This window comes from Daphnia pulicaria, chromosome 1 (assembly GCF_021234035.1).
Source record: "Daphnia pulicaria isolate SC F1-1A chromosome 1, SC_F0-13Bv2, whole genome shotgun sequence".
NCBI lineage: Eukaryota > Metazoa > Arthropoda > Branchiopoda > Diplostraca > Daphniidae > Daphnia > Daphnia pulicaria.
The window spans coordinates 30,585,372-30,655,016 of record NC_060913.1 but is presented as its reverse complement, the minus strand read 5'-3'; the positions used below and the strand labels follow the sequence as shown (position 1 = coordinate 30,655,016).

The 69,645-nt window shown below is 56.7% G+C and overlaps 2 protein-coding genes across 2 annotated transcripts; both read right to left on the bottom strand.

The window, feature by feature from the left end:
* Positions 1 to 39,696: 39,696 nt before the first annotated feature.
* LOC124321550 (uncharacterized protein K02A2.6-like) lies at positions 39,697 to 41,394 on the bottom strand. Its single transcript, XM_046784236.1, has one exon. The coding sequence runs from the start codon at positions 41,392 to 41,394 to the stop codon at positions 39,697 to 39,699; it is 1,698 nt and encodes a 565-aa protein (XP_046640192.1).
* LOC124321534 lies at positions 41,391 to 43,760 on the bottom strand. The gene has a single exon (XM_046784235.1). It carries the CDS (start codon positions 43,758 to 43,760, stop codon positions 41,391 to 41,393), a length of 2,370 nt encoding a protein of 789 aa, XP_046640191.1.
* Between the last annotated feature and the right edge of the window lie 25,885 nt (positions 43,761 to 69,645).

Genomic DNA, 69,645 nt, shown 5'->3' with positions numbered 1-69,645 from the left:
AATAGAAATCCACTACCCGAAAAATTCAAGTGCTGTGATGTGCGTTTTTCTCAAACTTTTTGTTCATGATTTGCTCTATAAATTTATTGATTAAATAGACTTGAAATGGTGTATTGGACATTGATTTACACATCCTGTAATTAAAAAATTGTTTTAAAAAGTGAAAAAAAATATTATAGCAACTTCAAGTGCTGAGCTATTCTCTGCTGTGCTCTACCGTGCTCTGGCGTGCTCTGGCGTGCTCTGGCTTGCTCTGGCGTGCATTGACGTGCTCTGGCGTGCACTGGCGTGCTCTGGCGTAAACTGGCGTGCTCTGGCGTGCACTGGCGTGCTCTGGTGTGAATTGGAGTGCACTGGCGTGCACTGGCGTGCACTGGCGTGCTCTGGTGTGCACTGGCGTGCTTTGGCGTGCACTTGCGTGCACTTGCGTGCTCTGGCGTGCACTGGCGTGCTCTGGCGTGCATTGAATTGCTCTGGCGTGCACTGGCGTGCTCTGGCGTGCATTGACTTGCTCTGGCATGCATTGACTTGCTCTGGAGTGCACTGGCGTGCTCTGGCGTGCACTGGCGTGCTCTGGTGTGAATTGGCGTGCACTGGCGTGCACTGGCGTGCTCTGGTGTGAATTGGCGTGCTCTGGCGTGCACTGACGTGCTCTGGCGGGAACTGGCGTGCTCTGACGTGCTCTGGTGTGAATTGGCGTGCTCTGGCGTGCTCTGGCGTGCTCTGGCGTGCACTGGCATGCTCTGGCGTGCACTGGCATGCTCTGGCGTGCATTGACGTGCTCGTGCGTGCACTGGCGTGCACTGGCGTGCTCTAGCGTGCATTGACGTGCTCTGGTGTGAATTGGCGTGATGTGGCGTGCACTGGCGTGCTCTGGCGTTCACTGGCATGCTCTGGCGTGCATTGACGTGCTCGTGCGTGCACTGGCGTGCTCTGGCGTGCACTGGCGTGCTCTGGCTTGCACTGGCGTGCTCTGGCGTGCTCTTGTGTGAATTGGTGTGCTCTGGCGTGCACTGGCGTGCTCTGGTGTGAATTGGCGTGCTCTGGCATGCACTGGCGTGCACTGGCGTGCACTGGTGTGCTCTGGCGTGAATTGGCGTGCACTGGCGTGCTCTGGTGTGAATTGGCGTGCACTGGCGTGCACTTGCGTGCTCTGGCGTGCACTGGCGTGCACTTGCGTGCTCTGGCGTGCACTGGCGTGCTCTGGCGTGCATTGACGTGCTCTGGCGTGCACTGGCGTGCACTGGCGTGCTCTGGCGTGCATTGACGTGCTCTGGTGTGAATTGGCGTGCTCTGGCGTGCTTGGAGTGCTCTGGCGTGCTCTTGCGTGCTCTGGCGTGCACTGGCGTTCTCTGGTGTGAATTGGCGTGCACTGGCGTGCACTGGCGTGCTTTGGCGTGCATTGACGTGCTCTGGTGTGAATTGGCGTGCTCTGGCGTGCACTGGCATGCTCTGGCGTGCATTGACGTGATCGTGCGTGCACTGGCGTGCTCTTGCGTACACTGGCGTGCTCTTGCGTGCACTGGCGTGCTCTGGCGTGCACTGGCGTGCTCTGGCGTGCACTGGCGTGCTCTGGCGTGCATTGACGTGCTCTGGCGTGCACTGGCGTTCTCTGGCGTGCTCTGGTGTGAATTGGCGTGCTCTAGCGTGCACTGGCGTGCTCTGGCGTGCATTGACGTGCTCTGGTGTGAATTGGCGTGCTCTGGCGTGCACTGGAGTAATCTGGTGTGCACTGGCATGCTCTGGCGTGCATTGACGCGATCGTGCGTGCACTGGCGTGCTCTGGCGTGCTCTGGCGTGCTCTGGCTTGCTCTGGCGTGCATTGACGTGCTCTGGCGTGCACTGGCGTGCACTGGCGTGCACTGGCGTGCTCTGGCGGGCACTGGCGTGCTCTGACGTGCTCTGGTGTGAATTGGCGTTCTCTGGCGTGCACTGTCGTGCTCTGGCGTGCATTGACGTGCTCTGGCGTGCATTGACTTGCTCGGGCGTGCTCTGGCGTGCTCTGGCGTGCACTGGCGTGCACTGGCGTGCTCTGGCGTGCACTGGCGTGCTCTGGCGTGCATTGACGTGCTCTGGCGTGCACTGGCGTGCTCTGGCGTGCTCTGGTGTGAATTGGCGTGCTCTGGCGTGCACTGGCGTGCTCTGGCGTGCATTGACGTGCTCTGGTGTGAATTGGCGTGCTCTGGCGTGCACTGGCATGCTTTGGCGTGCATTGACGTGATCGTGCGTGCACTGGCGTGCTCTGGCGTGCACTGGCGTGTTCTGGTGTGAATTGGTGTGCTCTGGCGTGTTCTGGTGTGAATTGGTGTGCTCTGGCGTGCACTGGCGTGCTCTGGTGTGAATTGGCGTGCTCTGGCGTGCACTGGCGTGCTCTGGCGTGCTCTGGCGTGCTCTGGCTTGCTCTGGCGTGCATTGACGTGCTCTGGCGGGCACTGGCGTGCACTGGCGTGCTCTGGCGGGCACTGGCGTGCTCTGACGTGCTCTGGTGTGAATTGGCGTTCTCTGGCGTGCACTGGCGTGCTCTGGCGTGCACTGGCGTGCTCTGGCGTGCACTGGCATGCTCTGGCGTGCATTGACGTGCTCGTGCGTGAACTGGCGTGCACTGGCGTGCTCTAGCGTGCATTGACGTGCTCTGGCGTGCACTGGCGTGCTCTGGCGTGCATTGACGTGCTCTGGTGTGAAATAGCGTGCTCTGGCGTGCACTGGAGTAATCTGGTGTGCACTGGCATGCTCTGGCGTGCATTGACGCGATCGTGCGTGCACTGGCGTGCTCTGGCGTGCTCTGGCGTGCTCTGGCTTGCTCTGGCGTGCATTGGCGTGCTCTGGCGTGCACTGGCGTGCTCTGGCGGGCACTGTCGTGCTCTGACGTGCTCTGGTGTGAATTGGCGTTCTCTGGCGTGCACTGGCGTGCTCTGGCGTGCATTGACGTGCTCTGGCGTGCATTGACGTGCTCTGGCATGATCTGGTGTGCTCTGGCGTGCATTGACGTGCTCTGGCGTGCACTGGCGTGCACTGGCGGGCACTTGCGTGCTCTGGCGGGCACTGGCGTGCTCTGGCGTGCACTGGCGTGCTCTGGCGTGCATTGACGTGCTCTGGCGTGCACTGGCGTGCTCTGGCGTGCTCTGGTGTGAATTGGCGTGCTCTGGCGTGCACTGGCGTGCTCTGGCGTGCATTGACGTGCTCTGGTGTGAATTGGCGTGCTGTGGCGTGCACTGGAGTGCTCTGGAGTGCACTGGCATGCTTTGGCGTGCATTGACGCGATCGTGCGTGCACTGGCGTGCTCTGGCGTGCTCTGGGGTGCACTGGCGTGCTCTGGCGTGCACTGGCGTGCTCCGGCGTGCATTGACGTGCTCTGGTGTGAATTGGCGTGCTCTGGCGTGCACTGGCATGCTCTGGCGTGCATTGACGTGATCGTGCGTGCACTGGATTGCTCTGGCGTGCACTGGCGTGCTCTGGCGTGCACTGGCGTGTTCTGGTGTGAATTGGTGTGCTCTGGCGTGCACTGGCGTTCTCTGGTGTGAATTGGCGTGCTCTGGCGTGCACTGGCGTGCTCTGGCGTGCTCTGGCGTGCTCTGGCTTGCTCTGGCGTGCATTGACGTGCTCTGGCGGGCACTGGCGTGTACTGGCGTGCTCTGGCGGGCACTGGCGTGCTCTGACGTGCTCTGGTGTAAATTGGCGTTCTCTGGCGTGCACTGGCGTGCTCTGGCGTGCACTGGCATGCTCTGGCGTGCATTGACGTGCTCGTGCGTGCACTGGCGTGCACTGACGTGCTCTAGCGTGCATTGACGTGCTCTGGTGTGAATTGGCGTGCTCTGGCGTGCACTGTCGTGCTCTGGCGTGCTCTGCTATGCAGAACTCAAGTGCTTGACAATAGAAATCCACTACCCGACAATAGAACTCAAATAACTTGAATAATTTTTTAAAATTCAAGTGCTGTGATGTGCGTTTTTCTCAAACTTTTTGTTCATGATTTGCTCTATAAATTTATTGATTAAATAGACTTGAAATGGTGTATTGGACATTGATTTACACATCGTGTAATTAAAAAATGATTTTAACAAGTGAAAAAAATATTATAGCAACTTCAAGTGCTGAGCTGTTCTCTGCTGTGCTCTACCGTGCTCTGGCGTGCACTGAAGTGCTCTGGCGTGCTCTGGCGTGCTCTGGCGTGCATTGAATTGCTCTGGCGTGCACTTGCGTGCTCTGGCGTGCACTTGCGTACTCTGGCGTGCACTTGCGTGCTCTGGCGTGCACTTGCGTGCTCTGGCGTGCACTTGCGTGCTCTGGCGTGCATTGACGTGCTCTTGCGTACACTGGCGTGCTCTGGCGTGCACTGGCGTGCTCTGGTGTGAATTGGGGTGCTCTGGCGTGCACTGGCGTGCTCTGGTGTGAGTTGGCGTGCACTGGCGTGCATTGACTTGCTCTGGCGTGCACTGGCGTGCTCTGGCGTGCTCTGGCGTGCTCTGGCGTGCTCTGGCGAGCTTTGGTGTGAATTGACGTGCACTGGCGTGTACTGGCGTGCTCTGGCGTGCACTGGCGTGCTTTGGCGTGCACTTGCGTGCTCTGGCGTGCTCTGGCTTGCTCTGGCGTGCATTGACGTGCTCTGGCGTGCACTGGCTTGCTCTGGCGTGCTCTGGCGTGCACTGGCGTGCTCTGGTGTGAATTTGCGTGCACTGGCGTGCACTGGCGTGCACTGGCGTGCTCTGGCGTGCACTGGCGTGCTCTGGCGTGCACTGGCGTGCTCTGGCGTGCACTGGCGTGCTCTGGTGTGAATTGGCGTGCTCTGGCGTGCTTTGGTGTGAATTTGCGTGCTCTGGCGTGCATTGAATTGATCTGGCGTGCACTGGCGTGCTCTGGCGTGCTCTGGCGTGCACTGGCGTGCTCTGGCGTGCACTGGCGTGCTTTGGCGTGCTTTGGCGTGCACTTGCGTGCTCTGGCGTGCACTGGCGTGCTCTGGCATGCATTGACGTGCTCTTGCGTGCACTGGCGTGCTCTTGCGTGCTCTGGCGTGCTTTGCTATGCAGAACTCAAGTGCTTGACAATAGAAATCCACTACCCGAAAAATTCAAGTGCTGTGATGTGCGTTTTTCTCAAACTTTTTGTTCATGATTTGCTCTATAAATTTATTGATTAAATAGACTTGAAATGGTGTATTAGACATTGATTTACACATCGTGTACTTAAAAAATGATTTTAACAAGTGAAAAAAATATTATAGCAACTTCAAGTGCTGAGCTGTTCTCTGCTGTGCTCTACCGTGCTCTGGCGTGCACTAAAGTGCTCTGGCGTGCTCTGGCGTGCTCTGGCGTGCACTGGCGTGCTCTGGTGTGAATTGGCGTGCACTGGCGTGCACTGGCGTGCTTTGGCGTGCATTGACGTGCTCTGGTGTGAATTGGCGTGCTCTGGCGTGCACTGGAGTGCTGTGGCGTGCACTGGCATGCTCTGGCGTGCATTGACGTGATCGTGCGTGCACTGGCGTGCTCTGGCGTGCACTGGCGTGCTCTGGCGTGCACTAACGTGCTCTGGCGTGCATTGACGTGCTCTGGCGTGCACTGGCGTGCTCTGGCGTGCTCTGGTGTGAATTGGCGTGCTCTAGCGTGCACTGACGTGCTCTGGCGTGCATTGACGTGCTCTGGTGTGAAATAGCGTGCTCTGGCGTGCACTGGAGTAATCTGGTGTGCACTGGCATGCTCTGGCGTGCATTGACGCGATCGTGCGTGCACTGGCGTGCTCTGGCGTGCTCTGGCGTGCTCTGGCTTGCTCTGGCGTGCATTGACGTGCTCTGGCGTGCACTGGCGTGCACTGGCGTGCTCTGGCGGGCACTGGCGTGCTCTGACGTGCTCTGGTGTGAATTGGCGTTCTCTGGCGTGCACTGGCGTGCTCTGGCGTGCATTGACGTGCTCTGGCGTGCATTGACGTGCTCTGGCGTGCTCTGGCGTGCTCTGGCGTGCATTGACGTGCTCTGGCGTGCACTGGCGTGCACTGGCGTGCACTGGCGTGCTCTGGCGGGTCCTGGCGTGCTCTGGCGTGCACTGGCGTGCTCTGGCGTGCATTGACGTGCTCTGGCGTGCACTGGCGTGCTCTGGCGTGCTCTGGTGTGAATTGGCGTGCTCTGGCGTGCACTGGCGTGCTCTGGCGTGCATTGACGTGCTCTGGTGTGAATTGGCGTGCTCTGGCGTGCACTGGAGTGCTCTGGAGTGCACTGGCATGCTCTGGCGTGCATTGACGCGATCGTGCGTGCACTGGCGTGCTCTGGCGTGCTCTGGGGTGCACTGGCGTGTTCTGGTGTGAATTGGTGTGCTCTGGCGTGCACTGGCGTGCTCTGGCGTGCATTGACGTGCTCTGGTGTGAATTGGCGTGCTCTGGCGTGCACTGGCGTGCTCTGGCGTGCACTGGCGTGCTCTGGCGTGCACTGGCGTGCTCTGGCGTGCACTGGCGTGCTCTGGCGTGCACTGGGTTGCTCTGGCGTGCACTGGCGTGCTCTGGCGTAAACTTGCGTGCTCTGGCGTGCATTGACGTGCTCTTGCGTACACTGGCGTGCTCTAGCGTGCACTGGCGTGCTCTGGTGTGAATTGGGGTGCTCTGGCGTGCACTGGCGTGCTCTGGTGTGAGTTGGCGTGCACTGGCGTGCATTGACTTGCTCTGGCGTGCACTGGCGTGCTCTGGCGTGCTCTGGCGTGCTCTGGCGTGCACTGGCGTGCTCTGGTGTGAATTTGCGTGCTCTGGCGTGCATTGAATTGATCTGGCGTGCACTGGCGTGCTCTGGCGTGCACTGGCGTGCTCTGGCGTGCACTGGCGTGCTCTGGCGTGCACTGGCGTGCTTTGGCGTGCTTTGGCGTGCACTTGCGTGCTCTGGCGTGCACTGGCGTGCTCTGGCATGCATTGACGTGCTCTTGCGTGCACTGGCGTGCTCTTGCGTGCTCTGGCGTGCTTTGCTATGCAGAACTCAAGTGCTTGACAATAGAAATCCACTACCCGAAAAATTCAAGTGCTGTGATGTGCGTTTTTCTCAAACTTTTTGTTTATGATTTGCTCTATAAATTTATTGATTAAATAGACTTGAAATGGTGTATAAGACATTGATTTACACATCGTGTAATTAAAAAATGATTTTAACAAGTGAAAAAATATTATAGCAACTTCAAGTGCTGAGCTGTTCTCTGCTGTGCTCTACCGTGCTCTGGCGTGCACTAAAGTGCTCTGGCGTGCTCTGGCGTGCTCTGGCGTGCATTGACGTGCTCTGGCGTGCACTGGCGTGCTCTGGCGTGCTCTGGTGTGAATTGGCGTGCTCTGGCGTGCACTGGAGTAATCTGGTGTGCACTGGCATGCTCTGGCGTGCATTGACGCGATCGTGCGTGCACTGGCGTGCTCTGGCGTGCTCTGGCGTGCTCTGGCTTGCTCTGGCGTGCCTTCACGTGCTCTGGCGTGCACTGGCGTGCACTGGCGTGCTCTGGCGGGCATTGGCGTGCTCTGACGTGCTCTGGTGTGAATTGGCGTTCTCTGGCGTGCACTGGCGTGCTCTGGCGTGCATTGACGTGCTCTGGCGTGCATTGACGTGCTCTGGCGTGCTCTGGCGTGCATTGACGTGCTCTGGCGTGCACTGGCGTGCACTGGCGTGCACTGGCGTGCACTGGCGTGCTCTGGCGGGCACTGGCGTGCTCTGGCGTGCACTGGCTTTCTCTGGCGTGCATTGACGTGCTCTGGCGTGCACTGGCGTGCTCTGGCGTGCTCTGGTGTGAATTGGCTTGCTCTGGCGTGCACTGGCGTGCTCTGGCGTGCATTGACGTGCTCTGGTGTGAATTGGCGTGCTCTGGCGTGCACTGGAGTGCTCTGGCGTGCTCTGGCGTGCTCTGGCGTGCTCTGGCTTTCTCTGGCGTGCATTGACGTGCTCTGGCGGGCACTGGCGTACACTGGCGTGCTATGGCGGGCACTGGCGTGCTCTGACGTGCTCTGGTGTGAATTGGCGTTCTCTGGCGTGCACTGGCGTGCTCTGGCGTGCACTGGCATGCTCTGGCGTGCATTGACGTGCTCGTGCGTGCACTGGCGTGCACTGGCGTGCTCTAGCGTGCATTGACGTGCTCTGGTGTGAATTGGCGTGCTCTGGCGTGCACTGTCGTGCTCTGGCGTGCTCTGCTATGCAGAACTCAAGTGCTTGACAATAGAAATCCACTACCCGACAATAGAACTCAAATAACTTGATTAATTTTTTAAAATTCAAGTGCTGTGATGTGCGTTTTTCTCAAACTTTTTGTTCATGATTTGCTCTATAAATTTATTGATTAAATAGACTTGAAATGGTGTATTGGGCATTGATTTACACATCCTGTAATTAAAAAATTGTTTTAAAAAGAGAAAAAAAAATATTATAGCAACTTCAAGTGCTGAGCTATTCTCTGATGTGCTCTACCGTGCTCTGGCGTGCACTGGCGTGCTCTGGCGTGCTTTGGCGTGCTCTGGCTTGCTCTGGCGTGCTCTGGCGTGCTCTGGCGTGCTCTGGCGTGCACTGGCGTGCTCTGGCGTGCACTGGCGTGCTCTGGTGTGAATTGGCGTGCTCTGGCGTGCACTGCCGTGCTCTGGTGTGAATTGGCGTGCTCTGGCGTGCATTGACTTGCTCTGGCGTGCACTGGCGTGCTCTGGCATGCACTGGCGTGCTCTGGTATGAATTGGCGTGCAGTGGCGTGTACTGGCGTGCTCTTGCGTGCACTGGCGTGCACTGGCGTGCTTTTGCGTGCACTTGCGTGCTCTGGCGTGCTCTGGCTTTCTCTGGCGTGCATTGACGTGCTCTGGCGTGCACTGGCGTGCACTGGCGTGCACTGGCGTGCTCTGGTGTGAATTGGCGTGCTCTGGCGGGCACTGGCGTGCTCTGGCGTGCACTGGCGTGCATTGAATTACTCTGGCGTGCACTGGCGTGCTCTGGCGTGCACTGGCGTGCTCTGGCGGGCACTGGCGTGCACTGGCGTGCTCTGGCGGGCACTGGCGTGCTCTGGCGTGCTCTGGCGTGCTCTGCTATGCAGAACTCAAGTGCTTGACAATAGAAATCCACTACCCGAAAAATTCAAGTGCTGTGATGTGCGTTTTTCTCAAACTTTTTGTTCATGATTTGCTCTATTAATTTATTGATTAAATAGACTTGAAATGGTGTATTGGACATTGATTTACACATCGTGTAATTAAAACATGATTTTAACAAGTGAAAAAAATATTATAGCAACTTCAAGTGCTGAGCTGTTCTCTGCTGTGCTTTACCGTGCTCTGGCGTGCACTGAAGTGCTCTGGCGTGCTCTGGCGTGCACTGGCGTGCTCTGGTGTGAATTGGCGTGCTCTGGCGGGCACTGGCGTGCTCTGGCGTGCACTGGCGTGCATTGAATTACTCTGGCGTGCACTGGCGTGCTCTGGCGTGCACTGGCGTGCTCTGGCGGGCACTGGCGTGCTCTGGCGTGCACTGGCGTGCTCTGGCGTGCATTGACGTGCTCTTGCGTGCACTGGCGTGCTCTGGCGTGCTCTGGCGTGCTCTGCTATGAAGAACTCAAGTGCTTGACAATAGAAATCCACTACCCAAAAAATTCAAGTGCTGTGATGTGCGTTTTTCTCAAACTTTTTGTTCATGATTTGCTCTATAAATTTATTGATTCAATAGACTTTAAATGGTGTATTGGACATTGATTTACACATCGTGTAATTAAAAATGATTTTAACAAGTGAAAAAATATTATAGCAACTTCAAGTGCTGAGCTGTTCTCTGCTGTGCTCTACCGTGCTCTGGCGTGCACTGAAGTGCTCTGGCGTGCTCTGGCGTGCTCTGAAGTGCTCTGGCGTGCACTGGCGTGCTCTGGTGTGAATTGGCATGCACTGGCGTGCCCTGGCGTGCTTTGGCGTGCACTTGCGTGCTCTGGCGTGCACTGGCGTGCTCTTGCTTGCACTGGCGTGCTCTGGCGTGCATTGAATTGCTCTGGTGTGCACTGGCGTGCACTGGCGTGCACTGGCGTGCTCTGGCGTGCTCTGGCGTGCTCTGGCGTGCACTGGCGTGCTCTGGCGTGCATTGACGTGCTCTTGCGTGCACTTGCGTGCTCTGGCGTGCACTGGCGTGCTCTGGTGTTTATTGGCGTGCTCTTGCGTGCACTGGCGTGCTCTGGTGTGAATTGGCGTGCTCTTGCGTGCATTGACTTGCTCTGGCGTGCACTGGCGTGCTCTGGTGTGAATTGGCGAGCACTGGCGTGTACTGGCGTGCTCTAGCGTGCACTGGCGTGCTTTGGCGTTTACTTGCGTGCTCTGGCGTGCTCTGGCTTGCTCTGGCGTGCATTGACGTGCTCTAGCGTGCACTGGCGTGCTCTGGCGTACTCTGGCGTGCACTGGCGTAATCTGGTGTGAATTGGCGTGCACTGGCGTGCACTGGCGTGCTCTGGCGTGCACTGGCGTGCTCTGGTGTGAATTGGCGTGCTCTGGCGTGCATTGAATTGCTCTGGCGTGCACTTGCGTGCTCTGGCGTGCACTGGCGTGCACTGAAGTGCTCTGGCGTGCTCTGGCGTGCTCTGAAGTGCTCTGGCGTGCACTGGCAAGCTCTGGTGTGAATTGGCGTGCACTGGCGTGCACTGGCGTGCTTTGGCGTGCACTTGCGTGCACTTGCGTGCTCTGGCGTGCACTGGCGTGCTCTGGCTTGCACTGGCGTGCTCTGGCGTGCATTGAATTGCTCTGGCGTGCACTGGCGTGCACTGGCGTGCTCTGGCGTGCTCTGGCGTGCACTGGCGTGCACTGGCGTGCTCTGGCGTGCACTGGCGTGCTCTGGCGTGCACTGGCGTGCTCTGGCGTGCACTGGCGTGCTCTGGCGTGCACTGGCGTGCTCTGGCGTGCACTGGCGTGCACTGGCGTGCTCTGGCGGGCACTGGCGTGCTCTGGCGTGCTCTGGCGTGCTCTGCTATGCAGAACTCAAGTGCTTGACAATAGAAATCCACTACCCGAAAAATTCAAGTGCTGTGATGTGCGTTTTTCTCAAACTTTTTGTTCATGATTTGCTCTATTAATTTATTGATTAAATAGACTTGAAATGGTGTATTGGACATTGATTTACACATCGTGTAATTAAAAAATGATTTTAACAAGTGAAAAAAATATTATAGCAACTTCAAGTGTTGAGCTGTTCTCTGCTGTGCTCTACCGTGCTCTGGCGTGCACTGAAGTGCTCTGGCGTGCTCTGGCGTGCACTGGCGTGCTCTGGTGTGAATTGGCGTGCACTGGCGTGCACTGGCGTGCTTTGGCGTGCTCTGGCGTGCACTGGCGTGCTCTGGCGTGCATTGAATTGCTCTGGCGTGCACTGGCGTGCTCTGGCGTGCACTGGCGTGCTCTGGCGTGCACTGGCGTGCTCTGGCGTGCACTGGCGTGCTCTGGCGTGCATTGACGTGCTCTTGCGTGCACTGGCGTGCTCTGGCGGGCACTGGCGTGCTCTGGCGTGCACTGGCGTGCTTTGGCGTGCACTTGCGTGCTCTGGCGTGCTCTGGCGTGCATTGACGTGCTCTTGCGTGCACTGGCGTGCTCTGGCGTGCTATTGCGTGCTCTGCTATGCAGAACTCAAGTGCTTGACAATAGAAATCCACTACCCAAAAAATTCAAGTGCTGTGATGTGCGTTTTTCTCAAACTTTTTGTTCATGATTTGCTCTATAAATTTATTGATTAAATAGACTTGAAATGGTGTATTGGACATTGATTTACACATCGTGTAATTAAAAATGATTTTAACAAATGAAAAAATATTATAGCAACTTCAAGTGCTGAGCTGTTCTCTGCTGTGCTCTACCGTGCTCTGGCGTGCACTGAAGTGCTCTGGCGTGCTCTGAAGTGCTCTGAAGTGCTCTGGCGTGCACTGGCAAGCTCTGGTGTGAATTGGCGTGCACTGGCGTGCACTGGCGTGCTTTGGCGTGCACTTGCGTGCACTTGCGTGCTCTGGCGTGCACTGGCGTGCTCTGGCTTGCACTGGCGTGCTCTGGCGTGCATTGAATTGCTCTGGCGTGCACTGGCGTGCACTGGCGTGCTCTGGCGTGCTCTGGCGTGCACTGGCGTGCACTGGCGTGCTCTAGCGTGCACTGGCGTGCTCTGGCGTGCACTGGCGTGCTCTGGCGTGCATTGACGTGCTCTTGCGTGCACTGGCGTGCTCTGGTGTGAATTGGCGTGCTCTTGCGTGCACTGGCGTGCTCTGGTGTGAATTGGCGTGCTCTTGCGTGCATTGACTTGCTCTGGCGTGCACTGGCGTGCTCTGGCATGCACTGGCGTGCTCTGGTGTGAATTGGCGAGCACTGGCGTGTACTGGCGTGCTCTGGCGTGCATTGGCGTGCTTTGGCGTTTACTTGCGTGCTCTGGCGTGCTCTGACTTGCGCTTGCGTGCATTGACGTGCTCTGGCGTGCACTGGCAAGCTCTGGCGTACTCTGGCGTGCACTGGCGTGCTCTGGTGTGAATTGGCGTGCACTGGCGTGCACTGGCGTGCACTGGCGTGCTCTGGCGTGCATTGACGTGCTCTGGCGTGCACTGGCGTGCTCTGGTGTGAATTGGCGTGCTCTGGCGTGCATTGAATTGCTCTGGCGTGCACTGGCGTGCTCTGGCGTGCACTGGCGTGCTCTGGCGTGCACTGGCGTGCTCTGGCGTGCATTGGCGTGCACTGGCGTGCTCTGGCGGGCACTGGCGTGCTCTGCTATGCAGAACTCAAGTGCTTGACAATAGAAATCCACTACCCGAAAAATTCAAGTGCTGTGATGTGCGTTTTTCTCAAACTTTTTGTTCAAGATTTGCTCTATAAATTTATTGATTAAATAGACTTGAAATGGTGTTTTGACATTGATTTACACATCGTGTAATTAAAAAAATGATTTTAACAAGTGAAAAAAATATTTTAGCAACTTCAAGTGCTGAGCTGTTCTCTGCTGTGCTCTACCGTGCACTGGCGTGCTCTGGCGTGCTCTTGCGTGCTATGGCGTGCACTGGCGTGCTTTGGTGTGAATTGGCGTGCACTGGCGTGCACTGGCGTGCTCTGGCGTGCACTGGCGTGCTCTGGCGTGCATTGAATTGCTCTGGCGTGCACTGGAGTGCTCTGGCGTGCACTGGCGTGCTCTGGCGTGCATTGACGTGCTCTTGCGTGCACTGGCGTGCTCTGGTGTGCACTGGCGTGCTCTGGTGTGAATTGGCGTGCTCTTGCGTGCATTGACTTGCTCTGGCGTGCACTGGCGTGCTCTGGCGTGCACTGGCGTGCTCTGGCGTGCACTGGCGTGCTCTGGTGTGAATTGGCGTGCTCTGGCGAGCATTGACTTGCTCTGGCGTGCACTGGCATGCTCTGGCATGCACTGGCGTGCTCTGGTGTGAATTGGCGTGCACTGGCGTGTACTGGCGTGCTCTGGCGTGCACTGGCGTGCTTTGGCGTGCACTTGCGTGCTCTTGCGTGCACTGGCGTGCTCTGGCGTGCACTGGCGTGCACTGACGTGCACTGGCGTGCTCTGGCGTGCACTGGCGCGCTCTGGTGTGAATTGGCGTGCTCTGGTGAGAATTTGCGTGCTCTGGCGTGCACTGGCGTGCTTTGGCGTGCACTTGCATGCTCTGGCGTGCACTGGCGTGCACTTGCGTGCACTGGCGTGCTCTGGCGTGCACTGGCGTGCTCTGGCTTGCTCTGGTGAGAATTGGCGTGCTCTGGCGTGCACTGGCGTGCTCTGGCGTGCATTGACGTGCTCTGGTGTGAATTGGCGTGCTCTGGCGTGCACTGGAGTGCTCTGGCGTGCACTGGCATGCTCTGGCGTGCATTGACGTGATCGTGCGTGCACTGGCGTGCTCTGGCGTGCACTGGCGTGCTTTGGCGTGCACCGGCGTGCTCTGGCGTGCACTGGCGTGCTCTGGCGTGCACTGGCGTGCTCTGGTGTGCTCTGGCCTGCTCTGGCATGCATTGACGTGCTCTGGCGTGCACTGGCGTGCACTGGCGTGCTCTGGTGTGAATTGGCGTGCTCTGGCGTGCATTGAATTGCTCTGGCGTGCTCTGGCGTGCTCTGGCGTGCACTGGCCTGCTCTGGCGTGCACTGGCCTGCTCTGGCGTGCACTGGCATGCTCTGGCGTGCATTGACGTGCTCGTGCGTGCACTGGCGTGCTCTTGCGTGCACTGGCGTGCTCTTGCGTGCACTGGCGTGCTCTTGCGTGCACTGGCGTGCACTGGCGTGCACTGGCGTGCTCTGGCGTGCACTAGCGTGCTCTGGCGTGCAAAGGCGTGCACTGGCGTGCTCTGGTGTGAATTTGTGTGCTCTGGCGAGCACTGCCGTGCTCTGGTGTGAATTGGCGTGCTCTTTCGTGCACTAGCGTGCTCTGGCGTGCACTGGCGTTCTCTGGCGTGCACTGGCGTTCTCTGGCGTGCACTTGAGTTCTCTGGCGTGCACTGGCGTGCTCTGGCGTGCTCTGTCGTGCTCTGTCGTGCTCTGCTATGCAGAACTCAAGTGCTTGACTATAGAAATCCACTACCCGACAATAGAACTCAAATAACTTGAATAATTTTTAAAAATTCAAGTGCTGTGATGTGTTTTTCTCAAACTTTTTGTTCATGATTTGCTCTAAAAATTAATTGATTAAATAGACTTGAAATGGTGTATTGGACATTGATTTACACATCCTGTAATTAAAAAATGGTTTTAACAAGTGAAAAAAATATTATAGCAACTTCAAGTGCTGAGCTGTTCTCTGCTGTGCTCTACCGTGCTCTGGTGTGCACTGGCGTGCTCTGGCGTGCTCTGGCGTGCTCTGGCTTGCTCTGGCGTGCATTGACGTGCTCTGGCGTGGACTGGCGTGCTCTGGTGTGCTCTGGCGTGCACTGCCGTGCTCTGGTGTGAATTGGCGTGCTCTGGCGTGCACTGGCGTGCTCTGGCGTGCACTGGCGTGCTCTGGCGTGCATTGACGTGCTCTGGCGTGCACTGGCGTGCTCTGGCGTGCACTGACGTGCTCTGGTGTGAATTGGCGTGCTCTGGCGTGCACTGGCGTGCTCTGGTGTGCTCTGGCTTGCTCTGGCGTGCATTGACGTGCTCTGGCGTGCACTGGCGTGCTCTGGCGTGCTCTGGCGTGCTCTGCTATGCAGAACTCAAGTGCTTGACAATAGAAATCCACTACCCGAAAAATTCAAGTGCTGTGATGTGCGTTTTTCTTAAACTTTTTGTTCATGATTTGCTCTATAAATTTATTGATTAAATAGACTTGAAATGGTGTATTGGACATTGATTTACACATCGTGTAATTAAAAAAATGATTTTAACAAGTGAAAAAAATATTATAGCAACTTCAAGTGCTGAGCTGTTCTCTGCTGTGATCTACCGTAATCTGGCGTGCTCTGGCGTGCTCTTGCGTGCTATGGCGTGCACTGGCGTGCTCTGGTGTGAATTGGCGTGCACTGGCGTGCACTGGCGTGCTTTGGCGTGCACTTGCGTGCTCTGGCGTGCACTGGCGTGCTCTGGCGTGCATTGAATTGCTCTGGCGTGCAGTTGCGTGCTCTGGTGTGCACTGGCGTGCTCTGGTGTGAATTGGCGTGCTCTTGCGTGCACTGGCGTGCTCTGGTGTGAATTGGCGTGCTCTGGCGAGCATTGACTTGCTCTGGCGTGCTTTGGCATGCTCTGGCATGCACTGGCGTGCTCTGGTGTGAATTGGCGTGCACTGGCGTGTACTGGCGTGCTCTGGCGTGCACTGGCGTGCTTTGGCGTGCACTTGCGTGCTCTTGCGTGCACTGGCGTGCTCTGGCGTGCACTGGCGCACTCTGGTGTGAATTGGCGTGCTCTGGTGAGAATTGGCGTGCTCTGGCGTGCACTGGCGTGCTTTGGCGTGCACTTGCATGCTCTGGCGTGCACTGGCGTGCACTGGCGTGCACTGGCGTGCTCTGGCGTGCACTGGCGTGCTCTGGCGTGCTCTGGTGAGAATTGGCGTGCTCTGGCGTGCACTTGCGTTCTCTGGCGTGCATTGACGTGCTCTGGTGTGAATTGGCGTGCTCTGGCGTGCACTGGAGTGCTCTGGCGTGCACTGGCATGCTCTGGCGTGCATTGACGTGATCGTGCGTGCACTGGCGTGCTCTGGCGTGCACTGGCGTGCTTTGGCGTGCACCGGCGTGCTCTGGCGTGCACTGGCGTGCTCTGGCGTGCTCTGGCTTGCTCTGGAATGCATTGACGTGCTCTGGCGTGCACTGGCGTGCACTGGCGTGCACTGGAGTGCTCTGGTGTGAATTGGCGTGCTCTGGCGTGCACTGAATTGCTCTGGCGTGCACTGGCGTGCTCTGGCGTGCACTGGCATGCTCTGGCGTGCATTGACGTGCTCGTGCGTGCACTGGCGTGCTCTTGCGTGCACTGGCGTGCTCTGGCGTGCACTGGCGTGCAAAGGCGTGCAAAGGCGTGCACTGGCGTGCACTGGCGTGCTCTGGTGTGAATTGGTGTGCTCTGGCGTGCACTACCGTGCTCTGGCGTGCACTGGCGTTCTCTGGCGTGCACTGGCGTTCTCTGGCGTGCACTTGAGTTCTCTGGCGTGCACTGGCGTGCTCTGGCGTGCTCTGTCGTGCTCTGTCGTGCTCTGCTATGCAGAACTCAAGTGCTTGACTATAGAAATCCACTACCCGACAATAGAACTCAAATAACTTGAATAATTTTTAAAAATTCAAGTGCTGTGATGTGTTTTTCTCAAACTTTTTGTTCATGATTTGCTCTAAAAATTAATTGATTAAATAGACTTGAAATGGTGTATTGGACATTGATTTACACATCCTGTAATTAAAAAATGGTTTTAACAAGTGAAAAAAATATTATAGCTACTTCAAGTGCTGAGCTGTTCTCTGCTGTGCTCTACCGTGCTCTGGCGTGCACTGGCGTGCTCTGGCGTGCTCTGGCGTGCTCTGGCTTGCTCTGGCGTGCATTGACGTGCTCTGGCGTGCACTGGCGTGCTCTGGCGTGCTCTGGTGTGAATTGGTGTGCTCTGGCGAGCACTGCCGTGCTCTGGTGTGAATTGGCGTGCTCTGGCGTGCACTGGCGTGCTCTGGCGTGCACTGGCGTGCTCTGGTGTGCACTGGCGTGCTCTGGCGTGCTCTGGCGTGCACTTGAGTTCTCTGGCGTGCTCTACCGTGCTCTGGCCTGCACTAGCGTGCTCTGGCGTGCACTGGCGTAATCTGGCGTGCATTGACGTACTCTTGCGTGCACTGGCATGCTCTGGCATGCACTTGCGTGCTCTGGTGTGAATTGGCGTGCTCTTGCGTGCACTGGCGTGCTCTGGCGTGCACTGGCGTGCTCTGGTGTGAATTGGCGTGCTCCGGCGTGCATTGAATTGCTCTAGCGTGCACTGGCGTGCTCTGGCGTGCTCTGGCGTGCATTGGCGTGCACTGGCGTGCACTGGCGTGCTCTGGCGAGCACTGGCGTGCTTTAGGGTGCACTTGAGTGCTCTGGCGTGCACTGGCGTGCTCTGGCGTGCATTGAATTGCTCTGGCGTTCACTGGCATGCTCTGGCGTGCACTGGCGTGCACTGGCGTGCTCTGGCGTGCATTGACTTGCTCTGGCGTGCACTGGCGTGCTCTGGCGTGCACTGGCGTGCTCTGGCGTGCACCGGCGTGCTCTGGTGTGAATTGGCGTGTACTGGCGTGCATTGGCGTGCTCTGGCGTGCTCTGGCGTGAACTGGCGTGCTCTGGTGTTAATTGGCATGCACTGGCGTGCACTGGCGTGCTCTGGCGTGCTCTGGCGTGCACTGGCGTGCACTGGCGTGCTCTGGCGTGCACTGGCGTGCTCTGGTGTGATTTGGCGTGCACTGGAGTGCTCTTGCGTGCACTTGCGTGCTCTGGCGTGCATTGACGTGCTCTTGCGTGCACTGGCGTGCTCTTTTGTGAATTGGCGTGCTCTGGCGTGCACTGGCGTGCTCTGGTGTGAATTGGCGTGCTCTGGCGTGCATTGAATTGCTCTGGCGTGCACTGGCGTGCACTGGCGTGCACTGGCGTGCACTGGCGTGCACTGGCGTGCACTGGCGTGCTCTGGCGTGCACTGGCGTGCACTGGCGTGCATTGACGTGCTCTTGCGTGCACTGGCATGCTCTGGCATGCACTGACGTGCTCTGGTGTGAATTGGCGTGCTCTGGCGTGCACTGGCGTGCTCTGGTGTGATTTGGCGTGCACTGGCGTGCATTGACTTGCTCTGGCGTGCACTGGCGTGCTCTGGCGTGCACTGGCGTGCACTGGCGTGCTCTGGCGTGCACTGGCGTGCTCTGGCGTGCACTGGCGTGCTTTGGCGTGCACTTGCGTGCTCTGGCGTGCTCTGGCGTGCTCTGGCGTGCATTGACGTGCTCTGGCGTGCACTGGCGTGCTCTGGCGTGCTCTGGCGTGCTCTGCTATGCAGAACTCAAGTGCTTGACAATAGAAATCCACTACCCGAAAAATTCAAGTGCTGTGATGTGCGTTTTTCTCAAACTTTTTGTTCATGATTTGCTCTATAAATTTATTGATTAAATAGACTTGAAATGGTGTATTGGACATTGATTTACACATCGTGTAATTAAAAAAATGATTTTAACAAGTGAAAAAAATATAATAGCAACTTCAAGTGCTGAGCTGTTCTCTGCTGTGCTCTACCGTGCTCTGGCGTGCTCTGGCGTGCTCTTGCGTGCTATGGCGTGCACTGGCGTGCTCTGGTGTGAATTGGCGTGCACTGGCGTGCACTGGCGTGCACTGGCATGCTTTGGCGTGCACTTGCGTGCTCTGGCGTGCACTGGCGTGCTCTGGCGTGCATTGAATTGCTCTGGCGTGCACTGGAGTGCTCTGGCGTGCACTGGCGTGCTCTGGCGTGCATTGACGTGCTCTTGCGTGCACTGGCGTGCTCTGGTGTGCACTGGCGTGCTCTGGTGTGAATTGGCGTGCTCTGGCGTGCACTGGCGTGCTCTGGTGTGAATTGGCGTGCTCTGGCGAGCATTGACTTGCTCTGGCGTGCACTGGCATGCTCTGGCATGCACTGGCGTGCTCTGGTGTGAATTGGCGTGCACTGGCGTGTACTGGCGTGCTCTGGCGTGCACTGGCGTGCTTTGGCGTGCACTTGCATGCTCTGGCGTGCACTGGCGTGCACTGGCGTGCACTGGCGTGCACTGGCGTGCTCTGGCGTGCACTGGCGTGCTCTGGCGTGCTCTGGTGAGAATTGGCGTGCTCTGGCGTGCACTTGCGTTCTCTGGCGTGCATTGACGTGCTCTGGTGTGAATTGGCGGGCTCTGGCGTGCACTGGAGTGCTCTGGCGTGCACTGGCATGCTCTGGCGTGCATTGACGTGATCGTGCGTGCACTGGCGTGCTCTGGCGTGCACTGGCGTGCACCGGCGTGCACCGGCGTGCTCTGGCGTGCACTGGCGTGCTCTGGCGTGCTCTGGTGTGAATTGGCGTGCACTGGCGTGCACTTGCGTGCTCTGGTGTGAATTGGGGTTCTCTGGCGTGCACTGGCGTGCTCTGGTGTGAATTGGCGTGCTCCGGCGTGCATTGAATTGCTCTGGCATGCACTGGCGTGCTCTGGCGTGCTCTGGCGTGCACTGGCGTGCACTGGCGTGCTCTGGCGTGCACTGGCGTGCTTTGGGGTGCACTTGAGTGCTCTGGCGTGCACTGGTGTGCTCTGGCGTGCATTGAATTGCTCTGGCGTGCACTGGCATGCTCTGGCGTGCTCTGGCGTGCTCAAGCGTGCACTGGCGTGCACTGGCGTGCTCTGGCGTGCACTGGCGTGCTTTGGGGTGCACTTGAGTGCTCTGGCGTGCACTGGTGTGCTCTGGCGTGCATTGACTTGCTCTGGCGTGCAATGGCGTGCACTGCCGTGCACTGGCGTGCTCTGGTGTGAATTGGCGTGCACTGGCGTGCACTGGCGTGCTCTGGCGTGCTCTGGCGTGCACTGGCGTGCTCTGGTGTGAATTGGCGTGCACTGGAATGCTCTTGCGTGCACTGGCGTGCTCTGGCGTGCATTGACGTGCTCTTGCGTGCTCTGGCGTGCACTGGCGTGCTCTGGCGTGCTCTGGTGTGAATTGGCGTGCTCTGGCGTGCTCTGGCGTGCACTGGCGTTTTCTGGTGTGCATTGACGTGCTCTGGTGTGAATTGGTGTGCTCTGGCGTGCACTGGCGTGCTCTGGCGTGCTCTGGCGTGCACTGGCATGCTCTGGCGTGCATTGACGTGCTCGTGCGTGCACTGGCGTGCTCTGGCGTTCACTGGCGTGCTCTAGCGTGCACTGGAGTGCTCTGGCGTGCACTGGCGTGCTCTGGCGTGCACTGGCGTGCTCTGGCGTGCACTGGCGTGCTCTGGTGTGAATTGGTGTGCTCTGGCGTGCACTGCCGTGCTCTGGTGTGAATTGGCGTGCTCTGGCGTGCACTGGCGTGCTCTGGCGTGCACTGGCGTTCTCTGGCATGCACTGGCGTAATCTGGCGTGCATTGACGTGCTCTTGCGTGCACTGGGATGCTCTGGCATGCACTGGCGTGCTCTGGCCTGCACTAGCGTGCTCTGGCGTGCACTGGCGTAATCTGGCGTGCATTGACGTGCTCTTGCGTGCACTGGCATGCTCTGGCATGCACTGGCGTGCTCTTGTGTGAATTGGCGTGCTCTGGCGTGCACTGGCGTGCACTGGCGTGCTCTGGCGTGCTCTGGCGTGCACTGGCGTGCTCTGGCGTGCACTGGCGTGCTCTGGCGTGCACTGGCGTGCTCTGGTGTGAATTGGCGTGCACTGGAGTGCTCTTGCGTGCAGTGGCGTGCTCTGGCGTGCATTGTTGTGCTCTTGCGTGCACTGGCGTGCTCTTGCGTGCACTGGCGTGCTCTTGCGTGCACTGGCGTGCTCTTGCGTGCACTGGCGTGCTCTTGCGTGCACTGGCGTGCTCTTGCGTGCACTGGCGTGCTCTGGTGAGAATTGGCGTGCACTGGCGTGCACTGGCGTGCTCTGGTGTGAATTGGCGTGCTCTGGCGTGCATTGAAATGCTCTGGCGTGCACTGGCGTGCTCTGGCGTGCACTGGTGTGCACTGGCGTGCTCTGGGGTGCACTGGCGTGCTCTGGCGTGCATTGACGTGCTCTAGCGTGCACTGGCGTGCTCTGGCGTGCTCTTGTGTGAATTGGCGTGCTCTGGCGTGCAATGGCGTGCTCTGGCGTGCACTGGCGTGCTCTGGCATGCTCTGGCGTGCATTGACGTACTCGTGCGTGCACTGGCGTGCTCTGCTGTGAATTGGCGTGCTCTGGCGTGCACTGGCGTTCTCTGGTGTGAATTAGCGTGCTCTGGCGTGCACTGGCGTGCTCTGGTGTGAATTGGCGTGCTCTGGCGTGCACTGGCGTGCTCTGGCGTGCACTGGTTTGCTCTGGCGTGCACTGGCGTGCTCTGGCGTGCACTTGCGTGCTCTGGCGTGCATTGACGTGCTCGTGCGTGCACTGGCGTTCTCTGGCGTGCACTGGCGTGCTCTGGCGTGCACTGGCGTGGTCTGGCGTGCTCTCTCGTGCTCTGTCGTGCTCTGCTATGCTGAACTAAAGTGCTTGACAATAGAAATCCACTACCCGACAATAGAACTCAAATAACTTGAATAATTTTTAAAAATTCAAGTGCTGTGATGTGCGTTTTTCTCAATTTTTTTGTTCATGATTTGCTCTATAAATTAATTGATTAAATAGACTTGAAATGGTGTATTGGACATTGTACACATCCTGTAATTAAAAAATGGTTTTAACAAGTGGAAAAAATATTATAGCAACTTCAAGTGCTGAGCTGTTCTCTGCTGTGCTCTACCGTGCTCTGGCGTGCTCTGGCGTGCTCTGGCTTGCTCTGGCGTGCATTGACGTGCTCTGGCGTGCACTGGCATGCACTGGCGTGCTCTGGCGTGCTCTGGCGTGCACTGGCGTGCTTTGGCGTGCACTGGCGTGCTCTGGTGTTAATTGGCGTGCTCTGGCGTTTACTGGCGTGCACTTGCGTGCTCTGGTGTGAATTGGCTTGCTCTGGCGTGCACTGGCTTGCTCTGGTGTGAATTGGCGTGCTCTGGTGTGCACTGGCGTGCTCTGGCGTGAATTTGCGTGCTCTGACGTGCACTGGCGTACTCTGGCGTGCACTGGCGTTCTCTGGCGTGCACTGACGTGCTCTGGCGTGCTCTGGCGTGCTTTGGCGTGCACTGGCGTGCTCTGGTGTGCACTGGCGTGCTCTGGCGTGAATTTGCGTGCTCTGACGTGCACTGGCGTACTCTGGCGTGCACTGGCGTTCTCTGGCGTGCACTGACGTGCTCTGGCGTGCTCTGGCGTGCTTTGGCGTGCACTGGCGTGCTCTGGCGTGCACTGGCGTGCTCTGGCGTGCACTGGCGTGCTTTGGCGTGCACTGGCTTGCTCTGGTGTGAATTGGCGTGCTTTGGCGTTTACTGGCGTGCACTGGCGTGCTCTGGTGTGAATTGGCGTGCTCTAGCGTGCACTGACTTGCTCTGGTGTGAATTGGCGTGCTCTGGCGTGCACTGGCGTGCTCTGGCGTGAATTGGCGTGCTCTGGCGTGCACTGGCGTACTCTGGCGCGCACTGGCGTTCTCTGGCGTGCACTGGCGTGCTCTGGCGTGCTCTGGCGTGCTCTGGCGTGCACTGGCGTACTCTGGCGTGCACTGGCGTGCTTTGGCGTGCACTGGCGTGCTCTGGTGTGAATTGGCGTGCTTTGGCGTTTACTGGCGTGCACTGGCGTGCTCTGGTGTGAATTGGCGTGCTCTAGCGTGCACTGGCTTGCTCTGGTGTTAATTGGCGTGCTCTGGCGTGCACTGGCGTGCTCTGGCGTGAATTGGCGTGCTCTGGCGTGCACTGGCGTACTCTGGCGTGCACTGGCGTTCTCTGGCGTGCACTGGCGTGCTCTGGCGTGCTCTGGCGTGCTCTGGCGTGCACTGGCGTGCTCTGGCGTGCACTGGCGTGCTCTGGCGTGCACTGGCGTGCTCTGGCGTGCACTGGCGTTCTTTGGCGTGCACTGGCGTGCTCTGGCGTGCATTGACGTGCTCTGGCGTGCACTGGCGTGCTCTGGTGTGAATTGGCGTGCTCTGGCGTGCACTGGCGTGCTCTGGTGTGAACTGGCGTGCACTGGCGTGCACTGGCGTGCTCTGGCGTGCACTGGCGTGCTCTGGCGTGCACTGGCGTGCTCTGGCGTGCACTGGCGTGCTCTGGCGTGCTTTGGCGTGCACTTGCGTGCTTTGGCGTGCACTTGCGTGCTCTGGCGTGCACTGGCGTGCTCTGGCGTGCATTGACGTGCTCTTGCGTGCACTGTCGTGCTCTGCTATGCAGAACTCAAGTGCTTGACAATAGAAATCCACTACCCGACAATAGAACTCAAATAACTTGAATAATTTTAAAAAATTCAAGTGCTGTCATGTGCGTTTTACTCAAACTTTTTGTTCATGATTTGCTCTATAAATTTATTGATTAAATAGACTTGAAATGGTGTATTGGACATTGGTTTACACATCCTGTAATTAAAAAATGATTTTAACAAGTGAAAAAAATATTATAGAAACTTCAAGTGCTGAGCTGTTCTCTGCTGTGCTCTACCGTGCTCTGGCGTGCACTGGCGTGCTCTGGCGTGCTCTGGCTTGCTCTGGCGTGCATTGACGTGCTCTGGCGTGCACTGGCGTGCTCTGGCGTAAACTGGCGTGCTCTGGCGTGCTCTGGCGTGCACTGGCGTGCTCTGGTGTGAATTGGCGTGCACTGGCGTGCACTGGCGTGCACTGGCGTTCTCTGGTGTGCACTGGCGTGCTTTGGCGTGCACTTGCGTGCTCTGGCGTGCACTGGCGTGCTCTGGCGTGCATTGAATTGCTCTGGCGTGCACTGGCGTGCTCTGGCGTGCATTGACTTGCTCTGGCGTGCATTGACTTGCTCTGGAGTGCACTTGCGTGCTCTGGCGTGCACTGGCGTGCTCTGGTGTGAATTGGCGTGCACTGGCGTGCACTGGCGTGCTCTGGTGTGAATTGGCGTGCTCTGGCGTGCACTGGCGTGCACTGGCGTGCTCTGGCGTGCACTGGCGTGCTCTGACGTGCTCTGGTGTTAATTGGCGTGCTCTTGCGTGCTCTGGCGTGCACTGGAATGCTCTGGCGTGCATTGACGTGCTCGTGCGTGCACTGGCGTGCACTAGCGTGCATTGACGTGCTCTGGTGTGAATTGGCGTGATGTGGCGTGCACTAGCGTGCTCTGGCGTTCACTGGCATGCTCTGGCGTGCATTGACGTGCTCGAGCGTGCACTGGCGTGCTCTGGCGTGTACTGGCGTGCTCTGGCGTGCACTGTCGTGCTCTGGCGTGCTCTGGTGTGAATTGGTGGGCTCTGGCGTGCACTGGCGTGCTCTGGTGTGAATTGGCGTGCTCTGGCATGCACTGGCGTGCACTGGCGTGCACTGGTGTGCTCTGGCGTGCACTGGCGTGCACTGGCGTGCTCTGGTGTGAATTGGCGTGCACTGGCGTGCACTTGCGTGCTCTGGCGTGCACTGGCGTGCTCTGGCGTGCACTTGCGTGCTCTGGCGTGCACTGGCGTGCTCTGGCGTGCATTGAATTTCTCTGGCGTGCACTGGCGTGCTCTGGCGTGCACTGGCGTGCTCTGGCGTGCACTGGCGTACTCTGGCGTGCACTGGCGTGCTCTGGCGTGCATTGACGTGCTCTTGCTTGCACTGACGTGCTCTTGCGTGCACTGGCGTGCTCTGGTGTGAATTGGCGTGCTCTGGCGTGCACTGGCGTGCTCTGGTGTGAATTGGCGTGCTCTGGGGTGCATTGACTTGCTCTGGCGTGCACTGGCGTGCTCTGGCTTGCACTGGCGTGCTCTGGCGTGCACTGGCGTGCTCTGGCGTGCACTGGCGTGCTCTGGCGTGCACTGGCGTGCTCTGGCGTGCACTGGCGTGCTCTGGCGTGCACTGGCGTGCTCTGGCGTGCACTGGCGTGCCCTGGCGTGCACTGGCGTGCTTTGGCGTGCACTGGCGTGCTCTGGCGTGCACTGGCGTGCTCTGGCGTGCACTGGCGTGCTTTTGCGTGCACTTGCGTGCTCTGGCGTGCACTGGCGTGCTCTGGCGTGCATTGACGTGCTCTGGCATGCACTGGCGTGCTCTGGCGTGCACTGGCGTGCTCTGGTGTGAATTTGTGTGCTCTGGCGTGCATTGAATTGCTCTGGCGTGCACTGGCGTGCTCTGGCGTGCACTGGCGTGCTCTGGCTTGCATTGACGTGCTCTGGCGTGCACTGGCGTGCTCTGGCGTGCTCTGGTGTGAATTGGCGTGCTCTGGCGTGCTCTGGCGTGCTCTGGCGTGCATTGACGTGCTCTGGTGTGAATTGGCGTGCTCTGGCGTGCACTGGAGTGCTCTGGTGTGCACTGGCATGCTCTGGCGTGCATTGACGCGATCGTGCGTGCACTGGCGTACTCTGGCGTGCTCTGGCGTGCACTGGCGTGCACTGGCGTGCACTGGCGTGCTCTGGCGGGCACTGGCGTGCTCTGACGTGCTCTGGTGTGAATTGGCGTTCTCTGGCGTGCACTGGCGTGCTCTGGCGTGCACTGGCATGCTCTGGCGTGCGGTGCACTGGCGTTCTCTGGCGTGCACTGGAGTGCTCTGGCATGCACTGGTGTGCTCTGGCGTGCTCTGTCGTGCTCTGGCGTGCTCTGCTATGCAGAACTCAAATGCTTGACAATAGAAATCCACTACCCGACAATAGAACTCAAATAACTCAAATAACGGGCACTGGCGTGCTCTGGCGTGCACTGGCGTGCTCTGGCGTGCACTGGCGTGCTCTGGCGTGCACTGGCGTGCTTTGGCGTGCACTTGCGTGCTCTGGCGAGCATTGACGTGCTCTTGCGTGCACTGGCGTGCTCTGGCGTGCTCTGGCGTTCTCTGCTATGCAGAACTCAAGTGCTTGACAATAGAAATTCACTACCCGAAAAATTCAAGTGCTGTGATGTGCGTTTTTCTCAAACTTTTTGTTCATGATTTGCTCTATAAATTTATTGATTAAATAGACTTGAAATGGTGTATTGGACATTGATTTACACATCCTGTAATTAAAAAATTGTTTTAAAAAGTGAAAAAAAATATTATAGCAACTTCAAGTGCTGAGCTATTCTCTGCTGTGCTCTACCGTGCTCTGGCGTGCACTGGCGTGCTCTGGCGTGCTCTGGCGTGCTCTGGCTTGCTCTGGCGTGCATTGACGTGCTCTGGCGTGCTCTGGCGTGCTTTGGCGTGCACTTGCGTGCTCTGGCGTGCACTGGCGTGTTCTGGCGTGCATTGACGTGCTCTGGCATGCACTGGCGTGCTCTGGCGTGCACTGGCGTGCTCTGGTGTGAATTGGTGTGCTCTGGCGTGCTCTGGCGTGCTCTGGTGTGAATTGGCGTGCTCTGGCGTGCACTGGCGTGCATTGACGTGCTCTGGTGTGAATTGGCGTGCTCTGGCGTGCACTGGAGTGCTCTGGTGTGCACTGGCATGCTCTGGCGTGCATTGACGCGATCGTGCGTGCACTGGCGTGCTCTGGCGTGCTCTGGCGTGCACTGGCGTGCACTGGCGAGCTCTGGCGGGCACTGGCGTGCTCTGACGTGCTCTGGTGTGAATTGGCGTTCTCTGGCGTGCACTGGCGTGCTCTGGCGTGCACTGGCATGCTCTGGCGTGCGGTGCACTGGCGTTCTCTGGCGTGCACTGGAGTGCTCTGGCATGCACTGGTGTGCTCTGGCGTGCTCTGTCGTGCTCTGGCGTGCTCTGCTATGCAGAACTCAAGTGCTTGACAATAGAAATCCACTACCCGACAATAGAACTCAAATAACGGGCACTGGCGTGCTCTGGCGTGCACTGGCGTTCTCTGGCGTGCACTGGCGTGCTTTGGCGTGCACTTGCTTTCTCTGGCGTGCATTGACGTGCTCTTGCGTGCACTGGCGTGCTCTGGCGTGCTCTGGCGTGCTCTGCTATGCATAACTCAAGTGCTTGACAATAGAAATCCACTACCCGAAAAATTCAAGTGCTGTGATGTGCGTTTTTCTCAAACTTTTTGTTCATGATTTGCTCTATAAATTTATTGATTAAATAGACTTGAAATGGTGTATTGGACATTGATTTACACATCCTGTAATTAAAAAATTGTTTTAAAAAATGAAAAAAAATATTATAGCAACTTCAAGTGCTGAGCTATTCTCTGCTGTGCTCTACCGTGCTCTGGCGTGCTCTGGCGTGCTCTGGCGTGCTCTGGCGTGCTCTGGCTTGCTCTGGCGTGCATTGACGTGCTCTGGCGTGCACTGGCGTGCTCTGGCGTAAACTGGCGTGCACTGGAGTGCTCTGGCGTGCACTGGCGTGCTCTGGTGTGAATTGGTGTGCTCTGGCGTGCACTGCCGTGCTCTGGTGTGAATTGGCGTGCTCTGGAGTGCACTGGCGTGCTCTGGCGTGCACTGGCGTTCTCTGGCGTGCACTGGCGTAATCTGGCGTGCATTAACGTGCTCTTGCGTGCACTGGGATGCTCTGGCATGCACTGGCGTGCTCTGGCCTGCACTAGCGTGCTCTGGCGTGCACTGGCGTAATCTGGCGTGCATTGACGTGCTCTTGCGTGCACTGGCATGCTCTGGCATGCACTGGCGTGCACTGGCGTGCTCTGGTGTGAATTGGCGTGCTTTGGCGTGCACTGGCGTGCTCTGGAGTGAATTGGCGTGCTCTGGCGTGCACTGGCGTGCTCTGGTGTGAATTGGCGTGCTCCGGCGTGCATTGAATTGCTCTGGCGTGCACTGGCGTGCTCTGGCGTGCTCTGGCGTGCACTGGCGTGCTCTGGCGTGCACTGGCGTGCTTTAAGGTGCACTTGAGTGCTCTGGAGTGCACTGGCGTGCTCTGGCATGCATTGAATTGCTCTGGCGTGCACTGGCATGCTCTGGCGTACACTGGCGTGCTCTGGCGTGCACTGGCGTGCTCTGGCGTGCATTGACTTGCTCTGGCGTGCACTGGAGTGCTCTGGCGTGCACTGGCGTGCTCTGGTGTGAATTGACGTGCTCTGGCGTGCACTGGCGTGCTCTGGTGTAAATTGGCGTGCACTGGCGTGCACTGGCGTGCTCTGGCGTGCTCTGGCGTGCACTGGCGTGCTCTGGCGTGCTCTGGCGTGCACTGGCGTGCTCTGGCGTGCACTGGCGTGCTCTGGTGTGAATTGGCGTGCACTGGAGTGCTCTTGCGTGCAGTGGCGTGCTCTGGCGTGCATTGTTGTGCTCTTGCGTGCACTGGCGTGCTCTTGAGTGCACTGGCGTGCTCTGGTGTGAATTGGCGTGCACTGGCGTGCACTGGCGTGCTCTGGTGTGAATTGGCGTGCTCTGGCGTGCATTGAAATGCTCTGGCGTGCACTGGCGTGCTCTGGCGTGCACTGGTGTGCACTGGCGTGCTCTGGGGTGCACTGGCGTGCTCTGGCGTGCTCTGGCGTGCATTGACGTGCTCTGGCGTGCACTGGCGTGCTCTGGCGTGCTCTGGTGTGAATTGGCGTGCTCTGGCGTGCAATGGCGTGCTCTGGCGTGCACTGGCGTGCTCTGGCATGCTCTGGCGTGCATTGACGTACTCGTGCGTGCACTGGCGTGCTCTGGTGTGAATTGGCGTGCTCTGGCGTGCACTGGCGTTCTCTGGTGTGAATTAGCGTGCTCTGGCGTGCACTGGCGTGCTCTGGTGTGAATTGGCGTGCTCTGGCGTGCACTGGCGTGCACTGGCGTGCTCTGGCGTGCACTGGTTTGCTCTGGCGTGCACTGGCGTGCTCTGGCGTGCACTTGCGTGCTCTGGCGTGCATTGACGTGCTCGTGCGTGCACTGGCGTTCTCTGGCGTGCACTGGAGTGCACTGGCGTGCACTGGCGTGCTCTGGCATGCTCTGTCGTGCTCTGTCGTGCTCTGCTATGCAGAACTTAAGTGCTTGACAATAGAAATCCACTACCCGACAATAGAACTCAAATAACTTGAATAATTTTTAAAAATTCAAGTGCTGTGATGTGCGTTTTTCTCAAACTTTTTGTTCATGATTTGCTGTATAAATTAATTGATTAAATAGACTTGAAATGGTGTATTGGACATTGATTTAAACATCCTGTAATTAAAAAATGGCAACAAAACAAGTGAAAAAAATATTATAACAACTTCAAGTGCTGAGCTGTTCTCTGCTGTGCTCTACCGTGCTCTGGCGTGCACTGGCGTGCTCTGGCGTGCTCTGGCGTGCTCTGGCTTGCTCTGGCGTGCATTGACGTGCTCTGGCGTGCACTGGCGTGCTCTGGTGTGAATTTGCGTGCACTGGCGTGCACTTGCGTGCTCTGGCCTGCACTAGCGTGCTCTGGCGTGCACTGGCGTAATCTGGCGTGCATTGAAGTGCTCTTGCGTGCACTGGCATGCACTGGCATGCACTGGCGTGCTCTGGTGTGAATTGGCGTGCTCTGGCGTGCACTGGCGTGCTCGGGCGTGCACTGGCGTGCTCTGGTGTGAATTGGCGTGCTCTGGCGTGCACTGGCGTCCTCTGGTGTGAATTGGCGTGCTCCGGCGTGCATTGAATTGCTCTGGCGTGCACTGGCGTGCTCTGGCGTGCACTGGCATGCTCTGGCGTGCATTGACGTACTCGTGCGTGCACTGGCGTGCTCTGGTGTGAATTGGCGTGCTCTGGCGTGCACTGGCGTGCTCTGGTGTGAATTGGCGTGCTCTGGCGTTCTCTGGCGTGCACTGGCGTGCTCTGGTTTGCTCTGGCGTGCACTGGCGTGCTCTGGCGTGCACTTGCGTGCTCTGGCGTGCATTGACGTGCTCGTGCGTGCACTGGCGTTCTCTGACGTGCACTGGAGTGCTCTGGCGTGCACTGGCGTGCTCTGGCGTGCACTGGCGTGCTTTGGCGTGCTCTGTCGTGCTCTGTCGTGCTCTGCTATGCAGAACTCAAGTGCTTGACAATAGAAATCCACTACCCGATAATAGAACTCAAATAACTTGAATAATTTTTAAAAATTCAAGTGCTGTGATGTGCGTTTTTCTCAAACTTTTTGTTCATGATTTGCTCTATAAATTAATTGATTAAATAGACTTGAAATGGTGTATTGGACATTGATTTAAACATCCTGTAATTAAAAAATGGTTTTACCAAGTGAAAAAAATATTATAGCAACTTCAAGTGCTGAGCTGTTCTCTGCTGTGCTCTACCGTGCTCTGGCGTGCACTGGCGTGCTCTGGCGTGCTCTGGCGTGCTCTGGCTTGCTCTGGCGTGCATTGACGTGCTCTGGCGTGCACTGGCGTGCTCTGGTGTGAATTTGCGTGCACTGGCGTGCACTTGCGTGCTCTGGCCTGCACTAGCGTGCTCTGGCGTGCACTGGCGTAATCTGGCGTGCATTGAAGTGCTCTTGCGTGCACTGGCATGCACTGGCGTGCTCTGGCGTGCTCTGGCGTGCACTGGCGTGCTTTGGGGTGCACTTGAGTGCTCTGGCGTGCACTGGCGTGCTCCGGCGTGCATTGAATTGCTCTGGCGTGCACTGGCGTGCTCTGGCGTGCTCTGGCGTGCACTGGCGTGCTTTGGGGTGCACTTGAGTGCTCTGGCGTGCACTGGCGTGCTCTGGCGTGCATTGAATTGCTCTGGAGTACACTGGCATGCTCTGGCGTGCACTGGCGTGCTCTGGCGTGCACTGGCGTGCTCTTGCGTGCATTGACTTGCTCTGGCGTGCACTGGCGTGCTCTGGCGTGCACTGGCGTGCTCTGGTGTGAATTGGCGTGCACTGGCGTGCACTGGCGTGCACTGTCGTGCTCTGGCGGGCTCTGGCGTGCACTGGCGTGCTCTGGTGTGAATTGGCGTGCACTGCCGTGCACTGCCGTGCTCTGGCGTGCACTGGCGTGCACTGGCGTGCTCTGGTGTGAATTGGCGTGCACTGGAGTGCTCTTGCGTGCAGTGGCTTGCTCTGAAGTGCATTGTTGTGCTCTTGCGTGCACTGGCGTGCTCTGGCGTGCACTGGCGTGCTCTGGTGTGAATTGGCGTGCACTGGCGTGCTCTGGTGTGAATTGGCGTGCTCTGGCGTGCATTGAAATGCACTGGCGTGCACTGGCGTGCTCTGGCGTGCACTGGCGTGCTCTGGCGTGCACTGGCGTGCTCTGGCGTGCATTGACGTGCATTGACGTGCTGTGGCGTGCACTGGCGTGCTCTGGCGTGCTCTGGTGTGAATTGGCGTGCTCTGGCGTGCACTGGCGTGCTCTGGCGTGCATTGACGTGCTCTGGTGTGAATTGGCGTGCTCTGGCGTGCAATGGCGTGCTCTGGCGTGCACTGGCATGCTCTGGCGTGCAATGACGTACTCGTTCGTGCACTGGCGTGCTCTGGTGTGAATTGGCGTGCTCTGGCGTGCACTGGCGTGCTCTGGTGTGAATTGGCGTGCTCTGGCATGCACTGGCGTGCTCTGGCGTGCACTGGCGTGCTCTGGCGTGCACTGGCGTGCTCTGGCGTGCACTGGCGTGCTCTGTCGTGCTCTGCTATGCAGAACTCAAGTGCTTGACAATAGAAATCCACTACCCGACAATAGAACTCAAATAACTTGAATAATTTTTAAAAATTCAAGTGCTGTGATGTGCGTTTTTCTCAAACTTTTTATTCATGATTTGCTCTAAAAATTAATTGATTAAATAGACTTGAAATGGTGTATTGGACATTGATTTAAACATCCTGTAATTAAAAAATGGTTTTAACAAGTGAAAAAAATATTATAGCAACTTCAAGTGCTGAGCTGTTCTCTGCTGTGCTCTACCGTGCTCTGGCGTGCACTGGCGTGCTCTGGCGTGCTCTGGCGTGCTCTGGCTTGCTCTGCCGTGCATTGACGTGCTCTGGTGTGAATTGGCGTGCACTGGCGTGCACTTGCGTGCTCTGGCCTGCACTAGCGTGCTCTGGCGTGCACTGGCGTAATCTGGCGTGCATTGACGTGCTCTTGCGTGCACTGGCATGCTCTGGCATGCACTGGCGTGCTCTGGTGTGAATTGGCGTGCTCTGGCGTGCACTGGCGTGCTCTGGCGTGCACTGGCGTGCTCTGGCGTGCACTGGCGTGCACTGGCGTGCTCTGGCGTGCACTGGCGTGCTCTGGTGTGAATTGGCGTGCTCTGGCGTGCACTGGCGTGCTCTGGTGTGAATTGGCGTGCTCCGGCGTGCATTGAATTGCTCTGGCGTGCACTGGCGTGCTCTGACGTGCTCTTGCGTGCACTGGCGTGCTCTGGCGTGCACTGGCGTGCTTTGGGGTAAACTTGAGTGCTCTGGCGTGCACTGGCGTGCTCTGGCGTGCATTGAATTGCTCTGGCGTACACTGGCATGCTCTGGCGTGCACTGGCGTGCTCTGGCGTGCACTGGCGTGCTCTGGCGTGCACTGGCGTGCTCTGGCGTGCACTGGCGTGCTCTGGTGTGAATTGGCGTGCACTGGCTTGCACTGGCGTGCTCTGGCGTGCTCTGGCGTGCTCTGGCGTGCACTGGCGTTTCCAGTGCACTGGCGTGCACTGGCGTGCTCTGGCGTGCTCTGGCGTGCACTGGCGTGCTCTGGTGTGAATTGGCGTGCACTGGAGTGCTCTGGCGTGCAGTGGCGTGCTCTGGCGTGCACTGGCGTGCTCTGGCGTGCATTGACGTGCTCTGGTGTGAATTGGCGTACTCTGGCGTGCAATGGCGTGCTCTGGCGTGCACTGGCATGCTCTGGCGTGCATTGACGTACTCGTGCGTTCACTGGCGTGCTCTGGTGTGAATTGGCGTGCTCTGGCGTGCACTGGCGTTCTCTGGTAGGAATTGGCGTGCTCTGGCGTGCACTGGCGTGCTCTGGTGTGAATTGGCGTGCTCTGGCGTGCACTGGCGTGCACTGGCGTGCACTGGCGTGCTCTGACGTGCACTGACGTGCTCTGGCGTGCACTTGCGTGCTCTGGCGTGCACTTGCGTGCTCTGGCGTGCATTGACGTGCTCGTGCGTGCACTGGCGTTCTCTGGCGTGCACTGGAGTGCTCTGGCGTGCACTGGCGTGCTCTGGCGTGCACTGGCGTGCTCTGGCGTGCACTGGCGTGCTCTGGTGTGAATTGGCGTAAACTGGCGTGCAATGGCGTGCACTGGCGTGCTCTGGCGTGCTCTGGCGTAAACTGGCGTGCTCTGGTGTGAATTGGCGTGCACTGGCGTGCACTGGCGTGCTCTGGCGTGCACTGGCGTGCTCTGGCGTGCACTGGCGTGCTCTTGCGTGCACTGGCGTGCTCTGGTGTGAATTGTCGTGCACTGGAGTGCTCTTGCGTGCAGTGGCGTGCTCTGGCGTGCATTGTTGTGCTCTGGCGTGCACTGGCGTGCACTGGCGTGCTCTGGTGTGAATTGGCGTGCACTAGCGTGCACTGGCGTGCTCTGGTGTGAATTGGCGTGTTCTGGCGTGCATTGAAATGCTCTGGCGTGCACTGGCGTGTTCTGGCGTGCACTGGCGTGCTCTGGCGTGCACTGGCGTGCTCTGGCGTGCACTGGCGTGCACTGGCGTGCTCTGGCGTGCACTGGCGTGCTCTGGTGTTAATTGGCGTGCACTGGCGTGCTCTGGCGTGCTCTGGCGTGCACTGGCGTGCTCTGGTGTGAATTGGCGTGCACTGGCGTGCACTGGCGTGCTCTGGCGTGCTCTGGCGTGCACTGGCGTGCTCTTGCGTGCACGACGTGCTCTGGTGTGAATTGGCGTGCACTGGAGTGCTCTTGCGTGCAGTGGCGTGCTCTGGCGTGCATTGTTGTGCTCTGGCGTGCACTGGCGTGCTCTGGTGTTAATTGGCGTGCACTGGCGTGCACTGGCGTGCACTGGCGTGCACTGGCGTGCACTGGCGTGCTCTGGTGTGAATTGGCGTGCTCTGGCGTGCATTGAAATGCTCTGGCGTTCACTGGCGTGCTCTGGCGTGCACTGGCGTGCTCTGGCGTGCACTGGCGTGCACTGGCGTGCTCTGGCGTGCACTTGCGTGCTCTGGCGTGCTCTGGCGTGCATTGACGTGCTCTGGCGTGCACTGGCGTGCTCTGGCGTGCTCTGGTGTGAATTGGCGTGCTCTGGCGTCCACTGGCGTGCTCTGGCGTGCATTGACGTGCTCTGGTGTGAATTGGCGTGCTCTGGCGTGCAATGGCGTGCTCTGGCGTGCACTGGCATGCTCTGGCGTGCATTGACGTACTCGTGCGTGCACTAGCATGCTTTGGTGTGAATTGGCGTGCTCTGGCGTGCACTGGCGTTCTCTGGTGTGAATTGGCGTGCTCTGGCGTGCTCTGCTATGCAGAACTCAAGTGCTTGACAATAGAAATCCACTACCCGACAATAGAACTCAAATAACTTGAATAATTTTTAAAAATTCAAGTGCTGTGATGTGCGTTTTTCTCAAACTTTTTGTTCATGATTTGCTCTATAAATTTATTGATTAAATAGACTTGAAATGGTGTATTGGACATTGATTTAAACATCCTGTAATTAAAAAATGGTTTTAACAAGTGAAAAAAATATTATAGCAACTTCAAGTGCTGAGCTGTTCTCTGCTGTGCTCTACCGTGCTCTGGCGTGCACTGGTGTGCTCTGGCGTGCTCTGGCGTTCTCTGACGTGCACTGACGTGCTCTGGCGTGCACTTGCGTGCTCTGGCGTGCACTTGCGTGCTCTGGCGTGCATTGACGTGCTCGTGCGTGCACTGGCGTTCTCTGGCGTGCACTGGAGTGCTCTGGCGTGCACTGGCGTGCTCTGGCGTGCACTGGCGTGCTCTGGCGTGCACTGGCGTGCTCTGGTGTGAATTGGCGTAAACTGGCGTGCAATGGCGTGCACTGGCGTGCTCTGGCGTGCTCTGGCGTGCACTGGCGTGCTCTGGTGTGAATTGGCGTGCACTGGCGTGCACTGGCGTGCTCTGGCGTGCACTGGCGTGCACTGGCGTGCTCTTGCGTGCACTGGCGTGCTCTGGTGTGAATTGTCGTGCACTGGAGTGCTCTTGCGTGCAGTGGCGTGCTCTGGCGTGCATTGTTGTGCTCTGGCGTGCACTGGCGTGCACTGGCGTGCTCTGGTGTGAATTGGCGTGCACTAGCGTGCACTGGCGTGCTCTGGTGTGAATTGGCGTGCTCTGGCGTGCATTGAAATGCTCTGGCGTGCACTGGCGTGCTCTGGCGTGCACTGGCGTGCTCTGGCGTGCACTGGCGTGCACTGGCGTGCTCTGGCGTGCACTGGCGTGCTCTGGCGTGCTCTGGCGTGCACTGGCGTGCTTTGGGGTGCACTTGAGTGCTCTGGCGTGCACTGGCATGCTCTGGCGTGCACTGGCGTGCTCTGGCGTGCACTGGCGTGCTCTGGCTTGCACTGGCGTGCTCTGGCGTGCATTGACTTAATTTGGCGTGCACTGGCGTGCTCTGGCGTGCACTGGCGTGCTCTGGTGTGAATTGGCGTGCACTGGCGTGCTCTGGCGTGCTCTGGCGTGCACTGGCGTGCTCTTGCGTGCACGACGTGCTCTGGTGTGAATTGGCGTGCACTGGAGTGCTCTTGCGTGCAGTGGCGTGCTCTGGCGTTCATTGTTGTGCTCTGGCGTGCACTGGCGTGCACTGGCGTGCTCTGGTGTTAATTGGCGTGCACTGGCGTGCACTGTCGTGCACTGGCGTGCACTGTCGTGCACTGGCGTGCACTGTCGTGCACTGGCGTGCACTGGCGTGCACTGGCGTGCTCTGGTGTGAATTGGCGTGCTCTGGCGTGCATTGAAATGCTCTGGCGTGCACTGGCGTGCTCTGGCGTGCACTGGCGTGCTCTGGCGTGCACTGGCGTGCTCTGGCGTGCACTGGCGTGCACTGGCGTGCTCTGGCGTGCACTTGCGTGCTCTGGCGTGCTCTGGCGTGCATTGACGTGCTCTGGCGTGCACTGGCGTGCTCTGGCGTGCTTTGGTGTGAATTGGCGTGCTCTGGCGTCCACTGGCGTGCTCTGGCGTGCATTGACGTGCTCTGGTGTGAATTGGCGTGCTCTGGCGTGCAATGGCGTGCTCTGGCGTGCACTGGCATGCTCTGGCGTGCATTGACGTACTCGTGCGTGCACTAGCATGCTTTGGTGTGAATTGGCGTGCTCTGGCGTGCACTGGCGTTCTCTGGTGTGAATTGGCGTGCTCTGGCGTGCACTGGCGTGCTCTGGTGTGAATTGGCGTGCTCTGGCGTGCACTGGCGTGCACTGGCGTGCTCTGGCGTGCACTTGCGTGCTCTGGCGTGCATTGACGTGCTCGTGCGTGCACTGGCGTTCTCTGGCGTGCACTGGAGTGCTCTGGCGTGCACTGGCGTGCTCTGGCGTGCACTGGCGTGCTCTGGCGTGCTCTGTCGTGCTCTGGCGTGCTCTGCTATGCAGAACTCAAGTGCTTGACAATAGAAATCCACTACCCGACAATAGAACTCAAATAACTTGAATAATTTTTAAAAATTCAAGTGCTGTGATGTGCGTTTTTCTCAAACTTTTTGTTCATGATTTTCTCTATAAATTTATTGATTAAATAGACTTGAAATGGTGTATTGGACATTGATTTAAACATCCTGTAATTAAAAAATGGTTTTAACAAGTGAAAAAAATATTATAGCAACTTCAAGTGCTGAGCTGTTCTCTGCTGTGCTCTACAGTGCTCTGGCGTGCACTGGTGTGCTCTGGCGTGCTCTGGCGTTCTCTGGAGTGCTCTGGCGTGCATTGACGTGTTCTGACGTGCACTGGCGTGCTCTGGCGTGCTCTGGCGTGCACTGGCGTGCTCTGGTGTGAATTGGCGTGCACTGGCGTTCACTGGCGTGCTTTGGCGTGCTCTGGCGTGCACAGGCGTACTCTGGTGTGAATTGGCGTGCACTGGCGTAAACTGTCGTGCTCTGGCGTGCTCTGGCGTGCACTGGCGTGCTCTGGTGTGAATTGGCGTGCACTGGCGTGCTCTGGCGTTCACTGACGTGCTCTGGCGTGCACTGGCGTGCTCTGGCGTGCATTGACGTGCTCTTGCGTGCACTGGCGTGCTCTGGCGTGCATTGACGTGCTCTTGCGTGCACTGGCGTGCTCTGGCGTGCATTGACGTGCTTTTGCGTGCACTGGCGTTCTCTGTCGTGCTCTGGCGTGCTCTGCTATGCAGAACTCAAGTGCTTGACAATAGAAATCCACTTCCCGACAATAGAACTAAAATAACTTGAATAATTTTTAAAAATTCAAGTGCTGTGATTGATGATTGCTGTGCACTGGCGTGCACTGGCGTGCTCTGGCGTGCACTGGCGTGCTTTGGCGTGCGCTTGCGTGCGCTTGCGTGCTCTGGCGTGCACTGGCGTGCTCTGGCGTGCACTGGCGTGCTCTGGCGTGCATTGAATTGCTCTGGCGTGCACTGGCGTGCTCTGGTGTGCACTGGCGTGCTCTGGCGTGCATTGCATGCTTTGGTGTGAATTGGCGTGCTCTGGCGTGCACTGGCATGCTCTGGCGTGCATTGACGTGCTCGTGCGTGCACTGGTGTGAATTGGCGTGCTCTGGCGTGCACTGGCGTGCTCTGGCGTGTACTTGCGTGCTCTGGCGTGCACTGGCGTGCTTGCGTGCATTGACGTGCTCTGGTGTGAATTGGCGTGCTCTGGCGTGCACTGGCAAGCTCTGGCGTGCATTGACATGCTCTTGCGTGCATTGACATGCTCTTGCGTGCACTGGCGTGCTCTGGCGTGCACTGGCGTGCTCTGGCGTGCACTGGCGTACTCTGGTGTGAATTGGCGTGCTCTGGCGTGCACTGGCGTGCTCTGGCGTGCACTGGCGTGCTCTGGCGTGCACTGGCGTGCTCTGGCGTGCACTGGCGTGCTCTGGCGTGCACTGGCGTGCTCTGGCGTGCACTAGCGTGCTCTGGCGAGCATTGACGTGCTCTGGCGTGCACTGGCGTGCCCTGGTGTGAATTTGCGTGCACTGGCGTGCTCTGGCGTGCTCTAACGTGCACTGGAGTGATCTGGCGTGATCTGGCGTGCTCTGGCGTGCTCTGCTATGCAGAACTCAAGTGCTTGACAATAGAAATCCACTACCCGACAATAGAACTCAAATAACTTGAATAATTTTTAAAAATTCAAGTGCTGTGATGTGCGTTTTTCTCAAACTTTTTGTTCATGATTTGCTCTATAAATTTATTGATTAAATAGACTTGAAATGGTGTATTGGACATTGATTTACACATCCTGTAATTAAAAAATGGTTTTAACAAGTCTAAAAAATATTATAGCAACTTCAAGTGCTGAGCTGTTCTCTGCTGTGCTCTGGCGTGCACTGGCGTGCTCTGGCGTGCTCTGGGGTGCTCTGGCTTGCTCTGGCGTGCATTGACGTGCTCTGGCTTGCACTGGCGTGCTCTGGCGTGCTCTGGCGTGCACTTGCGTGCTCTGGTGTGAATTGACGTGCTCTTGCGTGCACTGGCGTGCTCTGTCGTGCATTGACGTGCTCTTGCGTGCACTGGCGTTCTCTGTCGTTCTCTGGCGTGCTCTGCTATGCAGAACTCAAGTGCTTGACAATAGAAATCCACTACCCGACAATAGAACTCAAATAACTTGAATAATTTTAAAAAATTCAAGTGCTGTGATTGATGATTGCTATGCACTGGCGTGCACTGGCGTGCTCTGGAGTGCACTGGCGTGCTTTGGCGTGCGCTTGCGTGCTCTTTTGTGCACTGGCGTGCTCTTTCGTGCACTGGCGTGCTCTGGCGTGCACTGGCGTGCTCTGGCGTGCATTGAATTGCTCTGGCGTGCACTGGCGTGCTCTGGTGTGCACTGGGGTGCTCTGGCGTGCATTGACGTGCTCTGGTGTGAATTGGCGTGCTCTTGCGTGCACTGGCATGCTCTGGCGTGCATTGACGTGCTCGTGCGTGCACTGGTGTGAATTAGCGTGCTCTGGCGTGCATTGGCGTGCTCTGGCGTGCACTGGCGTGCTCTGGCGTGCACTGGCGTGCTCTGGCGTGCACTGGCGTGCTCTGGCGTGCACTGGCGTGCTCTGGCATGCACTTGCGTGCTCTGGCGTGCACTGGCGTGCTCTGGCGTGCATTGACGTGCTCTGGTGTGAATTGGCGTGCTCTGGTGTGCACTGGCAAGCTCTGGCGTGCATTGACATGCTCGTGCGTGCACTGGCGTGCTCTGGTGTGAATTGGCGTGCTCTGGCGTGCACTGGGGTGCTCTGGTGTGAATTGGCGTGCACTGGCGTGCACTGGCGTGCACTTGCGTGCTCTGGCGTGCACTGGCGTGCTCTGGCGTGCATTGAGGTGCTCTGGCGTGCACTGGCGTGCTCTGGTGTGAATTTGCGTGCAATGGCGTGCTCTGGCGTGCTCTGGCGTGCACTGGAGTGATCTGGCGTGATCTGGCGTGCTCTGGCGTGCTCTGGCGTGCTTGACGATCGATCAACTCAAGTGCTTGACAATAGAAATCCACTAAACGACAATAGAACTCAAATAACTTGAATAATTTTTAAAAATTGAAGTGCTGTGATGTGTGTTACGTTCGACGAGACTTTGTAAGAAGAAACAAATGTATTCTAGGTCTCAAGAACTGCAAGTGCCTTGTACAAAGCGTAAACTGAAACTGAAGGGCTTCGATGGGCCGTCGTCACACTCTCACCGCCGGAAGCCGCTTCCGCGCTCCCATCTAGCGGAGGGATACATAACAACCCTTTCCAAGCGGCGACATCCACATAAATAACAAACGAACGGCGCCGCTTAACACACAAAATGGAATTAAAGGGGAAAAAAAACTGATTGCATAATACGGGAACGTAAGTGAAAGGGAACAAAAAAAAACTGATTACACACTATGGGAACATAATATAGGCCTGTTGAGGCGGGGACTGTCCTACACGTCTATCATCAGCCGAGGCCGTCGAATCCTCCCGCTCCGTCGCGGTTGGGTCGGTACCGGAACGGGTTCCGGTCTTGTCTGGCTAGCTGCTGTTTCTGGTAATCCGTCGACGTTGCTGTCGGCTGGCGGCGTCGTTGCGTCTCCTTCGATGCCAGGAATCTGTTGCTCGTCCTTGTCGTCGGATAATAACGGGCGAAGGTGGCGTCGGTTTCGCCACAATACACTTCCGCTTGCAAATTTTACTCGATATGACCGGTATTTCCCGATACTGACGATTTGACCAGCTCTATCCCATATCAAGGAATGGGGATCTTGGATTCGTACGTGAGAACCGATGGTCAGTGGTGAAAGCGGGCGTGCCCGTTCGTCGTAACGCTTTTTCACCCCGCCATCCAAGGCCTGTTGACGGTCTCGTGCGTTCATGATGTCCTTCCAGCGTGGAGCAAAAGAAGTGCGATGGGCTGGCAATATCGGACGTAGCTGGCTTCCGAACACCATCTCCGCCGGGGACATTCCGTTTTCGCGGGGCGTATTACGGAATTCAAGAAGACCTTGCATGAATGCGTCGGATGTGAGGTCTCCTGCGGGTGCGATTTTCAAAACGAGCCGCTTCATAGCGTCGACTGCCGCCTCTGCGTGACCGTTACTCTGCGCGTAGTATGGAGATGAATTTCCCCACACTACCCCCCATTTCTGTAGCGCTTGCTGGAATGCTCCGGCTCCAAACTGAGGGCCGCCGTCGGTGCGTATACGAATGGGCACCCCGAGATCGACAAAATTTTCTGTGATCGCTTGAATCAATTCTCTGGCTGAAGGGGCATGATACCATCGGTGGATCACCGGCCATCCGGATAGGCGGTCCGTATACACGAGAACATGCAGTCGCCCCGATTCGAACAAATCCGCCGATACCTCCTCGAAGACGCGCTCAGGTAAAGCGTCGCGTAGTAAGGGCTCTTGTTGTTGGGACGGCTGAAGTTCTTGACATACCTGGCAATTATCAACAAACGCGACGATGTCGTTGCTCAATCCTGGCCAGTATACGGTTTGGCGGGCTCGCCGCTTCATGCGGACGATCCCTTGGTGAGCCGCATGTAAATTTAGAAGGACGTCGCGTCGGTAATTTTGCGGGATAACAATCCGGCAGCCGAAGAGAACCAGTCCGTCGTCCACCGACAGCTCGTCGCGGATTTTCCAAAATTGATGAGCGGCCGGCGCCATTAAATCCCGTCTAGTGGTGAATCCCGTTTCAATGGCCTGGATAAGGGCGGAATAGGAAGCGTCGTTCGACGCAGCTATCTTGAGTTTTTCCAACACTGGGTCCGCCAGATGATCTGGCTCATCCGTAATTTCCTCCTCGTCTTCTGTTGTCGGTGTGACGGCCCCGACCGCGGCTATTCGCCAAAGCGTCGCTTGCCGTGAAAAAAGCTGAACATCCTTGTTCGTCTCGTCGTCGTCTGGTTCCGAATCGTTTACAGGAGCGCGCGAAAGTGCGTCGGGTATGGCATGGTCCTTTCCCTTTTGCCATACCGTGTTGAACACATACGGTGTGAGACGCTCCTTTAAGCGTTGTAACTTGGGGTTGTCGACTGCGTCTAGTGTATAACGGTCGAGAATGGTTACAAAAGCCTGGTGGTCGACCGTGAGCGTAAATATGGGGAGGCCAAGAAGGTATAATCTACATTTCCTCATTGCCCATTCGACTGCCGCCAGCTCGAGTTCGACGATGGCGTATCTTGACTCCGTATCGGTACACCTCGTGAATTTGCGTCGACCAGTTTCCACACAGTGTCGTGACGTTGGAGCAGCGCGTAACCCATTCCGTTTTTACGTGAAGCGTCGACTTGAAGGGCCGTTTCTAACTCCGGGTTGAAATGGGCGAGGACGGGCGGGGCGCTCAATGCTGCTTTAACTGCCGAGAACGCGTTTTCGTGGTCTGTTGTCCATTCGTAGAGATTTTTCGAACTCAGCAAGGGGCGTAACGGTCCTTTGGCCGTTGCTACGTCCACAGAAAATCCCGCGAGTTGTTCTACTAATCCCATGAAGGAACGGAGTTCTGTGATGTTCGTTGGGCGAGGAAATTTGGAGATGGCTTTGAGTTTTTCCGGATCAACGGCGATACCTCCGTGTTGGATCTGATATCCCACCCATTGTACCTTCGGTTGGGCAAACTTAAATTTCTTGGGACTTAGTGTGATGTTTGCGTTCCTTGCCGCGGTCAAGACCGCTCGCACTCCTTTCACATGGTCGGCAAAATTGGAGTCGAATCGAAGAATATCGTCGACGACGCGGACCGTATTAGTTACCTGTGCAAAGGCGAGATCTGCGCGTCTATTATATTCATCACTAGAGCTGCATAGGCCCATTGGAGCGCGTAAAAACTTGTACCGCCCCCAGGGCGTCATGAATGTAGTCAAGTGTTGGCTATCCGGATGAAGAGGAATTTGAAAATAACCATTTGTCACGTCGAAGGTAGAGAAAAATCTTGCCTGGCCATCGATCTCTGCCACCGCGTCGCGAGGTGTGCGTGTCGGATGAGTGGGTCTTTGGACATGATGGTTGAGTTTAGTGAGGTCCATGCACACACGTATAGATGAATCCGGTTTACGCATCACGACCAGTGGTGCCACCCAGTCGGACGGTTCGGTGACGGGGATGATGATTTTCTTGTCCACTAATTCATCAAGCTTTTTCTTGAATTGTGGGCGGTCGGCAAACGGAATGGGCCGTGCGCCATTAACATAATAAGGCACCGCGTCATCTTTTAGCGTGATGACCATCGGTGGGCCTTCCATGCAGCCGAGCTCCTCGTTTTGATCGAACACATCCGAAAATTCCTCGAGGAAAGCCTGTTCCATGCGGTTCTTCTGTTCTTCCGTTGGATCGCCCGCGATCGATTCCGGAATGGACGACGGTGGTGCTGCCTCCTGGTGTGACTCCTTCACTGGCGTGGAGTTGATGTGGGCGTAGCGGACCGGCTTAGGATAGTCGGCGTGTAAAATACCGAGTGATATGCAGTCATACCAAGAGATTAATAGGCCCGATATTTCTGGACTGATGACTATGGTAAGAGTGGTGGTAGTGCCTTCATATTCCGTCACAATGGTGACCTGCCCGATCACAAGTAGTGGCGTCGTTTTATCGGCCATTACCAAGTCGAATGATGATGTGTCTAAGTCCTTCTCTGTCATACCAATAGCCGTTAAAATATCTAGGCCGCCGATAGACACTTCCGCTCCGCCATCCGGTATGACTTTGTCGATGGTCGAAAGGAACTGGCCTTTGTCGTCTAAGACGCGGAGAGAAACGGTGGGTGCCCGCCGCCATCGACGAGGATTCCGGATCGATCCGACAACGATTCGGTCGATTTTTCCTTTCGTACGTGGTCCAGATGGGAATCCGCCCGTGCTGCTACCACCGGAACCAGGTTGCGCCCCCTCACTCTTGCCGGTGCCGCCTCCACTCTGGCCTGTATTACTACTTCTCCGGGGTTTTGGACAGCGCGGGGAAAAATGATTACTTCCTCCGCAATTATGACATGTTTTTCCGGTTGCCGGACAAGCTTCTCCGGGGCGATGAATGTTGCGACCGCATGAGCCACACGATGCTGCAGTTGCGTCGTTACGCTGGTGTGAACGCACGTGGTTGATTGACGACTGATTGCTTAAAGAACGTTCATTCATCCTCGCCGCTTCCTCGCTCCTACACATATTGATCGCCTGTTGAGCTGAAGGGAATGGTGGAAGTGCTAGAAGTTTCCTTTTCGTTTCTGTGTCGCGGATTCCCGCCATAATCCGGGTGGCCACTCGAGCGTCGACACAAGTTGCGCAGATATCTGCCGCGTCTGCTAACCTCCGCAGCCGGATGTAAAAATCTTCAAAAGATTCCGTGTTGGATTGGTGGCATTCTTCGAACGCCACTCTATCGAGGGCAATATTTCGTTTGGCCCGCACGTAGTCTGCAATTTGGTCTAAGATTTCATCGGGTGTTAGTAGCGTCGTGGGTAAAATATTCAGAGCCACCTCCACCACTTGCTGCATGGATGGATCCAGAGCCATTCGTAGAGCCGCCGTCTGTTCATTAGCCGGGTACGTCGCTAATTGGTTTAATTGGCAAAAATCGTTCCATCGGTTACGCCACGTCCGTAATTGAAGTAGCCTTACATCGCCCTGCAATTTCTCCAGGCCCGATGGATCAATTCGTCGTCTTTGATTAGCCGCGATTGGTGGAACGAATAATCCACCTCCGCCGCCGCCACCCCCGCCACCTCCGCCGCCGCCACCGCCGCCGCCGCCACCAGGAGGTGGTGGGGCGCCGATCAGATTCGCCAATTGTTGCGTGATATTTGCCAGCTGCGTCGTTATATTGGTGTGGCCTGCTTCCATCAGATCGATTCGGTTTCCCACTGCCGTCACCGCGTCGAGAGCATCCTGTGCGGTCGCCATTGTGCGGCCGGAACGAACGCGAGGGGGCCGGGAAGAGCTACGATGACGTGGTTGGCGCGTGCGCAAATTATACTCGTGATTCATGCACGAATGTCGGACGGTATGGGAGCAATGAGTGATGACGCGGAGATAACGATGAGTTGACGGAAGAACGGGTATATTGAAATAGACTCAACGAGTAACACATTACACTATAGACTGAGTGTAATACTCCGACCGAATGGCCCCAGTGGGCTCACGACCAGGAGATGTGTAAGTTATTCGTTGACTGTGGACTCTTCGTCAATTTCGAGTTGCAGGACGTCTTCGGCCGGCTCTTCTTCTGGGTGGATGGATGGGATGCGTCTGGCCGTGGCTAGGCTATGTGCGACTGCACCGGCGTCGTGAGCGAAAGTTGCTATTCCTGGGCGCTGTGCAGTAGGCTCATCCGCCCGTAGAGGAGGGGGCGGCACGGAATCAGTGACCAGCTGGGGTTGGTATTCCGGACTGACGTATGGGACGACTGGTGGAGCCTCAGTCTCTCGGGGCGTGGGTGGGACGGCTTGGCAAAATGCCACTCGCCGATATTGTTCCTGATGCACGACCCGTCTGCGTTGTCTTGCTAACTCGCGTTCGATTGTTGCAGCTAGCTGTCTCTCCTCCAGCATGGAGCGTCGTAGCTCTCGGCTCAACTCGCTGTTGCGACTGCGGGGCATGGAATCAGAGACACAATCTGCCAACGAATTAGTGAGCGGCCCACAATATTCCGGACGAAATGGCTCAAAGAGCTACGACCATGAATATTAAATCGGGACCGGCGTCAATGACACTGTAAAGCGGGGCAAGCTAAATGTGAGCCCGTGGGGAAACAAATTAGCCAACGATCAATGAGTGGCCCACAATATTCTGGACGAAATGGCTCAAAGAGCTACGACCATGAATATTTTGACCGGGATCAGCGCCGATTAGACTTGTGTGTCTGACGTGATTATGATCTCGTAAGCCGACAAAATTAGCCAACAATCAATGAGTGGCCCACAATATTCCGGACGAAATGGCTCAAAGAGCTACGACCATGAATATTAAATTCGGGACCACCTCCAATTGATGTGTGAATCAGTAAATATGCAATGATGGACCGAAAAGCGAATGTCTCTGTCCTACAATGGCTAAGATGGCGGCGCCACGCGAGAAATCTAGCCAGAACAAAGGAGACAAGATGGCGGCTCCCACACAGCTAGGCGAGAAACGAACCAAGTGAATTAAGGCGTTAAATTAAAGCCACACTGGGGGAATTCGCACAGAATTTTTTCGAGTCGAGGGTCCTAAAAGGCAAGTTTGACCAACTGCGCCATGTTACGTTCGACGAGACTTTGTAAGAAGAAACAAATGTATTCTAGGTCTCAAGAACTGCAAGTGCCTTGTACAAAGCGTAAACTGAAACTGAAGGGCTTCGATGGGCCGTCGTCACACTCTCACCGCCGGAAGCCGCTTCCGCGCTCCCATCTAGCGGAGGGATACATAACAATGTGCCTTTTTCTAAAACTTTTTGTTCATGATTTGCTCTATAAATTTATTGATTAAATAGACTTGAAATGGTGTATTGGACATTGATTTACACATCTTGTAATTAAAAAATGGTTTTAACAAGTGAAAAAAATATTATAGCAACTTCAAGTGCTAAGCTGTTCTCTGCTGTAATCTACCGAGCTCTGGCGTGCACTTGCGTGCACTGGCGTGCTCTGGTGTGAATTGGCGTGCTCTGGCGTGCACTGGCGAGCTCTGGCGTGCTCTGGCGTGCTCTGGCGTGCATTGACGTGCTCTGGCGTGCTCTGGTGTGAATTGGCGTGCTCTGGCGTGCTCTGGCGTGCATTGACGTGCTCTGGCGTGCTCTGGCGTGCTCTGGCGTGCTCTGGTGCGAATTGGCGCGCTCTGGCGTGCACTGGCGTGCTCTGGCGTGCACTGGCGTGCTCTGGCGTGCATGGACGTGCTCTGCTGTGAATTGGCGTGCTCTGGCGTGCACTGGCGTGCTCTGGCGTGCACTGGCATGTTCTGGCGTGCATTGACGTGCTCGTGCGTGCACTGGCGTGCTCTGGCGTGCTCTGGCGTGCACTGGCGTGCTCTAGCGTGCACTGGCGTGCTCTGGCGTGCACTGGCGTGCTCTGGCGTGCTCTGTCGTGCTCTGGTGTGCTCTGCTATGCAGAACTCAAGTGCTTGACAATAGAAATCTACTACCCGACAATAGAACTCAAATAACTTGAATAATTTTCAAAAATTCAAGTGCTGTGATGTGCGTTTTTCTCAAACTTTTTGTTCGTGATTTGATCTATAAATTTATTGATAAAATAGACTTGAAATGGTATATTGGACAGTGATTTACACATCCTGTAATTAAAAAATGATTTTAACAAGTGAAAAAAATATTATAGCAACTTCAAGTGCTGAGCTGTTCTCTGCTGTGCTCTACCGTGCTCTGGCGTGCACTGGCGTGCTCTGGCGTGGTCTGGCGTGCTCTGGCTTTCTCTGGCGTGGATTGACGTGCTCTGGCGTAGACTGGCGTGCTCTGGCGTGCTGTGGCGTGCATTGGCGTGCTCTGGTGTGAATTGGCGTGCACTGGCGTGCACTGGCGTGCAATGGAGTGCACTGGCGTGCTCTGGCGTGCATTGACGTGCTCTGGCGTGCACTGGCGTGCTCTGGCATGCACTGGCGTGCTTTTGCGTGCACTGGCGTGCTCTGGTGTGCATTGACGTGCTCTGGCGTGCACTGGCTTGTTCTGGCGTGCATTGACGTGCTCTGGCGTGCACTAGCGTGATCTGGCGTGAACTGGCGTGCTCTGGCGTGCATTGGCGTGCTCTGGCGTGCACTGGCGTGCTCTGGCGTGCACTGGCGTGCTCTGGCGTGCACTGGCGTGCTCTGGCGTGCACTGGCGTGCTCTGGCGTGAAATGGCGTGCTCTGGCGTGTATGGCGTGCTCTGGCGTTTACTGGCGTCCTCTGGCGTGCACTGGCGTGCTCTGGTGTGAATTGGCGTGCTCTGGTGTGAATTGGCGTGCTCTGGCGTGTACTGGCGTGCTCTGGAGTGCACTGGCGTGCTCTGGCGTGGATTGACGTGCTCTAGCGTGCACTGGCGTGCTCTGGTGTGAACTGGCGTGCTCTGGCGTGCACTGGCGTGCTCTGGTGTGAATTGGAGTGCTCTGGCATGCACTGGCGTGCTCTGGCGTGCTCTGGTTTGAATTGGCGTACTCTGGCGTGCACTGGCGTGCTCTGGCGTGCATTGACGTGCTCTGGGGTGAATTGGCGTGCTCTGGCGTGCACTGGCGTGCTCTGGCGTGCACTGGCATGCTCTGGAGTGCACTGAGTGCTCTGGTGTGAATTGGCGTGCTCTGGCGTGCACTGGCGTGCTCTGGTGTGAATTGGCGTGCTCTGGTGTGAATTGGAGTGCTCTGGCGTGTACTGGCGTGCAATGGAGTGCACTGGCGTGCTCTGACGTGCATTGACGTGGTCTGGCGTGCACTGGCATGCTTTGGCGTGAACTGGCGTGCTCTGGTGTGAATTGGAGTGCTCTGCAGTGCACTGGCGTGCCCTGGCGTGCTCTGCTATGCAGAACTGAAGTGCTTGACAATAGAAATCCACTACCCAACAATAGAACTCAAATAACTTGAATAATTTTTAAAAATTCAAGTGCTGTGATGTGCGTTTCTCTAAAATTTTTTGTTCATGATTTGCTCTATAAATTTATTGATTCAATAGACTTGAAATGGTGTATTGGACATTGATTTACACATCCTGTAATTAAAAAATGGTTTTAACCGGTGAAAAAATATTATAGCAACTTCAAGTGCTGAGCTGTTCTCTGCTGTGCTCTACCGTGCTCTGGCGTGCACTGGAGTGCTCTGGCGTGCTCTGGCGTGCACTGGCGTGCTCTGGCGTGCACTGGCGTGCTCTGGCGTGCATTGAAGTGAACTGGCGTGCACTGGCGTGCTCTGGTGTGAAATGGCGTGCTCTGGTGTGAATTGGCGTGCTCTGGGGTGCACTGGCGTGCTCTGGCGTGCATTGACGTGCTCTGGCGTGCACTGGAGTGCTCTGGCGTGAACTGGCGTGCTCTGGCGTGAACTGGCGTAATCTGGTGTGAATTGGAGTGCTCTGGCGTGCTCTGGCGTGCTCTGGCGTGCTCTGGTTTGAATTGGCGTATTCTGGCGTATTCTGGCGTGCACTGGCGTGCTCTGGCGTGCACTGGCGTGCTCTGGCGTGCACTGGCGTGCTCTGGCGTGCACTGGCGTGCTCTGGCGTGCACTGGCGTGCTCTGGCGTGCATTGACGTGCTCTGGCGTGCATTGACGGGCTCTGGCGTGCACTGGCGTGCTCTGGCGTGCATTGACGTGCTCTGGCGTGCACTGGCTTGCTCTGGCGTGCATTGACGTGCTCTGGCGTTCACTGGCGTGCTCTGGCGTGCATTTGAGTGCTCTGGCGTGCACTGGCGTGCTCTGGCGTGCACTGGCGTGCTCTGGCTTGCACTGGCGTGCTCTGGCGTGCTCTGCTATGCAGAACTCAAGTGCTTGACAATAGAAATCCACTACCCGACTATAGAACTCAAATAACTTGAATAATTTTTTAAAATTCAAGTGCTGTGATGTGCGTTTTTCTCAAACTTTTTGTTCATGATTTGCTCTATAAATGTATTGATTCAATAGACTTGAAATGGTGTATTGGACATTGATTTACACATCCTGTAATTAAAAAATGGTTTTAACAAGTGAAAAAAATATTATAGCAACTTCAAGTGCTGAGCTGTTCTCTGCTGTGCTCTACCGTGCTCTGGCGTGCACTGGCGTGCTCTGGCGTGCTCTGTCGTGCATTGACGTGCTCTGGCGTGCACTGACGTGCTCTGGCGTTCACTGGCGTGCTCTGGCGTGCATTGACGTGCTCTGGCGTGCACTGGCGTGCTCTGGTGTGAATTGGCGTTCTCTGGCGTGCACTGGCGTGCTCTGGCGTGCACTGGCTTGCTCTGGCGTGCACTGGCGTGCTCTGGCGTGCACTGGCGTGCTCTTGGGTGAATTGGCGTGCTATGGCGTGCACTGGCGTGCACTGGCGTGCTCATGCGTGCATTGACGTGCTCTGGCGTAAACTGGCGTGCTCTGGCGTGCACTGGCGTGCACTGGCGTGCTCTGGCGTGCTCTGGTGTGAATTGGCGTGCTCTGGTGTGAATTGGCGTGCTCTACCGTGTACTGGCGTGCTCTGGAGTGCACTGGCGTGCTCTGGCGTGCATTGACGTGCTCTGGCGTGCACTGGCGTGCTCTGGCGTGCATTGACGTGCTCTGGCGTGCACTGGCGTGCTCTGGTGTGAATTGGCGTTCTCTGGCGTGCACTGGCGTGCTCTCGCGTGCACCGGCTTGCTCTCGCGTGCACTGGCGTGCTCTTGGGTGAATTGGCGTGCTATGGCGTGCACTGGCGTGCACTGGCGTGCACTGGCGTGCTCATGCGTGCATTGACGTGCTCTGGCGTAAACTGGCGTGCTCTGGCGTGCACTGGCGTGCTCTGGCGTGCATTAGCGTGCTCATGGAAGAATTGGCGTGCTCTGGCGTGCACTGGCGTGCTCTGGCGTGCTCTGGTGTGAATTGGCGTGCACTGGTGTGAATTGGCGTGCTCTACCGTGTACTGGCGTGCTCTGGAGTGCACTGGCGTGCTCTGGCGTGCATTGACGTGCTCTGGCGTGCACTGGCGTGCTCTGGCGTGCATTGACGTGCTCTGGCGTGCACTGGCGTGCACTGGCGTGCCCTGGCGTGCTCTGCTATGCAGAACTCAAGTGCTTGACAATAGAAATCCACTACCCGACAATAGAACTCAAATAACTTGAATAATTTTTAAAAATTCAAGTGCTGTGATGTGCGTTTTTCTAAAACTTTTTGTTCATGATTTGCTCTATAAATGTATTGATTCAATAGACTTAAAATGGTGTATTGGACATTGATTTACACATCCTGTAATTAAAAAATGGTTTTAACAAGTGAAAAAAATATTATAGCAACTTCAAGTGCTGAGCTGTTCTCTGCTGTGCTCTACCGTGCTCTGGCGTGCACTGGCTTGCTCTGGCGTGCTCTGGCCTGCATTGACGTGCTCTGGCGTGCACTGGCGTGCTCTGGCGTGCACTGGCGTGATCTGGCGTTCACTGGCGTGCTCTGGCGTGCATTGACGTGCTCTGGCGTGCACTGGCGTGCTCTGGTGTGAATTGGCGTTCTCTGGCGTGCACTGGCGTGCTCTGGCGTGCACTGGCTTGCTCTGGCGTGCACTGGCGTGCTCTTGGGTGAATTGGCGTGCTATGGCGTGCTCTGGCGTGCATTGACGTGCTCTGGCGTGCACTGACGTGCTCTGGCGTTCACTGGCGTGCTCTGGCGTGCATTGACGTGCTCTGGCGTGCACTGGCGTGCTCTGGTGTGAATTGGCGTTCTCTGGCGTGCACTGGCGTGCTCTGGCGTGCACTGGCTTGCTCTGGCGTGCACTGGCGTGCTCTGGCGTGCACTGGCGTGCTCTTGGGTGAATTGGCGTGCTATGGCGTGCACTGGCGTGCACTGGCGTGCTCATGCGTGCATTGACGTGCTCTGGCGTAAACTGGCGTGCTCTGGCGTGCACTGGCGTGCTCTGGCGTGCACTAGCGTGCTCTGGGAAGAATTGGCGTGCTCTGGCGTGCACTGGCGTGCTCTGGCGTGCTCTGGTGTGAATTGGCGTGCTCTGTTGTGAATTGGCGTGCTCTACCGTGTACTGGCGTGCTCTGGAGTGCACTGGCGTGCTCTGGCGTGCATTGACGTGCTCTGGCGTGCACTGGCGTGCTCTGGCGTGCATTGACGTGCTCTGGCGTGCACTGGCGTGCTCTGGTGTGAATTGGCGTTCTCTGGCGTGCACTGGCGTGCTCTGGCGTGCACCGGCTTGCTCTCGCGTGCACTGGCGTGCTCTTGGGTGAATTGGCGTGCTATGGCGTGCACTGGCGTGCACTGGCGTGCACTGGCGTGCTCATGCGTGCATTGACGTGCTCTGGCGTAAACTGGCGTGCTCTGGCGTGCACTGGCGTGCTCTGGCGTGCATTAGCGTGCTCATGGAAGAATTGGCGTGCTCTGGCGTGCACTGGCGTGCTCTGGCGTGCTCTGGTGTGAATTGGCGTGCACTGGTGTGAATTGGCGTGCTCTACCGTGTACTGGCGTGCTCTGGAGTGCACTGGCGTGCTCTGGCGTGCATTGACGTGCTCTGGCGTGCACTGGCGTGCTCTGGCGTGCATTGACGTGCTCTGGCGTGCACTGGCGTGCACTGGCGTGCCCTGGCGTGCTCTGCTATGCAGAACTCAAGTGCTTGACAATAGAAATCCACTACCCGACAATAGAACTCAAATAACTTGAATAATTTTTAAAAATTCAAGTGCTGTGATGTGCGTTTTTCTAAAACTTTTTGTTCATGATTTGCTCTATAAATGTATTGATTCAATAGACTTAAAATGGTGTATTGGACATTGATTTACACATCCTGTAATTAAAAAATGGTTTTAACAAGTGAAAAAAATATTATAGCAACTTCAAGTGCTGAGCTGTTCTCTGCTGTGCTCTACCGTGCTCTGGCGTGCACTGGCCTGCTCTGGCGTGCTCTGGCGTGCATTGACGTGCTCTGGCGTGCACTGGCGTGCTCTGGCGTGCACTGGCGTGCTCTGGCGTTCACTGGCGTGCTCTGGCGTGCATTGACGTGCTCTGGCGTGCACTGGCGTGCTCTGGTGTGAATTGGCGTTCTCTGGCGTGCACTGGCGTGCTCTGGCGTGCACTGGCTTGCTCTGGCGTGCACTGGCGTGCTCTTGGATGAATTGGCGTGCTATGGCGTGCACTGGCGTGCACTGGCGTGCTCATGCGTGCATTGACGTGCTCTGGCGTAAACTGGCGTGCTCTGGCGTGCACTGGCGTGCTCTGGCGTGCACTAGCGTGCTCTGGGAAGAATTGGCGTGCTCTGGCGTGCACTGGCGTGCTCTGGCGTGCTCTGGTGTGAATTGGCGTGCTCTACCGTGTACTGGCGTGCTCTGGAGTGCACTGGCGTGCTCTGGCGTGCATTGACGTGCTCTGGCGTGCACTGGCGTGCTCTGGCGTGCATTGACTAGCTCTGGCGTGCACTGGCGTGCTCTGGTGTGAATTGGCGTTCTCTGGCGTGCACTGGCGTTCTCTGGCGTGCACTGGCTTGCTCTGGCGTGCACTGGCGTGCTCTTGGGTGAATTGGCGTGCTATAACGTGCACTGGCGTGCACTGGCGTGCTCATGCGTGCATTGACGTGCTCTGGCGTAAACTGGCGTGCTCTGGCGTGCACTGGCGTGCTCTGGCGTGCACTAGCGTGCTCTGGGAAGAATTGGCGTGCTCTGGCGTGCACTGGCGTGCTCTGGCGTGCTCTGGTGTGAATTGGTGTGCTCTGGTGTGAATTGGCGTGCTCTACCGTGTACTGGCGTGCTCTGGAGTGCACTGGCGTGCTCTGGCGTGCATTGACGTGCTCTGGCGTGCACTGGCGTGCTCTGGCGTGCACTGGCGTGCTCTGGACTTCACTGGCGTGCTCTGGCGTGCACTGGCGTACTTTTGCGTTCACTGGCGTGCTCTGGTGTGCATTGACGTGCTCTAGCGTGCACTGGCTTGCTCTGGCGTGCATCGACGTGCTCTGGCGTGCACTGGCGTGCTCTGGCGTTCACTGGCGTGCTCTGGCGTGCATTGACGTGCTCTGGCGTGCACTGGCGTGCTCTGGTGTGAATTGGCGTTCTCTGGCGTGCACTAGCGTGCTCTGGCGTGCACTGGCTTAATCTGGCGTGCACTGGCGTGCTCTGGCGTGCACTGGCATGCTCTTGGGTGAATTGGCGTGCTATGGCGTGCACTGGCGTGCACTGGCGTGCTCATGCGTGCATTGACGTGCTCTGGCGTAAACTGGCGTGCTCTGGCGTGCACTGGCGTAATCTGGCGTGCTCTGGTTTGAATTGGCGTACTCTTGCGTGCACTGGCGTGCTCTGGCGTGCACTGGCGTGCTCTGGCGTACACTGGCGTGCTCTGGCGTGCATTGAAGTGCTCTGGCGTGCACTGGCATGCTCTGGCGTGAACTGGCGTGCTCTGGTGTAAATTGGCGTGCTCTGGAGTGCACTGGAGTGCTCTGGCGTGCACTTGCGTGCTCTGGCGTGCTCTAGTTTGAATTGGGGTACTCTCGCGTGTACTGGCGTGCTCTGTCGTGCACTGGCGTGCTCTGGCGTGCATTGACGTGCTCTGGCGTGCATTGACGTGCTCTGGCGTGCTCTGGAATGCACTGGCGTGCTTTTGCGTGCACTGGCGTGCTCTGGCGTGCACTGGCGTGCACTGGCGTGCTCTGGCGTGCATTGACGTGCTCTGGCGTGGACTGGCGTGCTCTGGTGTGAATTGGCGTGCCCTGGTGTGAATTGGCGTGCTCTGGCGTGTACTGGCGTGCTCTGGCGTGCATTGACGTGCTCTGGCGTGCACTGGCGTGCTCTGGCGTGAACTGGCGTGCTCTGGCGTGCACTGGCTTGCTCTGGTGTGAATTGGAGTGCTCTGGCGTGCACTGGCGTGCTCTGGCGTGCTCTAGTTTGAATTGGCGTACTCTGGCGTGCACTGGCGTGCTCTGGCATGCACTGGCTTGCTTGTGCGTGCACTGGCGTGCTCTGGAGTGCATTGACGTGGTCTGGCGTGCACTGGCGTGCTCTGGCGTGCTCTGGCGTGCACTGGCGTGCACTGGCGTGCTCTGGCGTGCACTGGCGTGCTATGGCGTGCACTGGCGTGCTATGGCGTGCACTGGCGTGCTCTGGCGTGCACTGGCGTGCTCTGGCGTGCTCTGCTATGCAGAACTCAAGTGCTTGACAATAGAAATCCACTACCCGTTAATAGAACTCAAATAACTTGAATAATTTTTAAAAATTCAAGTGCTGTGATGTGCAATTTTCTAAAACTTTTTGTTCATGATTTGCTCTATAAATTTATTGATTCAATAGACTTGAAATGGTGTATTGGACATTCATTTACACATCCTGTAATTAAAAAATGGTTTTAACAAGTGAAACAAATATTATAGCAACTTCAAGTGCTAAGCTGTTCTCTGCTGTGCTCTACCGTGCTCTGGCGTGTACTGGCGTGCAATGGAGTGCACTGACGTGCTCTGACGTGCATTGACGTGCTCTGGCGTGCACTGGCATGCTCTGGCGTGAACTGGCGTGCTCTGGCGTGCACTGGCGTGCTCTGGTGTGAATTGGAGTGCTCTGGCGTGCACTGGCGTGCTCTGGCGTGCTCTAGTTTGAATTGGGGTACTCTGGCGTGCACTGGCGTGCTCTGTCGTGCACTGGCGTGCTCTGGAGTGCATTGACGTGCTCTGGCGTGCATTGACTGTTGAAGTTAATATTACAACCCCGAGATCCCAGTTGCTGAACCCCATGTGTTGCATAACCCAATCCTCTCTTCCCCTTGACATCAAGCATATAGTCGTCTGCAAAGCCCAGATCTCTCTCAGTCTCACACTGACACTACGACGGTACAGTCACTGTTCTTCTCTAAGTATACCATCACTGTGTGCCTTTTGATAACGTGTAACGTGTTAGTTGTATTGCTGCCTCTTTCTATTGTATAGATTAATAAATAATCTCAACATTGACGTGCTCTGGCGTGCTCTGGAATGCACTGGCGTGCTTTTGCGTGCACTGGCGTACTCTGGCGTGCATTGACGTGCTCTGGCGTGCACTGGCGTGCTCTGGTGTGAATTGCCGTGCTCTGGTGTGAATTGGCGTGCTCTGGCGTGTACTGGCGTGCTCTGGAGTGCACTGGCGTGCTCTGGCGTGCATTGACATGCTCTGGCGTGCACTGGCGTGCTCTGGCGTGAACTGGCGTGCTCTGGCGTGCACTGGCGTGCTCTGGTGTGAATTGGAGTGCTCTGGCGTGCACTGGCGTGCTCTGGCGTACTCTAGTTTGAATTGGCGTACTCTGGCGTGCACTGGCGTGCTCTGGCATGCACTGGCGTGCTTTTGCGTGCACTGGCGTGCTCTGGTGTGCATTGACGTGCTCTGGCATGCACTGGCTTGCTCTGGCGTGCATTGACGTGCTCTGGCGTGCACTGGCGTGCTCTGGCGTGCACTGGCGTTCACTGGCGTGCTCTGGCGTGCACTGGCGTGAATTTGAGTGCTCTGGCGTGCACTGGCATGCTCTGGCGTGCTCTAGTTTGAATTGGCGTACTCTGGCGTGCACTGGCTTGCTCTGGCGTGCATTGACGTGCTCTGGCGTGCACTGGCGTGCTCTGGCGTGAACTGGCGTGCTCTGGCGTGAACTGGCGTGCTCTGGTGTGAATTGGAGTGCTCTGGCGTGCACTGGCGTGCAATGGCGTGCACTGTTTTGCTCTGGTTTGAATTAACGTACTCTGGCGTGCACTGGCGTGCTCTGGCGTGCACTGGCGTTCTTTTGCGTGCACTGTCGTGCTCTGTCGTGCATTGACGTTCTCTGGCGTGCAATGGCTTGCTCTGGCGTGCATTGACGTGCTCTGGCGTGCACTGGCGTGCTCTGGTGTGCACTGGAGAGCTCTGGTGTGCACTGGCGTGCTCTGGCGTGCACTGGCCAGCACTGGCCAGCACTGGCGTGCACTGGCGTGCTATGGCGTGCACGTGCGTGCTCTGGCGTGAACTGGCGTGCTCTGGCGTGCACTGGCGTGCTCTGGCGTGCACTGGCGTTCTCTGGCGTGCACTGGCGTGCTTTGGCGTGCACTGGCGTGCTCTGGCGTGCTCTGGCGTGCTCTGGCGTGCTCTGGCGTACTCTGGCGTGCACTGGCGTGCACTGGCGTGCTCTGGCGTGCTCTGGCGTGCATTGACGTGCTCTGGCGTGCACTGGCGTGCTCTGGCGTGAACTGGCGTGCTCTTGCGTGAACTGGCGTGCTCTGGTGTGAATTGGAGTGCTCTGGCGTGCTCTGGCGTGCACTGGCGTAATCTGGCGTTCTCTGGTTTGAATTGGCGTACTCTGGCGTGCACTGGCGTGCTCTGGCGTGCATTGACGTGCTCTGGCGTGCATTGACGTGCTCTGGCGTGCACTGGCGTGCTCTGGCGTGCATTGACGTGCTCTGGCGTGCACTGGCTTGCTCTGGCGTGCATTGACGGGCTCTGGAGTGCACTGGCGTGCTCTGGCGTGCACTGGCGTGCTCTGGCGTGCACTGGCGTGCTATGGCGTGCACTGGCGTGCTCTGGCGTGCACTGGCGTGCTCTGGCGTGCACTGGCGTGCTCTGGCGTGCTCTTCTATGCAGAACTCAAGTGCTTGACAATAGAAATCCACTACCCGACAATAGAACTCAAATAACTTGAATAATTTTTAAAAATTCAAGTGCTGTGATGTGCGTTTTTCTAAAACTTTTTGTTCATGATTTGCTCTATAAATTTATTGATTCAATAGACTTGAAATGGTGTATTGGACATTGATTTACACATCCTGTAATTAAAAAATGGTTTTAACAAGTGAAAAAATATTATAGCAACTTCAAGTGCTGAGCTGTTCTCGCTGTGCTCTACCGTGCTCTGGCGTGCTCTGGCGTGCATTGACGTGCTCTGGCGTGCACTGGCGTGCACTGGCATGCACTGGCGTGCTCTGGCGTGCACTGGCGTGCTCTGGCGTACTCTGGCGTGCACTGGCGTGCTCTGGCGTGCACTGGCGTGCTCTGGCGTGCATTGACGTGCTCTGGCGTGCACTGGCGTGCTCTGGCGTGAACTGGCGTGCTCTGGCGTGAACTGGCGTGCTCTGGTGTGAATTGGAGTGCTCTGGCGTGCTCTGGCGTGCACTGGCGTAATCTGGCGTGCTCTGGTTTGAATTGGCGTACTCTGGCGTGCACTGGCGTGCTCTGGCGCGTACTGGCGTGCTCTGGCGTGCATTGACGTGCTCTGGCGTGCATTGACGTGCTCTGGCGTGCACTGGCGTGCTCTGGCGTGCATTGACGTGCTCTGGCGTGCACTGGCTTGCTCTGGCGTGCATTGACGGGCTCTGGCGTGCACTGGCGTGCTCTGGCGTGCACTGGCGTGCTCTGGCGTGCACTGGCGTGCTATGGCGTGCACTGGCGTGCTCTGGAGTGCACTGGCGTGCTCTGGCGAGCTCTTCTATGCAGAACTCAAGTGCTTGACAATAGAAATCCACTACCCGACAATAGAACTCAAATAACTTGAATAATTTTTAAAAATTCAAGTGCTGTGATGTGCGTTTTTCTAAAACTTTTTGTTCATGATTTGCTCTATAAATTTATTGATTCAATAGACTTGAAATGGTGTATTGGACATTGATTTACACATCCTGTAATTAAAAAATGGTTTTAACAAGTGAAAAAATATTATAGCAACTTCAAGTGCTGAGCTGTTCTCGCTGTGCTCTACCGTGCTCTGGCGTGCTCTGGCGTGCACTGGCGTGCTCTGGCGTGCACTGGCGTGCTCTGGCGTGCACTGGCGTGCTCTGGCGTACTCTGGCGTGCACTGGCGTGCTCTGGCGTGCACTGGCGTGCTCTGGCGTGCATTGACGTGCTCTGGCGTGCACTGGCGTGCTCTGGCGTGAACTGGCGTGCTCTGGCGTGAACTGGCGTGCTCTGGTGTGAATTGGAGTGCTCTGGCGTGCTCTGGCGTGCACTGGCGTAATCTGGCGTGCTCTGGTTTGAATTGGCGTACTCTGGCGTGCACTGGCGTGCTCTGGCGCGCATTGGCGTGCTCTGGCGTGCATTGACGTGCTCTGGCTTGCACTGGCGTGCTCTGGCGTGCACTGGCGTGCTCTGGCGTGCATTGGCATGCTCTGGTGTGAATTGGCGTGCTGTGGTGTGAATTGGCGTGCTCTGGCGTGTACTGGCGTGCACTGGCGTGCACTGGCGTGCTCTGACGTGCATTGACGTGCTCTGGCGTGCACTGGCATGCTCTGGCGTGAACTGGTGTGCTCTGGTGTGAATTGGAGTGCTCTGGCATGCACTGGCGTGCTCTGGCGTGCTCTAGTTTGAATTGGGGTACTCTGGCGTGCACTGGCGTGCACTGGCGTGCTCTGGCGCGCATTGGCGTGCTCTGGCGTGCATTGACGTGCTCTGGCGTGCACTGGCGTGCTCTGGCGTGCACTGGCGTGCTCTGGCGTACATTGACGTGCTCTGGCGTGCACTGGCGTGCTCTTGTGTGAATTGGCGTGCTCTGGCATGCACTGGCGTGCTCTGGCGTGCACTGGCGTTTTCTTGGGTGAATTGGCGTGCTCTGGCGTGCACTGGCGTGCTCTGGCGTGCACTGGCGTGCTCTGGCGTACATTGACGTGCTCTGGCGTGCACTGGCGTGCTCTTGTGTGAATTGGCGTGCTCTGGCGTGCACTGGCGTGCTCTGGCGTGCACTGGCGTTTTCTTGGGTGAATTGGCGTGCTCTGGCGTGCACTGGCGTGCTCTGGCGTGCACTGGCGTGCTCTGGCGTGCACTGGCGTGCTCTGTCGTACATTGACGTGCTCTGGCGTGCACTGGCGTGCTCTGGCGTGCACTGGCGTGCTCTGGTGTGAATTGGCGTGCTCTGGCGTGCTCTGGCGTGCACTGGCGTGCTCTGGCGTGCACTGGCTTGCTCTGGCGTGCATTGGCGTGCTCTTGGGTGAATTGGCGTGCTCTGGCGTGCACTGGCGTGCACTGGCGTGCTCTGGCGTGCACTGGCGTGCACTGGCGTGCTCTGGCGTGCACTGGCGTGCTCTGGCGTGCATTGACGTGCTCTGGCGTGCACTGGCGTGCTCTGGCGTGCACTGGCGTGCTCTGGCGTGCACTGGGGTGCTCTGGCGTGCATTGACGTGCTCTGGGGTGAATTGGCGTACTCTGGCGTGCACTGGCGTGCTCTGGCGTGCACTGGCATGCTCTTGAGTGCACTGCGTGCTCTGGTGTGAATTGGCGTGCTCTGGCGTGCACTGGCGTGCTCTGGCGTGCACTGGCGTGCTCTGGCGTGCACTGGCGTGCTCTGGCGTGCACTGGCGTGCTCTGGCGTGCACTGGCGTGCTCTGGCGTGCACTGGCGTGCTCTGGCGTGCACTGGCGTGCTCTGGCGTGCACTGGCGTGCCCTGGCGTGCTCTGCTATGCAGAACTCAAGTGCTTGACAATAGAAATCCACTACCCGACAATAGAACTCAAATAACTTGAATAATTTTTAAAAATTAAAGTGCTGTGATGTGCGTTTTTCTAAAACTTTTTGTTCATGATTTGCTCTATAAATTTATTGATTCAATAGACTTGAAATGGTGTATTGGACATTGATTTACACATCCTGTAATTAAAAAATGGTTTTAACAAGTGAAAAAAATATTATAGCAACTTCAAGTGCTGAGCTGTTCTCTGCTGTGCTCTACCGTGCTCTGGCGTGCACTGGCGTGCTCTGGCGTGCTCTGGCGTGCATTGACGTGCTCTGGCGTGCATTGGCATGTTCTGGCGTGCACTGGCGTGCTCTGGCGTGCATTGACGTGCTCTGGCGTGCACTGGCGTGCTCTGGTGTGAATTGGCGTGCTCTGGCGTGCACTGGCGTGCTCTGGCGTGCACTGTTTTGCTCTGGCGTGCACTGGCGTGCTCTTGGGTGAATTGGCGTGCTCTGGCGTGCACTGGCGTGCTCTGGCGTGCATTGACGTGCTCTGGCGTGCACTGGCGTGCACTGGCGTGCTCTGGCGTGCATTGACGTGCTCTGGGGTGAATTGGCGTGCTCTGGCGTGCACTGGCGTGCTCTGGCGTGCACTGGCATGCTCTGGAGTGCACTGCGTGGTCTGGTGTGAATTGGCGTGCTCTGGCGTGCACTGGCGTGCACTGGCGTGCTCTGGCGTGCACTGACGTGCCCTGGCGTGCTCTGCTATGCAGAACTCAAGTGCTTGACAATAGAAATCCACTACCCGACAATAGAACTCAAATAACTTGAATAATTTTTAAAAATTAAAGTGCTGTGATGTGCGTTTTTCTAAAACTTTTTGTTCATGATTTGCTCTATAAATTTATTGATTCAATAGACTTGAAATGGTGTGTTGGACATTGATTTACACATCCTGTAATTAAAAAATGGTTTTAACAAGTGAAAAAAATATTATAGCAACTTCAAGTGCTGAGCTGTTCTCTGCTGTGCTCTACCGTGCTCTGGCGTGCACTGGCGTGCTCTGGCGTGCTCTGGCGTGCATTGACGTGCTCTAGCGTGCACTGGCGTGCTCTGGCGTGCACTGGCGTGCTCTGGCGTACATTGACGTGCTCTGGCGTGCACTGGCGTGCTCTTGTGTGAATTGGCGTGCTCTGGCGTGCACTGGCGTGCTCTGGCGTGCACTGGCGTTTTCTTGGGTGAATTGGCGTGCTCTTGCGTGCACTGGCGTGCTCTGGCGTGCACTGGCGTGCTCTGTCGTACATTGACGTGCTCTGGCGTGCACTGGCGTGCTCTGGCGTGCACTGGCGTGCTCTGGTGTGAATTGGCGTGCTCTGGCGTGCACTGGCGTGCTTTGGCGTGCACTGGCGTGCTCTAGCGTGCACTAGCTTGCTCTGGCGTGCATTGGCGTGCTCTTGGGTGAATTGGCGTGCTCTGGCGTGCACTGGCGTGCTCTGGCGTGCATTGACGTGCTCTGGCGTGTACTGGCGTGCTCTGGCGTGCACTGGGGTGCTCTGGCGTGCATTGACGTGCTCTGGGGTGAATTGGCGTACTCTGGCGTGCACTGGCGTGCTCTGGCGTGCACTGGCATGCTCTTGAGTGCACTGCGTGCTCTGGTGTGAATTGGCGTGCTCTGGCGTGCACTGGCGTGCACTGGCGTGCTCTGGCGTGCACTGGCGTGCTCTGGCGTGCACTGGCGTGCTCTGGCGTGCACTGGCGTGCCCTGGCGTGCTCTGCTATGCAGAACTCAAGTGCTTGACAATAGAAATCCACTACCCGACAATAGAACTCAAATAACTTGAATAATTTTTAAAAATTAAAGTGCTGTGATGTGCGTTTTTCTAAAACTTTTTGTTCATGATTTGCTCTATAAATTTATTGATTCAATAGACTTGAAATGGTGTATTGGACATTGTTTTACACATTCTGTAATAAAAAAATGGTTTTAACAAGTAAAAAAATATTATAGCAACTTCAAGTGCTGAGCTGTTCTCTGCTGTGCTCTACCGTGCTCTGGCGTGCTCTGGCGTGCACTGGCGTGCTCTGGCGTGCACTGGCGTGCTCTGGCGTGCATTGACGTGCTCTGGCGTGCACTGGCGTGCTCTGGTGTGAATTGGCGTGCTCTGGTGTGAATTGGCGTGTTCTGGCGTGTACTGGCGTGCTCTGGAGTGCACTGGCGTGCTCTGGCGTGCATTGACGTGCACTGGCGTGAACTGGCATGCTCTGGCGTGCACTGGCGTGCTCTGGTGTGAATTGGAGTGCTCTGGCGTGCACTGGCGTGCTCTGGCGTGCTCTGGTTTGAATTGGCGTACTCTGGCGTGCTCTGGCGTGCACTGGCGTGCTCTGGTGTGCACTGGCGTGCTCTGGCGTGCATTGACGTGCTCTGGCTAGCACTAGCGTGCTCTGGCGTGCACTGGCGTGCATTGGCGTGCACTGGCGTAATCTGGCGTGCATTGACGTGCTCTGGCGTGCTCTGGTTTGAATTGGCGTACTCTGGCGTACACTGGCGTGCTCTGGCGTGCACTGGCGTGCTCTGGCGTGCATTGACATGCTCTGGCGTGAACTGGCGTGCTCTGGCGTGCATTGACGTGCTCTGGCGTGCACTGGCGTGCTCTGGCGTTCACTGGCGTGCTCTGCTATGCAGAACTCAAGTGCTTGACAATAGAAATCCACTACCCGACAATAGAACTCAAATAACTTGAATAATTTTTAAAAATTCAAGTGCTGTGATGTGCGTTTTTCTAAAACTTTTTGTTCATGATTTTCTCTATAAATTTATTGATTCAATAGACTTGAAATGGTGTATTGGACATTGATTTACACATCCTGTAATTAAAAAATGGTTTTAACAAGTGAAAAAAATATTATAGCAACTTCAAGTGCTGAGCTATTCTCTGCTGTGCTCTACCGTGCACTGGCGTGCTCTGGCGTGCACTGGCGTGCACTGGCGTGCTCTGGCGTGCACTGGCGTGCTCTGGCGTGCATTGACGTGCTCTGGCGTGCACTGGCGTGCTCTGGCGTGCATTGACGTGCTCTGGGGTGAATTGGCGTGCTCTGGCGTGCACTGGCGTGCTCTGGTGTGAATTGGAGTGCTCTGGCGTGCACTGGCGTGCTCTGGCGTGCTCTGGTTTGAATTGGCGTACTCTGGCGTGCTCTGGCGTGCACTGGCGTGCTCTGGTGTGCACTGGCGTGCTCTGGCGTGCATTGACGTGCTCTGGCTAGCACTAGCGTGCTCTGGCGTGCACTGGCGTGCATTGGCGTGCACTGGCGTAATCTGGCGTGCATTGACGTGCTCTGGCGTGCTCTGGTTTGAATTGGCGTACTCTGGCGTACACTGGCGTGCTCTGGCGTGCACTGGCGTGCTCTGGCGTGCATTGACATGCTCTGGCGTGAACTGGCGTGCTCTGGCGTGCATTGACGTGCTCTGGCGTGCACTGGCGTGCTCTGGCGTTCACTGGCGTGCTCTGCTATGCAGAACTCAAGTGCTTGACAATAGAAATCCACTACCCGACAATAGAACTCAAATAACTTGAATAATTTTTAAAAATTCAAGTGCTGTGATGTGCGTTTTTCTAAAACTTTTTGTTCATGATTTTCTCTATAAATTTATTGATTCAATAGACTTGAAATGGTGTATTGGACATTGATTTACACATCCTGTAATTAAAAAATGGTTTTAACAAGTGAAAAAAATATTATAGCAACTTCAAGTGCTGAGCTATTCTCTGCTGTGCTCTACCGTGCACTGGCGTGCTCTGGCGTGCACTGGCGTGCTCTGGCGTGCACTGGCGTGCTCTGGCGTGCACTGGCATGCTCTGGCGTGCATTGACGTGCTCTGGCGTGCACTGGCGTGCTCTGGCGTGCATTGACGTGCTCTGGGGTGAATTGGCGTGCTCTGGCGTGCACTGGCGTGCTCTGGCGTGCACTGGCGTGCTCTGGCATGCAGTGACGTGCTTTGGCGTGCATTGACGTGCTCTGGCGTGCGCTGGCGTGCTCTGGCGTGCACTGGAGTGCTCTGGTGTGCACTGGCGTGCTCTGGCGTGCTCTGCTATGCAGAACTCAAGTGCTTGACAATAGAAATACATTACCCGACAATAGAACTAAAAAACTTGAATAATTTTTAAAAATTCAAGTGCTGTGATGTGCGTTTTTCTAAAACTTTTTGTTCATGATTTGCTCTATAAATTTATTGATTCAATAGACTTGAAATGGTGTATTGGAAATTGTTTTACACATTCTGCAATAAAAAAATGGTTTTAACAAGTGAAAAAAATATTATAGCAACTTCAAGTGCTGAGCTGTTCACTGCTGTGCTCTACCGTGCTCTGCCTTGCTCTGGCGTGCATTAACGTGCTCTGGCGTGCACTGGCGTGCACTGGCGTGCACTGGCGTGCTCTGGCGTGCATTGACGTGCTCTGGCGTGCCCTGGCGTGCTCTGGTGTGAATTGGCGTGCTCTGGTGTGAATTGGCGTGTTCTGGCGTGTACTGGCGTGCTCTGGAGTGCACTGGCGTGCTCTGGCGTGCATTGACGTGCACTGGCGTGAACTGGCATGCTCTGGCGTGCACTGGCGTGCTCTGGTGTGAATTGGAGTGCTCTGGCGTGCACTGGCGTGCTCTGGCGTGCTCTGGTTTGAATTGGCGTACTCTGGCGTGCTCTGCCGTGCACTGGCGTTCTCTGGCGTGCTCTGGCGTGCTCTGGCGTGCATTGACGTGCTCTGGCGAGCACTGGCGTGCTCTGGCGTGCACTGGCGTGCTTTGGCGTGCACTGGCGTAATCTGGCGTGCATTGACGTGCTCTGGCGTGCTCTGGTTTGAATTGGCGTACTCTGGCGTGCACTGGCGTGCTCTGGCGTGCATTGACATGCTCTGGCGTGAACTGGCGTGCTCTGGCGTGCATTGACGTGCTCTGGCGTGCACTGGCGTGCTCTGAAGTGCACTGGCGTGCTCTGGCGTTCACTGGCGTGCTCTGCTATGCAGAACTCAAGTGCTTGACAATAGAAATCCACTACCCGACAATAGAACTCAAATAACTTAAATAATTTTTAAAAATTCAAGTGCTGTGATGTGCGTTTTTCTAAAACTTTTTGTTCATGAATTGCTCTATAAATTTATTGATTCAATAGACTTAAAATGGTGTATTGGACATTGATTTACACATCCTGTAATTAAAAAATGGTTTTAACAAGTGAAAAAAATATTATAGCATATTCAAGTGCTGAGCTGTTCTCTGCTGTGCTCTACCGTGCTCTGGCGTGCACTGGCGTGCTCTGGTGTGCTCTGGTGTGCTCTGGCTTGCTCTGGCGTGCATTGACGTGCTCTGGCGTGCTTTGGCGTGCACTGGCGTGCACTGGCGTGCTCTGGCCTGCACTGGCATGCTCTGGCGTGCACTGGCGTGCTCTGGCATGCACTGGCGTGCTTTGGCGTGCACTGGCGTGCTTTGCCGTGAACTGGCGTGCTCTGGCGTGCATTGACGTGCTCTGGCGTGCACAGGCGTGCTCTGGTGTGAATTGGCGTGCTCTGGCGTGCACTGGCGTGCTCTGGTGTGAACTGGCGTGCTCTGGCGTGCACTGGCGTGCTCTGGCGTGCTCTGGCGTGCTCTTGCGTGCTCTGGCGTGCACTGGCGTGCTCTGGCGTGCCTGGCGTGCACTGGCGTGCTCTGGCGTGCTCTGGCGTGCATTGACGTGCTCTGGCGTGCACTTACGTGCTCTGACGTGCATTGACGTGCTCTGGCGTGCACTGGCATGCTCTGGTTTGAATTGGCGTGGTCTGGTGTGAATTGGTGGGCTCTGGCGTGTACTGGCGTGCTCTGGAGTGCACTGGCGTGCTATGGCGTGCACTTCCGTGCTTTGGCGTGCACTTGCATGCTCTGGCGGGCACTGGCGTGCTCTGGCGTGCATTGACGTGCTCTTGCGTGCACTGGCGTGCTCTGTCGTGCTCTTTCGTGCTCTGCTATGCAGAACTCAAGTGCTTGACAATAGAAATCCACTACCCGACAATAGAACTCAAATAACTTGAATAATTTTTAAAAATTCAAGTGCTGTGATGTGCGTTTTTCTCAAAACATGTTCATGATTTGCACTATAAATTTATTGATTAAATAGACTTGAAATGGTGTATTGGACATTGATTTACACATCCTGTAATTAAAAAATTGTTTTAAAAAGTGAAAAAAAATATTATAGCAACTTCAAGTGCTGAGCTGTTCTCTGCTGTGCTCTACCGTGCTCTGGCGTGAACTGAAGTGCTCTGGCGTGCTCTGGCGTGCACTTGCGTGCTCTGGCGTGCATTGAATTTCTCTGGCGTGCACTGGCGTGCTCTGGCGTGCACTGGCATGCTCTGGCGTGCACTTGCGTGCTCTGGCGTGCACTTGCGTGCTCTGGCGTGCATTGACGTGCTCTTGCGTGCATTGGCGTGCTCTTGCGTGCACTGGCGTGCTCTGGTGTAAATTGGCGTGCTCTGGCGTGCACTGGCGTGCTCTGGTGTGAATTGGCGAGCTCTGGCGTGCATTGACTTGCTCTGGCGTGCACTGGCGTGCTCTGGCGTGCACTAGCGTGCTCTGGTGTGAATTGGCGTGCACTAGCGTGCACTGGCGTGCTCTGGCGTGCTTTGGCGTGCACTTGCGTGCTCTGGCGTGCACTGGCGTGCTCTGGCGTGCATTGACGTGCTTTGGCGTGCACTGGCGTGCTCTGGCGTGCACTGGCGTGCTCTGGTGTGAATTGGTGTGCTCTGGCGTGCATTGAATTGCTCTGGCGTGCACTGGGGTGCTCTGGCGTGCACTGGCGTGCACTGGCGTGCTCTTTCGTGCATTGACGTGCTCTGGCGTGCACTGGCGTGCTCTGGCGTGCACTGGCGTGCTCTGGCGTGCTCTGGTGTGAATTGGCGTGCTCTGGCGTGCACTGGCGTGCTCTGGTGTGAATTGGCGTGCACTGGCATGCTCTGGCGTGCATTGACGCGATCGTGCGTGCACTGGCGTGCTCTGGCGTGCACTGGCGTGCTCTGGCGTGCACTGGTGTGCTCTGGCGTGCTCTGTCGTGCACTGGCGTGCTCTGGCGTGCTCTGGCGTGCTCTGGCTTGCTCTGGCGTGCATTGACATGCTCTGGCGTGCACTGGCGTGCACTGGCGTGCTCTAGCGTGCATTGACGTGCTCTGGTGTGAATTGGCGTGCTCTGGCGTGCACTGGTTTGCTCTGGCGTTCACTGGCATGCTCTGGCATGCATTGACGTGGTCTTGCGTGCACTGGCGTGCTCTGGCGTGCACTGGCGTGCTCTGGCGTGCTCTGGCGTGCACTGGCGTGCTCTGGTGTGAATTGGTGTGCTCTGGCGTGCACTGGCGTGCTCTGGTGTGAATTGGCGTGCTCTGGCATTCACTGGCGTGCACTGGCGTGCTCTGGCGTGCTCTGGCGTGCACTGGCGTTCACTGGCATGCTCCTGACATGCTCATTGACGTGCTCGTGCGTGCACTGGCGTGCTCTTGCGTGCACTGGCGTTCTCTGGCGTGCACTGGAGTGCTCTGGCGTGCACTGGAGTGCTCTGGCATGCTCTGTCGTGCTCTGTCGTGCTCTGCTATGCAGAACTCAAGTGCTTGACAATAGAAATCCACTATCCGACAATAGAACTCAAATAACTTGAATAATTTTTAAAAATTCAAGTGCTGTGATGTGCGTTTTTCTAAAACTTTTTGTTCATGATTTGCTCTATAAATTTATTGATTCAATAGACTTGAAATGGTGTATTAGACATTGATTTACACATCCTGTAATTAAAAAATGGTTTTAACAAGTGAAAAAAATATTATAGCAACTTCAAGTGCTGAGCTGTTCTCTGCTGTGCACTACCAAGCTCTGGCGTGCATTGGCGTGCTCTGGCGTGCTCTGGCGTGCATTGACGTGCTCTGGCGTACACTGGCGTGCTCTGGCGTGCACTGGCGTGCTCTGGCAATCACTGGCGTGCTCTGGTGTGAATTGGCGTGCTCTGGTGTGAATTGGCGTGCTCTGGCGTGTACTGGCGTGCTCTGGAGTGCACTGGCGTGCTCTTGCGTGCATTGACGTGCTCTGGCGTGAATTGGAGTGCTCTGGCGTGCACTGGCGTGCTCTGGCGTGCTCTGGTTTGAATTAACGTACTCTGGCGTGCACTGGCGTGCTCTGGCATACACTGGCGTGCTTTTGCGTGCACTGGCGTGCTCTGGTGTGCATTGACGTGCTCTGGCGTGCATTAGCTTGCTCTGGCGTGCATTGACGTGCTCTGGCGTGCACTGTCGTGCTCTGGCGTGCACTGTCGTGCTCTGGCGTGCACTGGCGTGCTCTGGCGTGAATTGGCGTGCTCTGGCGTACACTGGCGTGCTCTGGCGTGCACTGGCGTGCTATGGCAATCACTGGCGTGCTCTGGCGTGCTCTTCTAAGCAGAACTCAAGTGCTTGACAATAGAAATCCACTACCCGACAATAGAACTCAAATAACTTTAATAATTTTTAAAAATTCAAGTGCTGTGATGTACGTTTTTCTAAAACTTTTTGTTCATGATTTGCTCTATAAATTTATTGATTCAATAGACTTGAAATGGTGTATTGGACATTTATTTACACATCCTGTAATTAAAAAATGGTTTTAACAAGTGAAAAAAATATTATAGCAACTTCAAGTGCTGAGCTGTTCTCTGCTGTGCTCTACCGTGCTCTGGCGTGCACTGGCGTGCTCTGGCGTGCTCTGGCGTGCTCTGGCGTGCATTGACGTGCTCTGGCGTGCACTGGCGTGCTCTGGCGTGCATTGAAGTGCTCTGGCGTGCACTGGCGTGCTCTGGCGTGCATTGACGTGCTCTGGCGTGAACTGGCGTGCTCTGGTGTGAATTGGCGTGCTCTAGTGTGCACTGGCGTGCTCTGGCGTGCACTGGCTTGCTCTGGCGTGCACTGGCGTGCTCTTGGATGAATTAGCGTGCTCTGGCGTGCACTGGCGTGCTCATGCGTGCATTGAAACACTCTGGCGTGCACTGGCGTACTCTGGAGTGCACTGGCGTGCTCTGGCGTGCACTGGCGTGCTCTGGGGTGAATTGGCGTGCTCTGGCGTGCACTGGCGTGCACTGGCGTGCACTGGCGTGCACTGGCGTGCACTGGCGTGCACTGGCGTGCTCTGGCGTGCATTGGCGTGCTCTGGCGTGCACTGGCGTGCTCTGGCGTGCATTGACGTGCTCTGGCGTGCACTGGCGTGCTCTGGCGTGCATTGACGTGCTCTGGCGTGCACTGGCGTGCTCTGGTGTGAATTGGCGTGCTCTGGTGTTAATTGGCGTGCTCTGGCGTGTTCTGGCGTGCTCTGGAGTGCACTGGCGTGCTCTGGCGTGCATTGACGTGCTCTGGCGTGCACTGGCGTGCTCTGGCGTGAACTGGCGTGCTCTGGTGTGAATTGGAGTGCTCTGGCGTGCACTGGCGTGCTCTGGCGTGCTCTGGTTTGAATTGGCGTACTCTGGCGTGCACTGGCGTGCTCTGGCATGCACTGGCGTGCTTTTGCGTGCACTGGCGTGCTCTGGTGTGCATTGACGTGCTCTGGCGTGCACTGGCTTGCTGTGGCGTGCATTGACGTGCTCTGGCGTGCACTGTCGTGCTCTGGCGTGCACTGTCGTGCTCTGGCGTGCACTGTCGTGCTCTGGCGTGCACTGGCGTGCTCTGGCGTGCACTGGCGTGCTCTGGCGTGAATTGGCGTGCTCTGGCGTGCATTGACGTGCTCTGGCGTGCACTGGCGTGCACTGGCGTGCTCTAGCGTGCATTGACGTGCTCTGGTGTGAATTGGCGTGCTCTGGCGTGCACTGGCGTGCTCTGGCGTTCACTGGCATGCTCTGGCATGCATTGACGTGCTCTTGCGTGCACTGGCGTGCTCTGGCGTGCACTGGCGTTCTCTGGCGTGCTCTGGTGTGCACTGGCGTGCTCTGGTGTGAATTGGTGTGCTCTGGCGTGCACTGGCGTGCTCTGGTGTGAATTGGCGTGCTCTGGCATTCACTGGCGTGCACTGGCGTGCTCTGGCGTGCTCTGGCGTGCACTGGCGTTCACTGGCATGCTCCTGACATGCTCATTGACGTGCTCGTGCGTGCACTGGCGTGCTCTTGCGTGCACTGGCGTTCTCTGGCGTGCACTGGAGTGCTCTGGCGTGCACTGGAGTGCTCTGGCATGCTCTGTCGTGCTCTGTCGTGCTCTGCTATGCAGAACTCAAGTGCTTGACAATAGAAATCCACTACCCGACAATAGAACTCAAATAACTTGAATAATTTTTAAAAATTCAAGTGCTGTGATGTGCGTTTTTCTAAAACTTTTTGTTCATGATTTGCTCTATAAATTTATTGATTCAATAGACTTGAAATGGTGTATTAGACATTGATTTACACATCCTGTAATTAAAAAATGGTTTTAACAAGTGAAAAAAATATTATAGCAACT

What these genes read in the sequence shown, in the direction of transcription:
- LOC124321550 (XM_046784236.1), bottom strand. Translation starts at nt 41,394, where the DNA reads ATGAGGAAATGTAGATTATACCTTCTTGGCCTCCCCATATTTACGCTC.
- LOC124321534 (XM_046784235.1), bottom strand. Translation starts at nt 43,760, where the DNA reads ATGGCTCTGGATCCATCCATGCAGCAAGTGGTGGAGGTGGCTCTGAAT.